General features: G+C 39.8%; 1 protein-coding gene across 1 annotated transcript; it reads right to left on the bottom strand.

Moving 5' to 3' along the window:
- Positions 1-847: 847 nt before the first annotated feature.
- On the bottom strand, positions 848-35,539 carry LOC130031497 (guanylate-binding protein 7-like). The gene is made up of 10 exons (XM_056122845.1): positions 35,350-35,539; positions 32,463-32,590; positions 27,801-27,910; positions 21,776-21,972; positions 20,148-20,393; positions 15,686-15,966; positions 13,209-13,421; positions 4,470-4,572; positions 3,719-3,912; positions 848-1,117 (listed from the first exon to the last, which is right to left on the bottom strand). Exons 1-10 carry the CDS (start codon positions 35,537-35,539, stop codon positions 848-850), a joined length of 1,932 nt encoding a protein of 643 aa, XP_055978820.1.
- Positions 35,540-58,611: the final 23,072 nt, after the last annotated feature.

The raw sequence follows: 58,611 nt of genomic DNA, 5'->3' as shown, positions 1-58,611 counted from the left end.
GTGTACAGCTGTACCTCATGGTGTTTCACTAATAAAAAAATAAATAAAAAAATAAAGTTTGGCCTACAGGAGGACTGGCTCATGGTAGGAAGCTTGCCACAAGTGAGGGGAGAATGCAGTTAGGACAGAGAAGTTACCCCTATGATAATGATAATTGGAAGTAATCATTCTGGATAAGAACTGAGTGTTATCCCCAAGGAAACTGGAGACATTTGTAGCAAAAAATGTACACTAGTGAAGGGATAGTTGTTAGAATATTTTATGACTGAAACCAATCATGAACAACTTTGTACGTGTGTATCTCGTGGTGATTCAATTGAAAGTAACTTAAAAAAAATAAAAACAAATTTTAAAAATTTTTAAAAAATTAAAAGAACTGGAGATTATAGTTACATATATCTAGTAACAGTTGTTCAGCAAGCTGATCTTCATAGCTACTGGAGAATATTTGCATTTAATAGTCCATGTTCAGGAATAGCTGCTCTCAGCCATGGTCTTATGGACAAGGTTTACTTCTGGAGTGTCTTCCTCTGTGGCCTGGGGCAACAGCACATGTTTTGTGTTGACTTCTTTCAGCTCTCCCCATAAACTATCTGCATGACTGTGCAGAACAGATGGTTCAATGCTTGGGTCTAGTCGTGCAGCCCAGGGTCTGGTCTCGCCCAGTGCTGGGGCCATCAGGCTGTGGTACCAGAGATAACTATGGGCCTCACACTTGCCAGTCATGGACTTCAATTATTTAAGCAATTATTATAAATAATTTTATAGTTTATTTTTTATTCCTTTATTTTAACTAATTTAATCATTGGTACATTTTTTTTTTGATAACAGGACCTTATATTCCTTGCTAGTCACTTTTCTTCCCCCCACTCTTTGCTTTAGTTAAAGCACATATATCAGTAACTATTGAGCCTATTAATAATGTTCCTACACCAATTAACTTATAATACCCAGGTAGTTTTTTCATTAACATAGAACCAAACAGAATAAGTATCCCTGAAATTTTTTCAACCCAATTATCTTCAATGATTGTAATATTTCGTTTTACTTGATTTATAGTTCTATTCATTTCTTCAGACTTCTTTGTTAATCCTTCAGTACGTAGTTTTTCTTGATTCTGTAAAGAGAGAATTTTTCTTTTAAATACTTCAATTAGCATTTAACAATGTAATAAAATTGTGTCTTTTATTATTATTGCTTTAGGTATTCTCTGATGAGTTTCTATAATTTTTTCATGTTTGTACCTAAGTAATAGAAAAATCCAAACTTCATTGCATCTATGATCCCTTAGTACCATCACACTGGGGGTGGGAAACAGTTGTGGGTATATCAGACCTGACACTATCCATCCCAGTATATGTTTCATCTTTGAGGATACATGTGGAAAGACAGAGGCTCAATTCTAATTATTTCTGCATTTAACTCAGGAAACATGGCCATACATAAAACAAATAATGGAAAGTGAACTCTTTATAGAGCACTGGTTATCAAGTATCAGGTTGGAACAAAGGATGCATTTTATTCTAGGAGTATGAATAAATCAAGAATACCTGGAAACAAGCAAATTTGATAGTTTTGGCATCCCATATTTTATTCCATGTACAATGTGATAATTTCAAGACCAGGCCTTGTTGGAATTCTCACTGGTGCAGCTCCTGAGCTGCCTGAACTGTGTGTGATATCATTCCAGGCTTCCTAGAGACAACAGCTTCAGATATTATGTCCAGACAGTGGCAACAGTCTGAAGCAGGGGCCTAACACTCCCCACTATATAATATAGGTTGATAATTAACCTTTGGCTGGGCTTGATTACACTATTACCTTTGAAGACTCAAAGGTTGCCTTTGGAAACCTTTAAGGAGAATAAGCTTTGTTTCCGTTTAGAGAACTCGGAGACTTTGAGTTTGTGTTCCTTGAAATTATATGTTGCCATGCAACCACTGATCTTCCCTTTTGCCTTCCCTTACTTTTTCCCTCTATATAATCATTGCTTGGCCTGACTAAACTTGTCAGTTGGTCACCAATCAATTACCTGCTCTACTGTCTCCCAGTCAGTAGCTTGCATTTGTGTCTATGAAAGATCAATCTTAGACTGGGTTGGAATCAGCCTGTAGCTCAAAGGTACTTGGCACCATGGTACAGTGACAAGTGATATCATTTTTCAAAAAATGTTTATACCCTGTATCCTAAGGATTCAAAGACCCAGACCCTTTTCTCTTGGGACCACAATGAAACCCTTTTAATAAACACAGTCATCTAGGAACTTTGGTGATGGTTATAATGACCAAAGTGAAATGTTACAGAAAATGTGGTTCATTATGATTTAGTGTTTTAGTACAATCCAGATTTATTCTGTTTCAACAAATCATGTGCCCTTGGACTTCCCAATACTGTTTTATAGCTTTCTTCTTTTCCTTCCCTCCCTCCCTCCTTTCCTCCCTCCCTCCTTCCTTCTCTCCTTCACTCTTCCTTCCTTCTCTCCTTCACTCTTCCTTCCTTCCCTCCTTCTCTCCCTCCCTCCCTCCCTCCCTCCCTCCCTCCCTCCTTCCTTCCTTCCTTCCTTCCTTCCTTCCTTCCTTCCTTCCTTCCTTCCTTCCTTCTTTCCTGTTTTCTTTCTGTCTTCCTTTCTTCCTCCCTTCCTTTTTCATTCATTTCTCCCTCCTTCCCTCACTCACTCTTTCTCTCCCTTCCTTCCTTCCTTCCTTCCTTCCACCCTCCCTCCCTACCCCTCCCTCCCTCCCTTCCTTCCTTCCTTCCTTCCTTCCTTCCTTCCTTCCTTCCTGTTTTCTTTCTGTCTTCCTTTCTTCCTCCCTTCCTTTTTCATTCATTTCTCCCTCCTTCCCTCACTCTCTCTTTCTCTCCCTTCCTTCCTTCCTTCCTTCCTTCCTTCCACCCTCCCTCCCTACCCCTCCCTCCCTCCCTCCCTCCCTCCCTTCCTTCCTTCCTTCCTTCCTTCCTTCCTTCCTTCCTTCCTTCCTTCCTTCCTTCCTTCCTTCCTTCTTTTCTCTCTCTCTCTTTCTTTCTTTCTTTCTTTCTTTCTTTCTTTCTTTCTTTCTTTCTTTCTTTCTTTCTTTCTTTCTCTCCTTCCTTCCTTCCTTCCTTCCTTCCTTCCTTCCTTCCTTCCTTCCTTCCTTCTTTTCTTCCTTTTTTCCCTTTCTTTCTTTATTTCGTTCTTTCCCACACCTGCAATGCTCAGGGGCTACTCCTGTCTAGGAACTCAGGAGTCACTCTTTTTTTAAAAATTTTTATTAGTGAAACACCATGAGGTACAGTTGTAGACTTACAAATTTTTGTGCTTGGGTTTTAATTATACAATGATCAAGTACCCATCCCTCCACCAGTGCCCATTTTCTACCACCACAGATCCCGGTATCCCTCCCTCCCCCATAACCCCCCCCCTCCCCGCCTCTGTGGCAGAGCATTTCCTTTTGTTCTCTCTCTCCTTTTGGGTGCTGTGGTTTGCAAAAGAGGCATTGAGTGACAATCATGTTCGGTCTAGAGTCTACTTTCAGCATGCATCTCCCATCCTGAGAGGATCCTCAGGAGTCATTCTTAGCAATACTTGGGGGACTCTATGGGATGCCAGGGTTTAAACCCAGGTTTGCTACATACAAGGCATGCACTCTACCTGCTGCACTATTGCTCCAACTCCTCTTCTCTCTTTTTGAGGAACTAGAGTATATCCATCAGCTACTACCCACGGCCAATCAAAGGTTACCTTCAGCAAGTGTTCCAGAATTGTGTTCGACTCTCGCAATTTGATTTTCCCTTCTTCCTCTATTTTTTTCTTCAGTTGGATTAGGTTTTCTTTCACAGTTTTCTTTTGAGCCTCTGTTTTTTGCTCCTCCATTTTATTTCTCTTTCTCACCAGCTTCATTTTCTTCTCATAAGCTTGTTTTTGGGCTTGTTCAGCTGTTTAGCAGTCATTTTACAGAAGGGAAAAAAACCCAAAAAGCAGTTATGTAAGCAGAACTCATCTGATCTCAAAGATTTAAACATGACTAAAAAGATTTTACAGATGATTTATTTATTTATTTTTGCTTTTTTTTCGGGGGGGTCACACCCAGCTACGCTCAGGGGTTACTCCTGGCTCTGCACTCAGGATTTACTTCTACCAGTGCTCAGGGTACCATATGGGATGCTGGGAATCAAACCTGGGTTGGCTGCAGACAAGGCAAATGCCTTATCCGCTGTGCTATCGCTCCAACTCCTTTACAGATGTTTTAATATTGGCAAAATGGACCCCTGAATTCTTAATTTACCCAGATCAGCAAACGTGAATTAATATATGAATGAAATGCACTTTTTTTGCTGTATTAATTGCTTAATCTTCTATACCTTTTCAGATATATAATAGTGTTGTACAGAAAGTGGAAACTTCTTGTTTAAGGAAGGTTTCTCTCTCACACTTGTCAAAGAGCTCTTCAGTGACTCACCCTCCCATTTGTGAATACAACTCTCCCTTGTACCTGCTATATGTTTCTCTGCATTGGTGAGGGATTTGTCTGCGTGAAGAATGGCTTGCTCTGTTGATTCTTGAGATTGCAAGAAGCCCTGGAGGACCTCCATTGACTTTATAAAGAAAACACAAGAAGCAAAGACTAGTCAAACAGCAAGTCTCTTGATGGGAGATATTACTGTTTAGTTAAACCAGAAAATTCTTCATTCTTATGATTTCCCACAGTGGTTACTTTTCTTCAGTTGCCACAATATAAAAACCTCTCTAAGGACTCACAAATTTTTTTTTAAAGCATTATCCTTCTTGGTATACCAGTGGCTTCTCCTAAGATTGTTGCGAACTACCTACTTTGTTTATAGACGTCCTATTTATGTGTTTATAAAAATCTTCCCTCTTATAAACATAACTCCATCATTGTTTGCCCTATTTTTGTACTCTTTTTCTTTATCAATCCTTGATTTTGGAGGGTATCATTAATTGATACTTCAATTTGTAGGTCTTTTAGAAAAATTTCTTAAACTCAGCAGAAAGCTGAGTTTTAAATGACTTTCAGGTATTAAGAGTATCCTTATCATTTTTTCTACTTGATGGGTCTGTGATCTTGGAAACATTAACTTTTTTTGTACATTACACTTTTTAGTTGTGAAGGAATAAAATAAATAATATTATTTTGAAAAATATATGATTACCAATACACAACACCTAATACTACAGTTAGGAAAAGAGTTCTATATAAATGTCGGGTATCGGCGGTGCCGCCTCCTCTGCAGGTTTGTTGGAAAGCCAGGGAGCGTGTCCCTGTCCAGTGCCCCAAGTGCATGCCCCTTCCCCCGCGCCATGCACCCAACGCCAGGCAGCCAGAGGAGACTTTGGGGGAACACCTGCCCGAGATCTTCCAGACCAACTGCCCGCCTACCTCATAGCAGTGCTTCCCTCCTCTGCAGGTTCCTAGGTGAGCACGTCCCTGGGACTGCTTGGGAGTATGGGAACGTGGCATCCTCAAAAATGGGCGTGGCATTTTGTGTGGCGGCTGCAGTTCTATTTCCCATACCTGGCCTCCTCAACCACAATACAACAATAATCCACTGGCCTACTCCAATTACAACAAAAGACCATCACTCAAAGAAGCTGTACAAACCCAATATAAAAGAGCTTGTCCAACGCTTCATGGGATACCTATCATAAACCACAGAATAAGGCCTGAGAGGCAGTACATATTCTAGAAAGGGAAAAGGGTGACTATCATTGACAGACCTTATTCAGAATCCTTTCCCACAATAAGAGGGAACAGTGCTAGTGAATTCTAAGGTTTTACCTCTGGACAACCACAACATCATGGGGTAACAGTGCAAATCTCCACTATGAGGAGAAGATGAAGAAAAGAGTCCTGAATACTCAATAGGGGCTACCCACAAATATATTCTCTCTGATAATAAATTCCAAGATGAAATGCTGAGCATGTTCAAAGAACTACTCAAAGAACTACTACTCGAGCAGACATCCAGAAAATTAAGGGAAGAAATGAAAGAAACAGTGGAACTGATAGTCGAGAAAATACAGGAGGAAATGAAAGCAGAAATAAAAATGCTACAAAAAGAAGTGTCAAAAATAAAGGTTTTGGTAGATGAAATTTAAAACTCAGTGGGTGCCCTCAGCACTGGAATGAATAAAGCCGAAGACAGGATCAGTGACCTTGATGATGAGCAACAGAAATCGTATAGGAAACAACAAACAATGGGAAAAGACTTCAAAATAGCTCTAAGGCGAATCAGAGACCTATGGGATGATGCCAAGAGGAACAATATTAGAATCATCGGAGTACCAGAAGGACAGGGAGGCAACTCCACTGAAAAAGTTCCCAGAGTTAAAGAATGCAGACATCCAGATCCAAGGAGCTGGAAGGGTGTCAGCTACAAGAGACCCTAATAAAAGCACTCCAAGGCATATCATAGTCAAAATGATGGATGTCATGGATAGAGACACAATACTATAAGCAGAAATGTCAAAGAAGGAAATCACATAGAAACTAGCACCCCTTAGACTTACAGCAGACCTATCAGAGGAAACCCTCCAAGCCCGAAGACAATGGTGGCATATAGTGAAAAACTCAATGAGATAGAATGCTTCACCAAGAATACTTTATCCAGTTAAACTGTCACTCAAACTCGATGGAATGATACACCATTTTATAGATAAACAAAAACTCAGAAACTTCATACACTCAAAACAAAACCTAAAAGACGGATTAAAGGGGCTCCTGTAATATAAGAAGGAAAACACTTATAAGCACAACCAACCCCTACAGAACGATGGCACAAAACCCCATGACAATGATCTCTCTCAATGTCAATGGTCTAAATGCACCAATCAAGAGACACAGAGTGGCAAAATGGATGCAGAAACTGAAACCAACATTCTGCTGTCTACAAGAAACTCATCTGAACAGTCAGAGCAAACACAGACTCAAAGTTAAAGGATGGAAAACAATCCTGTAAGCAAACAGCTCTCTCAAAAAAGCTGGGGTGGCCATACTAGTGTCCGATAACATAGATTTTAGGTTGAAAAAGATTAGAAAAGGCAGCGAAATCCATTTTCTATTTATCAAGGGATACATACAACAGGAAGAAATCACACTCTTAAATGTATATGCAGCTAATGAGGGACCAGCTAAATACTTAAAACAACTGCTAACAGATTTTAATGAGGACACTGCTAGCAACACAATAGTAGTTGGAGACGTCAACATTGCCTTATCACTTTTGGATAGATAAACAAGAACAAAACTCAACAAGGAAACACTGGCTTTGAAGGAAAAAATAGAATAGAGAGGGCTAATAAACCTATACAGGGATTTACACCCCAAAAAGAAAGAATACACATTCTTTTCCATTGCACATGGAACATTTTTTAAAATAGACCACGTGCTAGGCCACAAAACACACCTTAATAGGAAAAAGACGATAGAAGTAGTGTCAACAATTGTTTCAGATCACTATGTGCTGAAGATAGAAGCAAATCATACAAAGACACCGAGAAACAAATCAAATACCTGGAAATTAAACAACCCAATGTTGTACAATGAGTGGGTCAGGAAGGAAGTTAAGGATGAAATCAAAAGATACCTGGAAACAAATGAGAATGAAGACATGAGCTACCAGAACCTATGGGACGCAGCTAAAGCCATGTTTAGAGGAAAATTTATAGCATTGCAAGCATTCCTAAGGAAGGAAGAAAGGGCCTACATAGACAACTTGATCTCACAGCTAAAGATCTTAGAAAATGCCCAACAAAAGGAGTCAAAACCAGGAAGAAAGAAAGAAATAATAAAACTTAGAGCAGAAATTAACGACATGAAAACACAAAAAACAATCCGAAAGGTCAATGGAACCAAGAGCTTATTCTTTGAGAAAATAAACAAGAAAATAAACCACTAGCAAGACTCAAAAAGAGAGAGAGAGAACCCTAATAAACCGAATCAGAAATGAAAAAGGGGACATCACAACAGAAACCAATAAAATTCAAAAGATCATCAGAGACTACTTTGAAAGTCTGTATGCCATGAAACAAGAGAATCTAGAAGAAATGGATAAATTCCTGGATTCATATAATCTCCCAAGGCTGAATCAAGAAGATCTAGAGAACCGGAATAGACCTATTAACATCAAGGAAATTGAAACTGTAATCAAAAGTCTTCCCAAAAACAAAAGTTCAGGTCCAGATGGATTCACTAGCGAATTTTTCCAAACATTTAAAGAGGACCTATTTCCACTTCTTCTCAAGCTTTTCCAGGAAATTGAAGAAACAGAAACTCTCCCAAACAGTTTATATGAAGCTCATATCTCCCTAATATCAAAAGGAAACAAAGATACCACAAGAAAAGAAAACTAAGGCCAATATCCCTGATGAACACGGATGCAAAGATTCTCAACTAAATACTAGCAAATAGAATTCAACTACTCATCAAAAAGATCATACACCACGACTAAGTGGGATTCATCCCGGGGATGCAAGGAAGGTTTAACATTCGGAAATCAATCAACATAATCCATCATATCAGCAAAAGAAAAGATAAAAGCTATATGATTATATCAATAGATGTGGAGAAAGCATTTGACAAGATCCAGCACCTGTTTATGATGAAAAACCTCGCCACAATGGGTATAGAAGCAACTTTCCTCAATATAGTTAAAGCTATCTACCACAAGCCTATGGCAAGCATCATACTCAATATGGAAATTCTAAGATCCTTCCCTCTAAGATCAGAGACGAGGCAAGAATGCCCACTCTCTCCACTGCTGTTCAATATAGTACCAGAAGCACTTGCAATAGCAGTTAGGCAAGATAAAGACATTAAGGGCATTTAGGTAGGAAAGGAAGAAATCAAACTCTCACTATTCGAGGATGACAACATACTATACTTAGAGAACCCTAAAACCTTCACCAAGAAACTCCTAGAAACAATAGACTTGTATAGTAAAGTTTCAGACTATAAAATCAATACCTAAAAGTACATGACTTTCCTATATGCAAAAATGAGAGAGAAGATGCAAACTAGTCAAGTCCTTTTCATACCGTGAATTTTTCTTGATTTTTCCTAGGGCTCTACTCTCATCTTTTTTTTTTAGGGCTCCTAACTATATTGGATTTACTCAGATAATCAAGAATAATTTCTCTGTTTTAAGTATATCTGCTTAATAACCTTAAGTACATCTGCAGAATTCCTTTTGTTGTGTATTAGAACATATTTACAGGTGTTATATTTCCTATGTCAAGGGTCATTAGGGGAGAGTATCTTTGCATTGATAATTTAGAAATTCTTCCTACTGATGTGATTGGGGTAAGAAAGTCATAGTAGAAGGGTATAGCTAGTTGGAGAAGGTGGTACTACTGCAGTTTCTTTACCATGACATTGCCAATGAAGTGTCTGGGAAGATCAGGTCTCATGAAAGTCTGTGTGAACTCCCAGATGGTGTGGACATTGGGCTTATCAGCACTAAGAAGGCAGCACATCAAGCTTTCCCTGAAACCCACTTGATCTACGAAGCATGGGACCTGGACCCCACCATCTGAGTTTTCAAGTAGCCATGGTTCTTTGGCTAAGGTGAGGTTATGCTCTTTGAAGGAAATTGAAGTTGGTATTGACCTCTACCTAGATTTCCCAGATTCATTACCTACTCTTGTAGAAAGGACTTTCTGGAGACCACAGTGAAGCAAAGGCATTTTATTAACAAGGACTGAGGGAAAAGAAACATGTTCAAGGGAGAATATCCAGAGAGATGAAAGAACTCCCTACAGTAAAGGAAGAAAAATACATAGAAGAATGGGGGTAGGAAACTCCTCAATGAGTGCTCAGCATTAAAAAGAGAAGAAAGTATGAACCCCAGCTGGCATTCAGGTAACCTCTGAATAGAGTACACCATAAAGTAAAGGAAAAAAGTAAAGTTACACACCCAGAGCAGAGGGGTGTTGGCCATTCCAGTATGCAGTGGTCCCTCTTTCATTTGCAAGGATTTTTCTATAGTCCTTTTCTTAAGATGCTCTGCCTTGTCCATTCTGTGTGTGGGGTATGTGCTCCACAATAAAGTGCATACCTTGCATAAGAGAGAGAGAGAAAGAGACAGACAGAGAGATAGACAGAGACAGAGAGACAGAGGCAGAGACAGAGACAGAGAGAAGGGGTAGAGGAACTGAATAACCAATCTAGGCCCAGGTCTAGACATTCCTACTTAGGAATGGGGAGAAGATAGTGTGTCTACATTTCTGCTACTGAAAATATTAAATTAAAAAAGATCCCATTGATAGAATATTATTACAGGAAAAAAATCTTTGAATTCATGTGGACAGATTCAGGTTTCTTTCTGTTTGTTTGGTATGCACAACACATGAAGTGCTTAGGGGTTGCTTCTGAGAGTGCTCAAGCAATCATATGGGGCAAAGGCTTGATTACAGCGTTTTTGCATAAAAATAAGAACTGTGCATATAAATCATTACCCGAGTTTATTGAGTTCTCTTTCCTGTCCCATATCTTGGTTTTTATGACTTCCCCAAATTCATAGCCAAAGCTCCCCATTTCCCACCAAATGACATAATTCATTACCATATTTTTATGTTAAATAGATAAAACAAAATTATAAAGAGCAATTTCAGTAATTTATATCAATAACTTGTTTTTGTCACAATATTTTTTCATTTATTTAAAAAATAAATAAATGTCAGGTATCATTATCAACATTGTTACTGGCACCACCAAATTATCATGATTACCACGATAATGTATGCTTTAATATTAAACATTATCCTATTGCACCTAATTGAATACTTTTGGTCCACTTCAGGGACAAATCTTATTTATTTATTTATTTATTAATAATTTTTATTAGTGAAACACCATGAGGTACAGTTGTAGACTTACAAATTTTTGTGCTTGTGTTTTGATTATACAATGATCAAATACCCATCCCTCCACCACTGCCCATTTTCCACCACCATGGATCCCCGTATCCCTCCCCCCCCATCAGGGACAAATCTTAAACTTTAATTTCTTTTTTTTGCTTTTTAGGTTACACCCGACGATGCACAGGGGTTACTCCTGGTTTTGCACTTAAGAATTACTCCTGGCGGTGCCAGGGGACCATATGGGATGCTTGGAATCAAACCCAGACTGCCGCATGCAAGGTAAATGCCCTACATGCTGTACTATCACTCCAGCCCCTAATTTCTTTAATTTTTAAACAATCCTATGCACTGTGACTACAATGAAGTTAATGATAAGATTTCATAAATACTATGTAAATAACAATCCAGCTTTATTGCTTCATATCTAATCTTGGAAGAGATGCAAATCAAGCCACTAAAATTCATGGGTTCGTTGATCTTTGAACAGAAATATCAGGTTCCCTCAGGAGGGAGTTGGGGTGACTCCCTGTCCTAAAAAAGCCCAGTACTTGCATCCATACCCCACAGCTGATGCCATGCAAACGGCCCAACTTCAATGCTTCACAACTAATTTCTACAGAGACGCCATGTCAATGAAACTCCCAGGTTCACCAGTTGTGGCTTAAAACTCTGGGATCTTCTTGGAATGAGCGTTGAGAGCCTCCCCAGCCTGTTGCTGGCAGTCCCAGCCGGGACCTACACAATTCACAGTCTCCACCATGTAAACAATGCCCAGCTTCACAGCTTTATTACTAATCTTGGAAGAGATTCTAAGCCAATGTAACTTACAGGTACCTTGGTCTTTGGCTTAAAGCTATGCCCTTCACCTGCCCCGAGGGGAGATACTTAGAAATACCCCAGTCCTATAGATTTTGGAGTTCATGGAGTGCATGGCTTTATATGCAGCTATGCAACACCTCCAAATTCCATAATACAGAGAGCCCAGTAGGAACACAGCAAATTAGACTTGAAAGTAGTGTACAAGTGAGCTAGGTGCAATAAACAAAAACAGTAACAGAAAGCTTAACTAGCAACAAAAAGCTCCGTAAACCCTCAGACAATGATTTTAATAACTCCACTGTTACAACAATTTTCACAAATTTTCTTCTACTGAAGCATTTTTAAAAAATTCCATATGACATTTTGTTGTAACAAGCAATATAAAATAATTTACTTTGTGCCTGTTAAAGGGGAAAGCTTAAGAATAGCCGAGATAAGTACCAGGAGGTTTACTCCATGGCTTGGAAGCAAGCCACATATGCTAGAGGAAAAGGCAGCTCAAATAGAGAAGGGAGCACCAAATAAAGGGTGTTGGGAGGATTCTCCCAGGATGGGAAAGTAGACGATAGACCGAACATGATTACCACTCAATGCCTCTTTTGCAAATCACAGCACCCAAAAGAGAGAGAGAGAACAAAAGGGAATGTCCTGCCACAAAGGTAGGGTGGAACAGGGGGGATGGGGGGTGGGAGGGATACTGGGATCCGTGGTGGTGAAAAATGGACACTGATGGAGGGATGGGTACTTGATCATTGTATAATTGATATCCAAGCACAGAAATTGGTAAGTCTACAACTGTACCTCATGGTGTTTCACTAATAAAAATTAAAAAAAATAAAGGGGAAGGCTTTGGGGGTGAGTGGGAAACTGATGACAATGGTGAAGGGAAGGTCACACTAGTGGTGGGATTGAGTTTGGAAGACTAAATGCCCAAAACAACGGTATCATAAACAACTTTGCAAATCACAGTGTTTAAATAATGTTTAAATAAATTTTAATAAAAAACTTTTTATAACAGTGTTTAAATAACATTTTAAACATTCAAATAATGTTTAAAAATAAATAAAATAATAAAAAATGCAGTGTTCTAACATCACACTCTCCACCAGAATGTTCCTCTGTCAATCAAATGTCCCCTGTAGTTCAGTTCTAAGGCTCTATTATCTTTGAACAACCATTTGTTATTTGCCTCCCTATTTTTTATATCCTAAATATGACGGGGTTGTTATGTATGATTATAAGTTCTTAATTGTAATTTTGTTTCTTAAATTATGTATCTTCAAACAAAAAACTATTGAACTATTTTCTCATTCAAAGTACTACTCTCATCTAGAGTCCTAATAATAGATCTTAGACTTGGAATAAAATTTCCAGTGTATTCAAGAGTAACTGACTTAAAAAATGTAAAACCACATAGATAAATTATGTTATTCTTTCTCTTTGTTATGAACTTATGTTCTTGATTACCAAAAGAAACAACAAAGACCTGCTGACTACTCTCTGCTCTTTTTCCCCACTTCCATTTTTTACATACCTTAACTCCTTTCTTGGGAACCAATGCATAATCCTGTTCAACTTTGTTCTTTGCTCCTAAGTAGAGATTGTGTCCTCCACGTACAAAGAAAATCCCTTTTGAAATACTTTCCACCAGAGTACTTGAAATCTTTCTAAGTTCATCCTGGCAGTATTTGAGAGATGCCTCCTCATTTTGCAACAAGAAGGCCTCTTTTTTTTCCTCTATAGCACTCTGCCAGGAAGATGTGGAGAAATAGAATGGAAATAATCTGTTAGTAGGGAATGTTGAACTCTAATTTTCTTGGAAAAAACAAACTAATTACCTAACAGAGAACTGTAATGGACCGTTAATAGAGTTCTTGCTTTCATCTCAGTTATGACAAAATTCTGCTGAAGTTTGAAAATTTCTTTATTGTTAATTTGTTGTTTTTATTACTATATTTTAATTACTATAATAAATTACTATTACTATAATTAAACTATAGTAGTTTTTATTACTATAAAACCCAGCTCCCGGAAGAGAACAGCGCAGAGTCTCCTGCCCCCGTGTCTGGCTGTCCTCACCGGGGCCCCTTGGAGGGAGCCGGTTGAGTTTCCCTCCCCGTCCCGACCAGGGCTCCGGCAGCCGAAGACCTCCAGAACCAGCCACCACCATGCTGAGACCACTCTCCACACGCATGAAGGTACTGGCAGAGGAACAAAGGCATGCGGGTCCCGGGGCTGAGATCTCCAAGCCTGCTCGGATCAGGGCTGAGCATCCTCCACCCAGATCCTCCAAATTCCAGTAGGCAGGGGTCACATCCACCAACTGGCCCCCTGGCACCATGTAATCCCATCAACGGCCAAGACTCAGAGACTATAAAACCCACCTCCCGGAAGTGCAAAGCCGCATTTGTGGCCGCACGACACCTTATTATCTCATTCCTACTTTGGACAAACTGGCAGGCTACCAAATGTAACCTGCCCACACGACAGAGTCTGGCAAACTCCCTGTGGCATACCCAATATGCCAAATACCAGTAACAATGATGGGTCTCATTCTTCTAACCCTGAAAGAGCCTTGAGTATGGCACTTTTTAAAAAATCTCAGGGCTAGGATGAAGGAGACGTTACTGGGGCCTGCTTGAGGCAATCGACGAACAACAGGATGGTCGTGATCGTGATCAATTAGTATAGTTTAGGTAACATGTTGGTAATAGTATTAGCATTTGTGATCTTGATGTACAGTTATCGCACCTCATCACCATCAAAATTATTCAAATCCTCCACCAATGATCTAATATCATTTCTGGTCCAGCTCATCATTTACCCACACCCTCAGTTTGATAATTTGTTTTTTGTAATTTAAGACTAAAAAATAATTCATTGAATATCTGTAAGTCATTACAATTCATTATATTACAAATTTATATAATAATTTGTGATTGAATTTCAGAGATACAATATTTGATCACCAGTCCTTTCACCGGTGCCCACTTCCCTCCACCAAATCCCACCAAATTTGCGGCTGCGCAATATCTTATTATCTTATTTTTCCTTTGGAGAACCCGGCAGGCTATTGAAATTATCCTGTCCGCCCGGCAGAGTCTGGCAAACTTTCCATGTCATACTCAATATGTCAAATACCAGTAACAATGATGGGTCTCATTCTCCTAACCCTGAAAGAGCATTGAATATGGCTCTTTTAAAATCTCAGGGCTGGGAAGAAGGAGATGTTACTGGTGCCTGCTCGAGGAAATTGATGAACAACAGGATGATTGTGATCGTGATCTATATATTGTGCTTTTATATTACAGCCTTTTTTGGGCTTTCTTCCATATGAACTAATAGGTTTACGTAACTTGATGAATGTTCAGAGGGAGACTTAAAGTTAAATATTCAGTGAAGATGGTTATGGTATGCAGAATTATAATATGCTTCAAAAGTTCTTTCCCCAGGTATGTACAATCTGAATAGTCACTGGTTTATAGATACTGTGAATATTAATTTTGTGCTTAGGTATATTATGGCAGATATGGATTTTAGAAAATGAGAAATATCCAGGTAGATACTACTTAATAATATGAGCCTTTTAAATATGTGTAATTTTCTCAAGTTGGTTATAGCAAATGTGTAAAAAAGGATTACAAAAAAGTAGAATTTTGTGTACTATTTTTGGCATGAGGAGAGAACCTGCATATGTATAAATAGGTTCATTGTTTTCAGCTCATGTAACACTGTACCAATACATATGGTACCTAATCTGATCAGAAGATCTGTAAGGCAATATATGTGTGTTGTTTTAAATTGCCACACAAGATAATTTGTTTTGATATAATAGAATTCAGTGACCCCACTCTTCAAAATAAGAAATGATTGTTGTTTATGGAATCCTATCAAAATAATTAAAACTCTTTCACAATTGAAAAAACAGTAACTATAGAACCATCATGGGGAAGTCTAGGCATCATTCTAGAAAGACAGAAATCAGGAAGGTAAAAGGCTAATATATATTACCAAAAGCTCTAACTGGAACTTTCCCCCATCATCTTTGAAGGAGTGCTCCATAAAAATTGCAAAGGCCTCTCTCTCACAGGCTGCATGCACATCTAGCAGGTCCTGAAGTGATTCTGTGGGGAACTGCACTTGCTGGGTCATCTGCTCGCTGTAGTGGTCAACTGCCTTCTGCACAGCTATTGCATTCTCCTGCTGGGCTAGGAGTGCCACTGCATTTTCCAAACAAGGAACTTTTCTACTATTGATAGCATTCACATAGGAATCAACCAGAACAGCCAGTCCTGAATGACATGAGAGCTCTGTTATTGGTTTAAAATCATTATATATCAGATTTTCAAAACCACAAAATATTTCTTGAAAAGAACTTAATTTTCCTCTTTCTTCTCAAATATTCACATCTTTGTTTTTTTCTTTCTCCTCCTCCTTATGCTTCTCTGAAACAGTTTTCTTATAATAACACTATATGGTCTACTTACTCTCTCTTTACTGGGTCTCAAATTTATCACATTAAAGTATTGTTATCCACCAACATATTCAAAGACTTATTGTAACACTTTTGCTATTGAAGTAAACGAAATAATTTTTTTCTACATTTAAGCAAATTACAACATTTGTTAATACTCATTCAATAGAAAAGACAAAATCTATTATAGCAAAATCACCCAAATTTCATGACAGTGATATAAACATATGAAGTCAAAATGAACCCATCTCAACATGGGATACTATGTCTGCTCAAGTTGTCTAACATTTTTTTCTCAAATTTTATGAAGTTTTCTATATTCAATATCATTATGATTATTTTCTCTTTTTTTTTGATTTTCTTTTTTTTAAATTTTTTTTTATTAGTGAAACACCATGAGGTACAGTTGTAGATTTACAATTTTTTGTGCTTGGGTTTGATTATACAATGATCAGATACCCATCCCTCCACCAGTGCCCATTTTCCACCACCATGGATAATATCCCCCCCCACCCCCATCCCCCCATCTCCCCCTGCCTCTGTGGCAGGGCAATCCCCTGTGTTCTCTCTCTCCTTTTGGGTGTTGTGGTCTGCAAAAGAGGCATTGAGTGGCAAACATGTTCAGTCCATAGTCCACTTTCGACATGCATCTCCCCTCCCTCCTGGGAGGGTCCTCCAAACACCCTTTATTTGGTGTTCCCTTCTCTATCTGAGCTGCCCTTTCCTCTAGAATGCCCAACTGGCCACTAAGCTATGGAGTAATCCTCCTGGTGCTGATCTCAGCTATTCTTGGGTATTAATCTCATATTTTGTTACTTTATATCCCCCAGATGAATGCAATCTTTCTATGTCTATCCCTCTCTTTCTGACTCATTTCGCTTAGCATGATACTTTCCATCTTGTACCACTTGTATGTAAATTTCATGACTTCATCTTTTCTAAGAGCTACATAGTACTCCATTGTGTAGATGTACCAAAGTTTCTTTAACCAGTCATCTGTTCTTGGGCATTCAGGTTTCTTCCAGTTTCTGGCTATTGTAAAGAGTGCTGTAATGAACAAACAAGTACAGATGTCACTTCGACTATACATTTTTGCCTCTCTGGGATATATTCCCAGGAGTGGTATTGCTGGGTCAAATGGGAGCTCAATTTCTAATTTTTTGAGAATTGTCCATACTGTTTTCCAGAAGGGCTGAACCAGTGGACATTCCCACCAACAGTGAAGGAGTGTCCCTTTCTCGCCACATCCACGCCAGCATCGGTTGCTTTTGTTCTTTTGAATGTGGGCCAGTCTCTGAGGTGTGAGATGGTATCTCATTGTGGTTTTGATCTGCATCTCCCTGATGATTAATGATGTAGAGCATTTTCTCATGTGCTTTTTTGCCATTCGGATTTCTTCTTTGAGAAAGTTTCTGTTCATTTCATTGCCCCATTTTTGGATGGGGTTGGATGTTTTCTTCTTGTGGAGTTTAACCAGTATTTTGTATATCCTGGATATCAACCCCTTGTCAGATGTGTTTTCCGCGAATACATTATGATTATTTTCTAACTGTACAAATTCACATAATATTAGATTATTCTCACTGAAAGAACTTATCTCATATGACACTTCACCACAAAGATTTCTATGCTTCACTGCAGTTTGTGCTTAGATCATTAGTGTATTAGTTTCACTTCATCACTTGATCACTTAACATCCAGTTACTCATCACGTTGCTTGAGCGGGTGCCAGTAATGTCTCCATTCATACCTGTCATGTGCTAGTGTAACCCAATGGCGTCTGCTTGCTACAGGAACACAAAGAGCCTAAAACCAATCGTTCAGGGTCTTGAAGAAGTATGACCATCTTGTAAGTGAGCGGCCACGTGATCTTTTGACGTCCCATGGAATCCAAACAGTAATGGCTCTAATTCAGCAGTCGTCTCCAAGTCGCATCCACTACCTCCACTACCCAGGTGCCACCACACTCCAGGCCACTTTCAGGATGCTCGGGCTGAGACTCATGGACGAATGAAGCCCCACAGAACCAGGTAAGTGGAATGTTGTGACCTTGGACTCCAGGCTAAATGGGACCTGGAAACAAAGATCCTCTGCCTTATCCCACCAACCTCCAGTGACTCAGGGATCAAACCCAGAAGCCTCACCCTGCTCTGCCCTGCCTGCTTCCACCAATCTCTGGTGACCCAGGGATTACACCCAGAAGCCCACCCTGCAGGTGCCAGATTAATACCTTATCGACCAACCTTTGTGATGAGGTAAATATTTTCGCAGCCACGCGACACAACATAAGACACTTATATCCATCTTTCAAGCTTACCGCACCATATTTGATGGGGTTCAAATATGGTTTGAACCATGGCAATACCTGCAAGGGCAATTAGAGGCTACCCTAAAAGCCTCTATCCCTCTTGGAGAGCCTGGCAAGCTACTGAGTATCCTTCCTGCACGGCAGAGCCTGGCAAGCTATCTGTGGTGTACTTGATTTGCCAAAAACAGTAACTACAATGGGTCTCATTCCCCTGACCCTGAAAGACCCACCATTATGGCATCATTAAGAAGGATAAGCAAGGAGAGGGTGATAAAATCTCAAGGTCCAAAGGCTGCCAAAATGAAGAAGGACTAAAATGACTGTCTGTACTTTCAATGCACATATGCTGGCATCGTATGCATCCATTGAGCAAAAGATCAAGTATGACATCATTGGTCTGACCGAGGCGAGAAGGCATCAACCATATCACTCCATTTTCGACACTGGAGAAGAACTGTTCCTCGGAACATGCGAAAAAAGAGTGTTCGGTGGTGTCGGTGTCCTTGTCAACAGAACTTGACCATGAGCATTAATTCATTGGAATGCCTAACAACCCGAATTGGATGATTAAACTCGAATAGATGTGGCATACTGCTGGCAGTTTCTATCTTCGTTGTCTACACACCAACATCCAATTATGACGACGAAATTGAGTGTGTTAGTTTAGGAAGTATAAACCATCCAGTAGAGAAAGTTTAATGAAGAAGTACATATAATTCTTGAAGAGACTTCAGGGCAGTGAGTTGTCCCAGGTAGACTCATCTCTGAGTTGTGAACTCTGGGGCCTTTTTCAAGTGGGGGCAGGCTGATTGCCCATTCTGCCAAAAGTCCCAGTAGCACATATCCACTCATCCATATGTGTGGCTATGTGACAACTCCAAATTTCACAATTGGGACAGCTATTAGAAGCACAGCAAATGTGATGGCAAAGTTGCATAGAAACCTACTAAGCTCAATGAGCCAAAAGAATAACACAGAAGACTCAACTTATTGTTGAGTAAATCCTCAGACAATAATTTTAATAACAGTTATCTTGAGATATAAAAATTTTCACAAATTTTCTTTTCTCTATTTTTTTGTAATTCCATTCGTAATTTTGTTGTAATAAACAATATAAAATCCATTATTTTGTGCCTGGGCTGGAGTGATAGCACAGCGGTAGGGTGTTTGCCTTGCATGCAGCCCGACAACCGAGCTGAGTTCAATTCCTTCGACCCTCTCAGAGAGCCCAGCAAGCTCCCAAGAGTATCTTGCCCACACAGCAAAGCCTGGCAAGCTACCTGTGATGTATTCAATATACCAAACACAGTAACAGCAGGTCTCAAAAATGGAGATGTTACTGGGCCCGCTCGAGCAAGTGAATCGATGAACAGCAGGAGGACCGTGACCATGATCATGATTTTGTGCCTGCCAAGGGGGCATGGTTGGGTGGCAGGTGGATAACTGAGAACATTGGTGCAGGGATTGGTGATTAAATGCCTGAAACAATTGTATTATGGACGACTTTGTAAATCACAGTGTTTAAATAAAGGTTCAAACATTTTAGAAAAAAACAAGCACATGTTTCTCTGCACGGTATTAACATCTATCTTTGCATATCAGAAAGCGAAGTAAAAATATTCAGAGAGCAATAAAAGTTTTACCATACACAGTAAACCACTGAGATATAGGCTATAATAAAATTGACTCACCACTGCCTTTGATAATGATTCCACCTTTTAGGGTCTTGGGTTTTGCATTTGTGAAGATATAAGAACAGAAATTTTGGCATTGTTCCTGGAAAATCAATTCCAATTGGTGTTCTGATGCTTCCTCAAGATTGAGCAATAGATCATCATCTTTTGTGGGTTGTTTAAAAACAAAGCATTTCCTTTCGGGAAAGAACATCCTGATACAATGTTTAGAATCATTGGAACGTTTAATTTTTGAATCCTCACCTATAGAAATGGGAGGGGAAAAGTAATCACTGAAAGAAACACTTTCTATTAAGGGACTAAAGATTTTATATCACTGTGGATCTGCTGCTTACATATATGCCATTATTTACTCATGTAACTGGGCTGGAGTGATAGCACAGTGGTAGGGCGTTTGCCTTGCACACGGCTAACTTGGCAGACCTGAGTTTGATCCCTCTACTCCTCTTGGAGAGCCTGGCAAGCTACCGAGAGTATTTCACTCATACAGCAAAGCTACTCGTGATATATTTGATATGCCAAACACAGTAACAACAAGTCTCACAACAGAGACGTTACTGGGCCCACTTGAGGAAATTGATAAACAACGGGAGGACAGTGCTACTATGCTACAGTACTGCAATCTTATGCTAACCTAAAATTTACATCACCCAGAATATGCCCTAATACCTTGATTTGGAACTTCATCAACCTTTTGTACAGAACTAGCAGTGAAGAAAATACTATTTTGGTTATGAAACAGAAATATTTATCAAAATTAATGATCCTTAAGATCATTTTGTTAGCCCTAGTATGATGTGTACCTTACTAGATGCTTGTTGAATGATAGGTTCAAAATTATAAAAAATATTCTCCTGTGGGGACTGAAGTGATAGTATAATGAGCAGAGTGCTTGCCTTGTATTTTCTTTACTTTATGTCTTTCTTCTATCTCTCCACAAAGAATCACATTCTTGGAATTAGTATCCTCCTTAGAACAGGACCAGTAGTGCAGTGAGTACATTGCATAGAGCTGACCTGGGTTTGATTCTCTGTACCACATAAGTCCCTCAGAAGTCTGACAGGAGTGATCCCTGAGCACAGAGTCAGGAGTATGCCCTGAGCACTACTAGTAAGGCCCCCACCCCAAACCTTCAAAATAAAAAAAATCTTTGACCATTTATTGATATATGTACGTATCATTATATGAAGGATGTAATCAAATCAAGCCAGTAAATTGCATAAAATGATTTCAAAATGTAGATGATTTGGAAATATTTTGATTTGTATTGAATTTATCCAAGTTGATGAACATTTTTCTCTCAAGTGGAAGAATATTTACATTTAATAAGTAACACAAATGTATAAGTGTTAGGAAATTTTTGCTTTGATTTTATTCCTCATTTTTAATGCCATGAAGTTTGCATTAACACTTGGTTCAGTATTAGATTCTAAATTTCTTCAGTGAACTTAAACTCTGGCTTAATAATGATACCTGAGAGAATACCCACTTGTCATGCATCAATTACCATTACATCAGCCTCACTCTGATCCCAAATAAAGTGTGTATCAATTGCTGAATGACAGGCTCAGTTGATGTCACCTTCTTCTACTGAAATTTACATCACCCAGAATATGCCCTAATACCTTGAACCAATTTCAAAGATTTCTCCAGGTACTCATCTTCAGTGATACTCTGTCCATCTAACTCCAACTTCAACTTGAAATCCCGTAAAGTCCAAATAAAGTCTGGAAAGAAAGTCGCAAACTCCACTGAATCATTTAATTCTTCAGTACTTGGACAAGACTTTGTTCTGATTAGTTCTGCTAATTCAACTACGTAGCTGGAATGTTAGTTAAGGAATGAGAAATACCCTACAACGATTTCGAAATCTCATCCCAAAACCAGGCTTAAAAATACTCCGTTGCTCCTTTGCGTTGCCCAAGCTGATCTGGTCTCTTTACCCCACCCAGGTCAGTTTATCCGCTGCTTCTCGAACTTGGGACTTGGATTTCACCTGGCAAGCCCCACAGGCATCCTCTAGACGCTGGGAGACAAAGCAGCTCTGAGCCTCGCTCCCTCTTCCTTTGAGTTGCCACAGCTGAGCTGGTCTCTTCTCCCCACCCAGTCTTTACTACCCTGACACACACCAGGTACCCTGGGGGTGTGGCCACTTTAGAAGCGGGCGTGGCTTTAAAGAAGCGGGCGTGGCTTTTTTTAAGTGGGCGTGGCCTAATTTCAGAGGCCCAAGGCTACACGGCAAGTAACTTACTGAAGAAATCTACTTCCTATACTTACACACCAACATGAAGAAACAACGAAATCCCTGCTATAGGGAGAGGACCATGAAACAAGTCCAGAAGCCTCAGTAAGTGCTAGCCACCTAAGGGACCTGTCTGACAAAGAATTCAGATTTGAAGTCATTAAGATGTTCAATCAACTCAGTGAAACAGTCAGGCAGATATCCAGTAAATTGAAAGAGGACATGGAAGAAACAATTGATTGCACAATCGAGGAAGAATACAGGAAGAAATGAGAGCAGAAATTGGAAAGCTACACACAGAAATGGCACAAATCAAAGAGTCCATAGATGAAATAAAAAAGTCAGTCTGTGCCCTCAAAAATAGAATGACCACAGCTGAGGAAAGAATCAGTGAGCTGGAAGATCAGCTGCACCAAGCCAACATGCAACAACAAACAATGGCAAAGGACCTCAAAATAGCTCTACAGAGAATCAGAGTCCTAGGAGACGATTCCAAAAGAAACAACATTAGAATCATTGGACTACCAGAAGTTCAGAGAAACAATCCCAGTGAAAAAGCATGGTTAAAAAAATCATCGCCAAAAAATTCCCAGAGCTCCACAATGCGGCCATTCAGATTCAAGAAGCCCAAAGGGTGCCAGCTAAAAGAGACTCTAACAAAAACACTCCAAGACATATCATAGTTAGAATGATCGATGCTGCCGATAGAGACACAATACTGCAAGCAGCAAGATCGAAGAAGAAAATCATATACAAAATCACATACAAAGGAGCACCCCATTCGATTCACAACACATCTATCAGAGGAAACCCTCCAAGCTTGAAGGCAGCGGTGAGATATAGTGAAAAATTCACTGAAATGAATGCTTCACCAAGAATACTCTATCCGGCTAAACTCTCATTCAAAATTGAAGGAACGTTACACTATTTTCTTGATAAACAGCAGCTCAGGAACTTTATAGATTCAAAACGAAACCTAAAACAAGGGCTAAAGGGGCTACTATAAGACAAGACAAACCCTACAACCACAACACACCCTTACAGAAAGATGACACAAAACCCCATAACAATAATCTCTCTCAATGTCGGTCTAAATTCACCATTTAAGAGACACAGAGTGGTAAAATGGACACAGAGACAGAACCCAACATTTTGCTGCCTACAAGAAACTCATCTCAACAGTCAGAGCAAACACAGACTCAAAGTGAAAGGATGGAAAACAATCCTGCAAGCAAACAGCTCGTTCATAAAAGCTGGGGTGGCCATACTAGTATCTGACAACATTAATTTCACGTTGAAAAAGATTAGAAGGGACAGTGAAGGCTATTTTCTCTTCATCAAGGGATACGTACAATAGGAAGAAATCACACTCTTAAATGTATACGCACCTAATGAGGGAACAGCTAAATACTTAAAACAACTGCTAACATATTTTAAGGAGGACATTGCTAGCAATACAATAGTACTTGGAGACTTCAACATCACCTTATCACCTCTGGACAGATGAACAAGAACAAAACTCAGCAAGGAATCATTGGCTTTGAAAGAAGACATAGAAGAGAAAGGGCTTATAGACCTATACAGGGTTTTACACCCCCAAAAGAAAGAATACACATTCTTCTCCAGTGCACATGGAACATTTTCCAAAATAGAACATGTGCTAGACTACAAAACATACCTCAACAGAATCAGGAAGATAGATATAGTATCAACCATCTTTTCAGACCATGATGCACTGAGGATAGAAGTGAATCACACACAGACATGTAAAACCTGGCAATTAAACAACTCAATGCTGAACAACGAGTGAGTCAGGAGTGAAGTCAAAGACGAAATCAAAAGATACCTGGAAACAAATGAGAATGAAGACACGAACTACCAGAACCTATGGGATGCAGCGAAAACCATCTTAAGGGGAAAATTTATAGCTCTGCAAGCATATCTTAGGTCTGTAGAAAGGATGCACATAAACAACTTGACCTCACAGCTCAAGACCTTAGAAAAGGATCACAGAAAGAGCCTAAATCACGCAGAAGAGAGGAGATCATAAAACTTAGAGCAGAAATCAATGACATGGAAACCAAAGAAAGAATCCGAAAGATCAATGAAACCAAGAGCTGGTTCTTCGAGAAAATAAACAAGATAGATAAGCCACTAGCAACATTCACAAAGAAACAAAGAGAGAGAGAACCCTAATAAACCGAATCAGAAATGAGAAGGGGGATATCACAACAGAAACTGAAGAAATCCAAAAGATCATCAGAGACTACTTTGAAAGTCTGTATGCCAAAAACAAGAGAACCTAGAAGAAATGGATAAATTCCTGGAATCCAATAATCTCCCAAAGCTGAATCAAGAAGATCTAGAGTATTTGAATAGATCGATTAACATCACCAGATTGAAATTGTAATCAAAAGTCTTTCCAAAAACAAAAGCCCAGGTCCAGATGGATTCACTAGCGAATTTTTCCAAACATTTAAAAAGGACATGCTGCCAGTCGTTCTCAAGCTTTACCAGGAAATTGAAAAAACGGAAACTCTCCCAAACAGTTTCTATAAAGCCCATATCTCTCTAACACCAAAAGGAAACAAAGACACAATGAGAAAAGAAAACTACAGGCTGATATCCCCGATGAACACTGATGCGAAGATTCTCAACAAAATACTAGCAAATAGAATTCAACTACTCATCAAAAAGATCATACACCATGACCAAGTAGGATTCATCCCTTGGATGCAAGGCTGGTTTAACACTCGGAAATCAATCAACATAATCCAACATATCAACAAAAGAAAAGATAAAAATCATATGATCATATCAATAGATGCAGAGAAAGCATTTGACAAGATCCAGCACCCGTTTAAGGTGAAAACATTAGCCAAAATGGGGATAGAGAGACTTTCCTCAATATAGTTAAAGCCATCTACCACAAGCCTACAGCAAGCATCATCGTCAATGGGGAAAAATTGAGAGCCTTCCCTCTAAGATCAGAGACGAGACAAGGATGTCCACTCTCTCCACTGCTGTTCAATATAGTACTGGAAGTACTTGTAATAGCAGTTAGGCAAGATAAAGATATGAAGGACATTTAGGTAGGAAAGGAAGAAATCAAGCTCTCACTATTCCCAGATGATATGATATTATACATAGAAAACCCTAAAACCTCTACCAAGAAACTCCTAGAAACAATAGGCTTGTATAGTAAAGTTGCAGGCTATAAAATCAATACCCAAAAGTCCATGGCTTTTCTATATGCAAATAGTGAAAGAGAAGAAAGTGACATGAAGAAAACAATCCAATTTACAATTGTGCCCCAGAAAATCAAGTACCTAGGAATCAGCTTAACTAAGGAAGTAAAGAACCTGTACAAAGAAAACTACAAAACGCTACTTCAGGAAATAAAAGAGGATATGAGGAAATGGAAAAATATCCCCTGCTCATGCATCGGGAGAATTAACATTGTCAAAATGGCAATACTTCCCAAAGCACTGTATAAATTCAATGAGATCCCTATTAGGATACCCATGACATTCTTCAGAGAAATGGAGCAAACACTCCTGAAATTTATATGGAACAATAAGCCCCCAAGAATAGCTAAAGCAATTCTTGGGAAAAAGAAAATGGGAGGAATCAACCTCCCTAACTTCAAACTCTACTACAAGGCAGTAATAATTAAAACAGCATGGTACTGGAACAAAGGCAGAACTGTAGACCAATGGAACAGTGTTGAATATACTGACATCTCCCCCCAAGCATAAGAGCATCTAATCTTCAATAAGGGGGCAAGAAAAGTGAAGTGGAGCAGGGAAAGCCTCTGTAACAAATTGTGCTGGCAAAACTGGACGGCTACATGCAAAAAAGTGGGCTCAGATCTCTGCCTAACATCATGTACAAAAGTAAGATCAAAGTGGATTAAAGACTTCAACATCAGACCGGAATCCATAAGGTGCATTGAGGAAAAAGTTGGCAAAACTCTCCATGACATAGAAGCTAATGATGTCTTCAAAGATGTCACACCACTGGCTATGCAAGTGAAAACAGAGATAGACAAATGGGACTATCTTAAACTAAGAAGCTTCTGCACCTCAAAAGAAACAGTGACCAAAATACAAAGACAGTCTACAGAATTGAAAAGGATATTCACCAAATACACATCCGACAAAAGGTTGATATCAAGGATATACAAAGTACTGGTTGAACTCCACAAAAAGAAAACATCCAACCCCATCAAAAAATGGGGAGATGAAATGAATAGAAACTTTCATAGAGAAGAAATCAAAATGGCTAAAAGGCACACGAGAAAATGCTCTATATCATTAATCATCAGGGAGATGCAGATCAAAACCACAATGAGATACCATTTCACACCACAGAGACTGGCCCACATCCAAAAGAACAAAAGAAACTGGTGCTGGTGCGGATATGGCGAGAAAGGGACCCTCCTTCACTGTTTATGGGAATGCCGACTGGTTCAGCCTTTTTGGAAGACAGTTTGGACGATTCTCAAATAATTAGAAATTGAGCTCCCATTTGACCCAGCAATACCACTCCTGGGAATATATCCCAGAGAGGAAAAAAGCATAGTCGAAGTGACATCTGCAATTGTTTGTTCATTGCAGCACTCTTTACAATAGCCGAAATCTGGAAAAAACTGAGTGCCCGAGAACAGATGACTGGTTAAAGAAACTTTGGTACATTACCCAATGGAGTACTCTGTAGCTGTTAGAAAACACGAAATCATGAAATTTACATACAAGTGTTACTACATGGATAGTATCATGTTAAGCAAAATGACTCAGAAAGAAAGGGATAGACATAGAAAGATTGCATTCATCTGGGGAACATAAAGTAACAAAATAGGAGACTAACACCCAAGAATGGCTGAGATTAGTACCAGGAATTTTACTCCATGGCTTGGAGGCCAACCACACATGCTAGAGGAAAAGGGAGCTCAGATAGAAAGGTGAACACCAAATAAAGGTGTTGGAATGATCCTCTCAGGATGGGAGAAGCATGCTGAAAGTAGACTATAGACCAAACATGATTGTCACCCATTGCCTCTTTTGCAAACCACAACACCCAACAAGAGATAGAGAACAAAAGGGAATGCTCTGCCACAGAAGCAGGGTGGGATGGGGAAATAGGGGGTGGGAGGGATACTGGGATCCGTGGTGGTGGGAATGGGCACTGTTGGAAGGATGGGTATTTGATCATTGTATAATTGAAACGCAAGCACAAAAATGTGTAAGTCTACAACTGTACCTCACTAATAAAAATTAAAAATAAATACTCCATTGCTCTGCTTTTCCTTCTTCTTAGTATTGGTGGGTTGTGGAAAAGAAGAAATATTTAAGTTACCATTCCCATTGATTCCGTTAAATATGGTGATTTAATTTTTGAAAGGATACTGTAGCTGTTCCAAGACTTGGTAGTTGATGGTCCCTATGCTGTTGTAGACTAATACACTGCTCAGAAGCACGGCTAGTGCAAAGATCCAAGAGTCATTTCTGGAGTCACCCTAGAAAATGCATTAGAGAAAAGCACATTGGAACCTATTCTTTTTTGAATCAGTAATTGCCCATTTACTGTGTTATTCATTTTATAGTTGAAAAGCTAACATAAAATTTGAAAATTATTCCAAACTCAAACTTAAAATTTTGGTGTGTGCATTGATTCACTCAGGACTTTAGTTTCTTAAGTTATTAAACTAAGTGTAGGGAGTACAAATACATGTCAATTTCTGTTTAATACTTGAGGTAAAATAGAATATAATGTAACATGTGAGATAAAAGTACTATGTAAATTTTTCTGAATTCTGAGCTATGTGGGGATTACAAATGTCATTCAATTTAATTCATTTTACATCTATAAAATACCAGATGTCATAGTGTTCAGTTCAAGCCTTTTAGAAGATTTTTATGCAAAGGCTGATATAAATGTCCACAATAATAAAATGATAAACACTGCTAGGAGTGGAAGTATATATTTATTGTGAAATACAAAGAAGGAATGTTAAAATTCCAATAAATAATCGGGTAATTTTGACAAAAATCAACCATATCTGTGTAAGATATGAATGGATTACACAGAAAATAGCTGGGAATTGAATATCTGATAGAAAGTGCAATTGTAGTGATCAAGAGATCAGTGCATGTGAAAAACCCAACACAATAGCAAGAATTGTCAGAAACTTGAACATGAACATGAACTTGAAAATTGTCACATGAAGACAATAGAGGCAATTTCCTTTATGAAAGTAGATAATTGTGGCTATGTTTGTGATAATAGGTGATAAGGCTAAGAACAAGTCTGGGGGAAACTTCTGGGTGACTCTGCAATGATATGTTACTTAACACTCTACAAGTTGTGAGGACAGCAAGTGATTTTGTTGCTATTAAAGTTTTCAACTTGGCAGTTTTTGGTTCCTTGACAGATGCAATTAGATTAAAAAAAGAAGAGGATGATGAAAACTACTATTAGGAATCAGCAGTGCTTTCTTTGTATTAAGATTGAACATTGCATATTATAAGCCTGAAGTTAAAATTCCAGAATTTATAAACTTTTTACTGAAACAATAAACAGAGGCCTACTCTTGTTATTTTCTATTTGCTCATTAACACAGATAAGAGAAAATATTGTTTGGAACTAATACTAAAATAAAATAATTAAATGATAACATTCATATTGCTTTGGTCAATCTAGCTCTTGCTTTTATAGAAATCGGTAAAAATAAAAAACCTAGAAACATAGATTTCAAATCTCAGTGAATGTTCCTGGTGCAAGTGAATAATTTCTTAAGACTATTTAAATAAATCTCATTATGTGACCAGCCCATCTGATTTTCGACACCTTGGCAAATGAGACAACGTCCCTGATTCTTGATCGTCGACGGATGTCAGAACTCCGGATTCTTTCTCTCATTTGAGTGAAACGTGATATTCCAAGCATAGCTCTTTCAATTCCTCTTTGGGAGACACGAATAGCATTCTCATCCTGTTTAAGTAGGACCCAGGTCTCTGAGGCATATGTTAATGCAGGAAGAACAGTGGAATCAAAGAGATGTGCCTGGAGCCGGAGGTTCTTCGTCCTCTTAGCTATTTCTTCGACGTTCTTGAAAGTGTTCCAAGCCGCTCTCTTCCTCCTGCGCAGCTCGGGTGCCAGGTCATTTGTCATATTGACTTCTCGACCTAGGTACACATAGCTGTTGCATTCGGAGATGGTCGTTCCGTTGAGAGCGAATGGGGCATCAGGAACGAGGCTGTTTCTCATAAACATTGTCTTCGTAAGATTCAGCTGTAGTCCTACCTTTCCACACTCATGGTCAAAGTCGGCCAGCATTTGTGCCGCTTGGCTGATGTTTGGTGTTATTAAAACAATGTCATCAGCAAAGCGGAGGTGGTGTAGTTGCCGACCATCTATCTTCACTCCCATTCCTTCCCATCCCAGTCGTCGCATGATGTTCTTGAGGGTGGCACTGAAGAGTTTCGGTGAAATGGTATCACCCTGCCGAACCCCTCTCTTGACATCAATGATTACTTCTTTGTAGAATGGTGAGATCCTGGTAGTGAATCTGCAATACAGCTCACGGAGGATCTTGATGTATTGGGCTTGAATGCCCTGATTGGCTAGAGCTTCAATGACTGTCTCCGTCTCAACAGAATCAAATGCCTTCTTTAAATCAATGAACGTTAAACAGAGTGGCATCTTGAACTCCTGAGAAACCTCAGTGAGCTTGGTTTGGGCTGGAGCGATAGCACAGCGGTAGGGTGTTTGCCTTACACGCAGCCAACATGGCCGACCCGAGTTCGATTCCTCCGCCCCTCTCGGAGAGCCCGGCAAGCTACCGAGAGTATCTCCCCTGCACAGCAGAGCCTGGCAAACTACCCGTGACGTATTCGATATGCCAGACACAGTAACAACAAAATCTCCAATGGAGACGATACTGGGCCTGCTCGAGCAAATCGATGAACAACAGGAGGGCCTTTACCTTTACCTTTTTATTGTGTGGATATGTTCGATGGTGCTGAATCCTTTGCAGAACCCGGCTTGCTCGCATGGTTGTCCTTCATCTAGTGTTCTGCCAATCCTATTTAGGATGACTCGTGTGAACAACTTGTAGATGACAGACAATAGGCAGATCAGGCGATAGTTGCCAATGTCATGGATGTCTCCCTTCTTGAACAGTAGTACGGTCCTGCTGGTTTTCCATTGGGACGTAACCTTGCATTCAGATAGGTAGCGTGTGAAGAGCCGAGCCAGTGTATTGATGAGTACTGACGGCAGGTTCTTCAGGTGTTCAGGTGTGACCTTGTCTGGGCCGGGTGCTGTTCATTTCTTTACTGACGAAATGGCATTTCAAATTTTGGAAGGGAGAATGTTGGGAACGACATATCCGTCCTGTGGAATTTGGTATGTCGGCAAGTGGACATGGCTATCGAAGAGATTTGAGTAGAAGTCATGGATAATCTTCTCCATTGCCGTTCTGGAGGATGTGATGGATCCATCAGGACGTCAGAGGGCAGTCATCTTGGTCTTGTAGTTGGCGAAGGACAGGCGGGCGTTATGAATACTTTTCCCGGCTTCTGCCACATCTACCAGCACCTCTGCTCTTCTCTCTTTGAGGTCTTCCTTGATCGCATCTCTGCACTGCTTTGCGAGCTCAGAAGTTAGCTTGCAGTTGCCTGAGGCATGTGCCAAACCACGTTGGCAAATAAGCTCAAGAGTTTTCCAAGACAGGCTTTTTTTGTGGCTATTTCTCTCTTGGTGTTTCTCGCACAATCATGGAGGTGCTGAACCAGTCGATGGTATTCCTCGTCAATGTTGTCAACAATGGCATCTTCCCATGTTGCCGCAATAGTGCCAAAGAGTTCCCAGTTGGTGGTCGTTCTGGGAGTTCTCTTTTTAAACTTTGCAGCCCTTTTTCCCCGCTCTGTGAAGTAGAATTTTGCACGAAGGAGACGGCGGTCCGATCCCTTTTGGAATTTTGGGACAACAGTGACATCGGTCAGACAAAACCATCCATTGAATATGATGTGGTTTATTTTGTTGTGGAATTGTCCACCGGGAGACTCCCATGTCCAATGTTTAGATTCTGCCTTCTGGAACTGTGAGTTACCATGAATGGTCTTGGTCGACATGATGAACTCAGACAGTCTCTCACCCTGTTCGTTCCATTCTAGGCCATGGGTTCCGATGTGAAGTTCTTCAGCTGATCTTCTCGGTCCTATCTTGGCATCAAAATCACCCACAATGATCTTGTAGAAGGTGTGGTCTTCTTTATAGAACTTCTCCAGCTCCATGTAGAACTTCTAACTAGAAAAGTTTGGACTAGAGCTGTTACCGACTGGATCCCACGGGATGTCAAAAGACCGCTTGGCCTCCCACCTACCAAATGGTCAGACTTCTTCATCAAGATCATGAATGATCGGTTTGAGGCTCTTCATGTTCCCAGAGCGAACAGATGCCATTGGGCTACACTAGCATGTGACAGGGGCAAATGAAGACGTTACTGGCGCCCGCTCGAGCAAATCGACGACTAACGGGAAGTTAAGTGACTTAAGTGATTTAAATAAATTACTTCACTGAAGTCAATTTTCATCTTTCTCATCTCCAGTCCCATATAATTCATTTACTTTAAACTCCTATGGCTCATATATTCCATATATTACACTTTCCTATTATTTTTCTCCCGAATTTGAATGACAGGGTAAGGCTCCCAGTTTATATTCATGATATTGTGAATCATTACATTGCATATTTGTTGTTTCTCCAGTTTGTCTCTGAGTCCTCATCTTCATCATTGTATACCTAAAATAACTAACACAAAACCAAGTACTTCCATACTCATTGTTGATTTGTTATCTTGAATCATCCACCATAGTGTTAAAAGTAAGAACTATCCTTAGTAACCAAAATACTTATTGAAAGTTCCAGTAAAATTTCAGAATCAATTTAGTCTTATTATTTATAACTGTTTTTGCAATTTATGGGAATAAGTCATAAAAGTTGAATTGAGGGGCCAGTTATGATGTAAGTAGAATATCAAGAGAAAAGATCACTCTTTGCCTTGCCTTTTCCACATCGCCCAGGCCCTCAGTGTCCAGAAGTATCAGGGTGTGATCTATCTTGGAGGGATGGGGTACACACCACATCCAGATGCCCTTAGTTTCAGCCTTCACTGTGCAACCCAGCTGGAAACCTACAAAAAAGAAGAGGAAGCAGATATTCCAAAAATATAAATTTCTGACTGAATTTATTTGCTAATTTGAGAGCTTATCTGGGACCAAGGTGGCTTCCTTTTCAGCAAAGACGGTAGTCCAAGGCTGGAGAGATAATATACCAGGTTTGGATCTGCCATTTTACTGGCTGAAAAACAGCCCTGGATCACATTTCCCAAAGAATGTGATACTGCTAAATCTTCCCAGGTAGACTGGTCTGGGCTGAGAAATCTGGGGTCTTCTTGAGATGGGAGAGGGCAGACTCCCCTTTCTGCCTGAAGGCACAGCAGGCTATAGCCATATCTGACACCCTCTGACACAGAAATGGCCCAGCTTCACCACTGAACTTCATCAAACTGCCAAGTCACTGAATTGTTCCAGAACGGTAGTTTCTAGACTATGTTTTGTACTTGCAAACCTGGGTTTGATTCCTGGAACCCTTATGTGATTCCCTGAGTAAACCCTGGGTACCACCAGGTCTGGCCCCCTATCTGAAGGAAAATAAATAGAAATAAAAACTATAGTACACTTTTACACAGAATAAGCACTTGTTCAAGAAAAAATTTTAATTTTTCTTTATTTTATGTAGAAATGTTTTAAATTTTGACCCTAAAATGATAATTTAATTAAAATAACAGGCCTTGTAAATTAAGATTTAGCATCAGATATATCAGTCAGACAAAAAGCATGCAAAGAAGCTGTGGAACATATACTTCTATGCAGAATATCTATTATATTTATAATATCTATTTATAGCTATTTATCTATTTATAGCTGAAGAAGATAAATTTGTCAGTTTAAAATTTATTTTTCCTTTACTGCTTTCCTTTTCTATTTATGTTTTCTAACTTGTAAAGTTAGTGCTCTTTAACCCTCTTACTGTCAGTTGGTTCATCTCATGCTCTGTTTATGGAGGACTGGATTTTGTAGCGATGGAGTGAATTCTGGTAAATAAGACAGGTCCCACCTTCTAGGTGCTTGCACTAGAACTTCTGTCTTGTGTTGAGCTCCTTGAAAACTTGTTTGAAACAGAAGTAATAGTTATAGTGCAAATATTTTCCATGAATTTGAAAGCTACAAATTAATTTTAAAATAAAAAACATTTTATTTAAAAAAACATGCAAAGAGAGGAAAACATAACTATTCTGGAATGTTCCTAAAAAGGCACTGGGATTGTAATTTATGAGCAATTGGTAAAATTTAAATGTGATATGGTGTCATAAAGGAATCAAATTCTGATCATCCACATACAGTATTAAAGGGATTTTTATCTTAATGGACCTGTCATTCTTGGGGTGATATTAGTTCTACTGCTTAGCACTACTGAAGAACAGCTATAAACTGTACATTTGTACCAGGATGTAAGAACAATGTTCATGACAAAATAATTTATTCAATATAAAAGATAGAATTTATACAATATAAAAATAGAAATACAACCAATATTAATCAATGTCAAGTGAGTAAGTAGTGTTATCTTTTGACAATTCACACTTAGAAACAGTGAAAATAAATTACAGGGACATATGACAACTAGATGGATTTTATAAAATGCTTTTTGAAAATAAGGGTAGTAAGCTCCAAAGAACATCAGGGTCTAAGTCCCTTCTTATGAAATTTAAGCAAATTTTTTAGAAATATGTACAGATGATAAAATTTCTTCTTAGAGAGGAAATATGAAAGATATACCACCATGGTGAAAATTTGGTAAACTCAGGGACACTCTCTGAGGGTGTGGTTTGGACTTTTGTGTTTATCTTCATTTCCTGGAGACTTTCATTTATGCCTCTCAGAGAACCCATCAAGCTATGGAGAGTGTCCTGCCCACATGGGCAGAGTCCAGGTAGCCCCCCCGGGGTTTATTTGATATGCCAAATACAGTAACAACAATAAGTCTCATTACCCTGACCCTGAGAGAGGCTCCAATTGATGGGAAAAGACTAGTAAGAAGAGGCTGCTAAAATCTCTGGGCTGGGAGGAATAGAGACATTACTGGCGCCTGCTAGAGTAATTGAACGACCAATGGGTTGACAGTGATACAGTGACACAGTGATACATTGGAGATATGAGAAATTGATAAGGGTATATAGTTTAACAAAGTTTTAAGAACTAAAGCAAGGAGAACTACATCGTAATCTCCTAGAGATATGAAACATTCTGCTGTCTGTCCCTTTTAAAGCAGGATATGTTGAAAACTATTTACATGTTATTTGAAAACAGCCTATTATTTTTGGAGAAAAAGTCATCTAAAAGAGGAACTGGAGAGATAGTACAGTCAGTAGGAGTGTTTGCCTTGCATGCAGCCAACTCAGGTTTTATTCCAGTATTCCATATAGTCTCCAAAGTATCACTAGGAATGGTTCCTGAGCACAGAGCCAAGAGTAAAACTTGAGCATAGTTGTATGTGGTCCAAAAATAAAACAGAAACCGAAACCAACAAAAAATTCATGTAGAAGAAAGGAAGCGATTATTTGCTGTCACTGAGCTCCTGGAAGCTGAGTGGATGGGATCAAGTCAAAGGGATGGATAATTTAATTGGGCCTGGAAATCTTTATTGCTCAGACAGATGATTTAGAATTTGTGGGCATCTGGGTCTGAAGTTATAAATGTTACTTGAGAATTAGAATTTTAATCAGAGTGCTTAGATTCTTTCTCAACATGATGTGAAAGGAAAAGGCATGCTCAACCTTTGTTATTAGTGTTTTCATGAAAATGGCTCCCATCACAGAATATCACTCACCACGGTTATGTCCAGCCAGGCGGTTCATTAGGTAGGATTTACCTGTCCTACATAGCCCTGTAATGGCCACCACCACCACTGGCTGAGATATAGTCTCAAGAATATTCAGTGCTTTGCGATTTACTCTCAGATCATTTTTGTAGTTTTCCACCAGACAGATGGGGTCCTTCATGATAGATCCAACTGACATGGTAAGCTGTGAAACAGAGAAAGAATTGAACAAGATCTCAATTTAACAACATGTCTTAGTGGACACACAAATCATGCTTTTCTGTTTTCTCTTCTGCACATTTCTAGATTTATATGTTTCTAAATGTTATTTAGTCTAATGTATCAGACAGGATACACATTTTTTTACCTTAAATATCCCATAAAACAGACTTGCTCTTGTGATAGAGTGAAAACAAAAATATAAACCAATCAATGTTGATGATGAGAGCAGGATGTATGCTTCTATATCCAAAACAGGGCACTTGACTGAAGGTCTAGGTGGATATTGGAGAAGCAGATAGTCCCAGGCAGGAGCTGTCTCAGGTAGTGGTCTCTGGGTCAGAGGAGAGTGTGTGACTAAAGCAAACTGTCTTACAGGCCCCATGTTACTGGGTTCGGTGTTGACTGAGCTGTCTTACAATTTTCTAGAGGAGGTTTGCACTTGTGTTATTTGAAATAAATCATCTCTGCATCTGTTTAAACTGGAACTGTAATTTTTCCTATACTTTCAGAGGTGTAATTTGAGTAAATTGTGAGCTTTCATCACAGACCTCAATTATTCTATTCTTTTTATAATTTTGGCATTCATACAATATAAATTTAGCAAATTTATATAAATATGGTAAAAATTTTATAACAATGATCATTTCTTAAGCCATTTTTACTGAGTTACCAGGATTTAAAATACTGCTAGTTTATGCATACAGTGCTCCTATACTACCCCCCTCACCAGAATCGGATTCCTACCTCTGCCCCAATTTTTGTTTGAGTCAACTGAAATGTGCAAATAAGCTGGTAGTTAGGGAGGATTATGGTGGGCTGGTACACAGAGATGGGTGGGGGAGCTATCAACCAATTTTAAGAAGTTGTAAAAGTAAGGTATGATGTGAAAAAAAATTTCTCTTGTCAGTTCCCAGCTCCAGACTGATGCCAACCCACGCTCCAGAGCTGGAATCACCAGGAGACTGTTAAACCGGGTTTGGGATAGAAGTGAGAGATCACTCTGTGGTGCAAAAGCAAGGAATTTTATTTCTAGCTCAAGCTAGGGTCTGAGTCTCATCAATGCAGTGGAGTCTTGACAAAGATCCTGACTAATTTTTTCAGCATTTTATACCACAGGGTTACATTAGCTTCCCATTCTTTTTGGTTAACAATGAATTATATAATGGTTTATTTTTGGTGTTGGCCCTACTGGTTCAGCGATCATTGATTGGATGAGCTCTCCTGCTGGGCCCTGGAACTTTCCAAGGGGGATCTGGTTGGCTAGTTTCATATTGTTCTAATTTGGGGTAAATGGAAACTTAACTCAGGTTCAGGAACCTAACTCAGTTTCAGGAACTGAGCCTACGGCCAGCTGGATTCTTTTTACTTTTGCTGCCTATCTGGGCATTGCCACTGCTTATGGTGTCGCTCATTTCTTCACTCCCCGCTTTTTTTGTGGCTTCAATAGTAATCATACTCTTGTATGCTTAACTGTTCTCTGACTGTGGATTCCTGGCCAATCCAGTGTATTGCTGTCTTAAGACCATAAGCTGTACTGTATTTATTTTGCCCTTAAGAAAAACCATGAGCTTGTTCAGGATAACAGTATGCCTGTAGCACAATCTTTACCATAAACACAATTCAGGAGGACTGGAATTGGCAAAGTTGGAAGGGGACAAGCAAGAGGTTACGTGCAAGCAAGCCAAGTATTGTTGGGTTCCTGGTATAGGGGCTCTTCTAGATAACCTGTGGTATAATCACTGGGAGGACACTCTATACTTTTGGTTACAATAGGTTCTGTAGGTCCCTGAACAAACACATGTCCCAGCATGGGCCATAATTGGCATAGATCAAGGTTAATTCTACTTGTCTCAGTATCAGAAAGTACCCAGTGCCCAAACTGGGGCAAGTAAGGAGCTTACTCCACAGCTGTGACTAAGAGCGAGCAGAAACAGAGAAAAACCCATGCCCCATCCCATGTTTCCTTTAAGTCACTTTCTTCAATCTTATTCTGAGGGGGTTCTGTCATTGCCCCAACTCGCCTCTGGTCAGTGTCGTTCTCTCTCCAAGTGGGGAGGAAGCTTTTACATGTGAAACATGGTAATATTCTCTAAATGAGGAATTATATCACATGATGGAACAAGAATTAAGAGCCATTCTCTCCAAATGATTACATGTATTCATCACTGGTCAATGGTCACTGTTCTCCCGTTGTTCATCGATTTTCTCGAGCAGGCCCAGTAACGTCTCCATCATGAGACTTTGTTGTTACTGTGGTTGGCATATCAAATATGTCACGGGGAGATTGCCAGGCTTTGCCTTGCGGGTGAGATATTCTCGAGAGTTTGCTGGGCTCTCCGAGAGAGACGGAGAAATCGAACTTGGGTCGGCCATGTTGGCTGCTTGCAAGGCAGACGCCCTACCCGCTGTGCTATCGCTCCAGCTCATGTATTCATAGAACTAAGAATGAATAGTTAGATCTAGTTTAGCCTGCCCACTCTCCGTGAGCAATTTCATTTGACAAGACAGAGAGAGCAATTGATCCTGCTCTTTGAGCTGAGATTCCCCCTGGTAAAGCTCTGGCTTCCACGATCCTTGCCAGGCTAGTGACAGTATGTTTTGGATTACCTAAGGAGGTTACCTTTTAAATCAAAATGAAAATACACTTATTCAATCACCTTTGTAAAATTAGAATCTGATTCTTATAAAAAGCAAATTACAGAAACATGATTTTCTCTCTTCCTTCAATTTAAATTTGCCAGATGGCTTAACAAACCTGACTCGTTTTTTTGCATAAACACAGCAAGATTAGAACCTTTCTATTTGGGGTGCCCTGTTACTGAAAAGTCCTGAGGGTTGGTCAAAGACAGAGCAGGAGATACACCAATAAGGGTATTGAATGATTTACTTCACATCAGGGCTACCCCAGGCTCAGTCAGAAGATCAGGTCCCACAATGAACTAGAGGTAGAGCCTTCAGGTTGAACTGGATGTGGCCTCAGGTCTCTTACCCTCCACAGGAGTGTCCTGAAAGTCTGTAGTCCTTCCCATCCCTTCTTCAGGGCTGGGAGAGATCCCAGCCTCCTGTTTTGGGACACTGAGGCCAGGGCTGAGGCTGAGTCAGTCATTGTTGATTTCCAGCTTTCTCATTTTCCCTGTCACAGTCCTTCCTTGAGCCAGCCTGCTTCTAGGATCTCCCTGAGGTTTGTAGGGTACTTGAAACAGTAACTGTTTAATATCTCCTCCTGTCATTTAGACTAATCTCCTGAGTCTTTCCCTGGAAGAGAGCTTTTAGGGTCCCATAGCTGGTTTTCCTGCCTGCACTAGGAATAGACCCCATTGCAGAAAGAAAAGGCTTTTATCTGGGTTTATGCAAACAAACATAGTGCTACGAAACATTAACAAATCTGCTGAAGATACATAGGAGAGAAAATCATCTATTTCATCCTACTGAAAATGAGACGTACCCATAAATATTTGCTATGGATCCTAGTCAAAATAAGCACTAAATTCTGTAGAAATAGAATATATAGTTTAACAACGTCATGTCTAACTCATAGTTTCATCTTGAAAACCTTAATTTTCAATTGTGTAAGAGCTATGTAACAGGAGCCTAGATACTAGAACAATTCTGTAGATAATTTAGAGTTTCTTATAACAATATAGTTTGATCATATTCTATTTCTACAGAACTTAATGCTTCTTTTGACTAGGATTCGTAGCAAATGGTTATCCGTCTCAGAAACCCATAATCCTGGGTTTAGGATTTGGGGGCTTATTCCCTAGGATTCCTGAGTGCAAAACTGAACAGACCGTGTCTCAGTATAGTCTCGTTGAGACCTAGAGGGCTGAGTAATAGAACTCAGAATTGTGCCTTGACAAAAGTTAAAGACATCAGGCTTTCCTGCTAGAGTTCAGACCAGCTTTCTTTTTACTGAATTAGAAAAAAAATCATTTTAAAAATTCAAGTGGCTAAGAATAGCCCATTTGGCTTTAGTGGTTTCTGAGAATGGAGAATTTTGTGGGTGAGGAGCAAGTTCATGAGCTGCCCCAATACCTACGGTGATGTGAGTCAAGTGGAAAACAACTAGTCTGTTCTCTTTTACAAATTATTTTTAATTAGTCTACACAGTAACTTTATTTCATCTAAGCTTTGTTACCAGGTATCAAACTAGTCTTGACCTTAAGAGTAATGGTTTATCTACAAGTAATGGAATCCTTACTGTTTCATGATGACCTGTGAGTGTATTAACTCTTCTTTATCTGTTTCCTTAGAAATTGGAACTCTAAAGATAAAGTTTCTAATGTCAAGTGAATTTTTGCCAAGTAGATATATGTTATAAAGATCTTTTATTGTGAGCATTGTAAGCCTTCTGAATATCTATACGACTGATGTAATGCTTTTGAAAGAGTACTGCAGAGTACGTTTTAGTCATGGTAAATGAGATAATGATTAGCAACTTCTTTCCAAATTTTTTGATACATCAAGCTATATTGTCCTCCTGTTGTTCATCAGTTTGCTTGAGTGGGCACCAGTAACATCTTCATCGTGAGACTTATTACTGTTTTTGGCATATCAAATACATCACGGGTATTTGCCAGGCTTTGCCGTACGAGTGCGATACTCTCGGTAGTTTGCTGGGCTCTCCGAGAGGGATGGAGGTATCAATCCTGGGTGGGCCCTGGTCGACTGCGTGTAAGGCAAATGCCGTACCTGCTGTGCTGTCACTACATCCCCAAGCTATATTAAGTTCAGTAAAATAAGGAGGTTAAAACCTGTGAGATATGGCTAGAAGTAAGGAATATAAGTGTGTACATAATTAAAAAAGGATGATGGATTAAGATATTACTAGTGTTAAAAGGGAAAGAAATCCTGTTAAAGCGAAGAAACAGGACAGAATAAATATAAATAAACATATAGAAGGCTTGAATATCAAACTATATTGTTATAAGGTTGTTCTTACTTTGGTACCTGGAAGGCTACGGAATGTAACCTGCCCACACAGCAAAGTCTGGCCAACTCCCCATGGCGTACCCAATATGCCAAATAACAATGATGGGTCTCATTCTCCTAACCCTGAAAGAGCCTTGAATATGGCACTTTTTAAAAACTCAGGGCTGGGACGAAGGAGACATTACTGGTGCCTGCTTGAGGCAATGGACGAACAACAGGATGATCGTGTTTGTGATCGTGATTGTTATAAGAAACTATTTAAATTATAACGGATATAGAAGGGAGTGCCAAATAAAGGGTGCTGGGAAGATCTGCCCAGGACAGGAGATGCATGCTGAAAGGAGACTCTAGACCGAACATAACTGCCACCCAATGCCTCTTCTGCAAACCACAGCACCCAAAAGGGAAGAACAAAAGAGAGTGCCCTGCCACAGAGGCAGGGTGGGATGGGGAATGGGGGAGTGGGAGGGATACTGGGATTGGTAGGGGTGGAGAATGGGCACTGGTGGTGGGATGGGTACTTGATCATTGTATAACTGAAACCCAAGCACAAAAACTTGTAAGTCTACAACTGTATCTCATGGTGTTTCACTAATTAAAAAAAAAGATGGTAAAAAAAGGAAACACTTTAAATTATATTTGTAGAATTGTTCTAGTATCCAAACTCCTGTTACAGTGCTCTTGGACAATTGATGAAGTACATAGTGTTAAAATCTCATAATTTGAGATAATTAAGAACTTTTAATATTAAACTAAAGAAGAATTTCTCATGTTTCATAAAAATTGATGGTTTAAGGGTTTTATTAAGCTGGTATGTTAATGTATGAATTTCTTTTTATTTGCCTAGATAGTGTGAATGTGAGTTAAAATTTTTATTTATTTATAAATAAAGACAAGGGGATTAAGAAAATCTCCCCCCTCTTCTCCCCTCCCCCCTGAAAATACTTTGAAAATCCCAATTGTCCACTTGTGAGTGTGAACCTCATTTATGGGGGAATTCTGCTCCCTTTGAAAGTCTTTTGGGTCGACTGCCACTACTCCAACCTAGCCTTGACAAAGGGATTGTAGAACACAAGGTATAATCTCTCTTCCTCTGTAATTACTGGTCCTACAGGTGTCAAGGACCAGCTCTATGCGGGGCTTGGAGCACACCGCTAGAGTGAAGGGGAACTAGTAACTCCTCATCCATATCTGGTCTGCATCAAGTGACATAAGAGAGCCACCCACCAACCTTGGTGGAAAGATTATTACACCATGAACCTGACCACAACAACTGCTTTGGTGGTGGATGGAATCAAAACCTTGGTCCACAATTCACACATAAATGCTGACTCCTCCCTTGGGGACAGAATAACACCTTCTGGTGACATGTCCAGACAACTTAAAGAAACCATGGAAGGGGCATGGGTTATTCTCTGCTTCTGCATGCTCCTAGTAACAGCTGCAGCTCTTTACATGCCCCAGTTTTGGCACCGGGTACTTTCTGATACTGAAAGAGGTAGAATTAACTTTGATCTGTGGCAGTTATGCCCCACACTGGGAAGAGAATTTGTTCAGGGACCTACCAAGCCTATTGTAACCAAAAGTATAGAGTGACCTCCCAGCGATAATACCACAGGTCAGCTAGAAGAACCCCTATACTGGGGACCCAACAATACTTGGATTTCTTGCATGTAACCCCTTGCTTCTTCCTTCCTACTTTGCCAATTCCAGTCCTCCTGCATACTGGTAAAGATTGTGCTAAAGGCATATTGTCATGGAGGGGAGCTGGGAAAGTCAACTTGTCATCCTGATCCCCTTCTATAAAGGACCCCTAGCGTCCCTGCTTTTGCTCCTGACCACGGGCCCCTGCATTCTGAATGAGTTAGTGATTCTTGTTATAAATACAGTACAGCTTATGGTCCTAAGGCAGCAATACGTTGGATTGGCAAGGAATCCAAAATCCATAGAACAGTTAAGCATGCAAGAGTATGATTACTCTTGAAGGCGAAAGATAAAGGGGTTATGTAAGGACAAAACTGATGCCATGACAGGTGACAAAAACGAGAATGAGAAAACTCAGGTAGCCTTAGGTTCAGTTTCTGGAATTGAAACAGTTTCAGTTTCCCAGAAATCAAACAAGGTGTAACTAGACAACATGAACCAACCTGGGAAGATCATGGGCCCAGGAAGTAGACTCAATCAGTCACAATGTGCCAGAAATCACAGAGAATGTGCCCAGAAACCACAAGCTTATCAAAGCCCAATACATACCCTACATGCTTGCCAAACACCCTTATTTGGTAATTAAGTAAGACTTTCTTGAAACAATAATCAAACACTATATAAACTGCTTGCACTTGAAGGTCAGGGTCGCTATCAAGAGACCATTCTGTAGTTGAGATTGTTGACCCCAGTATACTGGAATAAAACTCCTAGCGGGCAGGGCATTTGCCTTGCACGTGGCCAACCCGGCTTTGATTCCTCCATCCCTCTCGGAGAGCCCAGCAATCTACTGAGAGTATCACACCCACATGTCAGATCCTGACAAGCTCCCCATGGCGTATTCGACATGCCAACAACAGTAACAAGTCTCACAATAGAGACATTACTGGTGTCCTGCTCGAGCATTTGGATGAACAGCAGGAGGACAGTGCTACAGTGCCACAATTCCTTTCAAAAGTCCTTTGACACTTTCTTTTCCAGAAATTCTTTCTTGTGGCATAAAGACAATAGTCTGAACCTGGGTAAATAATGGGACTGCCTTTAAGAGAAAAAAATAAAAGCTTTATTTTGGGGGAGTTGGGGAGCGAGTGGGGTTTGGGTCACACCCAGCAGTACTACTGGCTTACTCCTAGTTCTGTGTTCAGGGATTACACTTCTGACAGATGTAGGGGACCCTGTGAGGTTCTGGGGATTAAGGCAAACACCCTACCAACTGTACTATCATTCTGCCTCACCCACTTTGTTACAGTCCTTCAGCCACATGAACCTCAACCTCAACACAAGGAAGTGAAACAGGCAGGCCAGTAGATAGGGAAGGGCTCCCTAGGGAGCCCTTCAATCAGTTTATTAACTTATGGGGAGATAATAAAACTGCTATCAGCACCACCTTTGAACACGGGTACTAAGGCCTAGTAAGACCTTTACGGGGTGCCAACACAGACTCAGAGACAGCTGGACTCCCTCCTAGAGAAGTTCCAGCAGGAACATAGGGCAGGAAAGGAATATCTATGAAGACCATAAATTAAAACCAACTGTACCCTTTTGGCACCCCCATAGTAAGGGTCTCTTATCTAGATAGAAAGCCCTATGGGCTGAAACAATAGCACAGCAGGTAGAGTATTTGCCTTGCATGTGGCAAACTGAGTTCTATCTCCAGTATCTCATATGGTCCCCTGAGCACTGCCAGGAGTAATTCCTGAGTGCAGAGCCAGGAATAATCCCTGCCTGTGCATGGCCGGGTGTGACCGAAAAGCCAAATAATAAATATAATAAATAAATAAATAAATGAAATTAAAAGAAAAGAGAAAACCCCAAAGTGGCCAACTTGGGAGAAACTCTATAAAATCCATTTTGAACAAAGGAAGGGCGTGAATGTGCTGCTTCGGCCCATGTGTGGCTCTGATATCCCTTTCCTTGAGATGTATCCTTCATACTTTCTTATCTAGTGCTGGATGTGTGCTGGGGCTCCCTCTTCAATCTGGAGAAGTCAGCACTCCTCTCTTGAGCACATTGTCTCTTTCTGTTTCTGTCCTTCTCCCCTTTTCTCAAAACTTTCAAATAAGATCTGCTACTCTTCACTGCTTGTCCCTCCTGAATTTCTTTGCTCCAAGGGAAAGGCAGGGAACTGAAGGGTGTGAGCAACGTCTAGAACTGTCTTTCCTTTCTTGCAAGGAGCCTGACTCACAGCAGGCTCATAGTCCTGGCCAGATTTCCCAGCTGTTTCCTGGGTAGCAGAGGTGGATTGAGAAAAAATTGGCAGATTTCTTTCTCAAGGTGGCCACCTCTATCCTCCCCACTTCACATAAATCACTCGGTGACCCAACCAGCATCAGAAGGAAACTTACATATAGCAGACACCAGTCAGGGTCGGATGGGGAAGGTGAATCCCCAGCTGCTGTCTCTGCTGCGGCTTCTGTGTCTGTGTCTGTCTTGTCTGGATCAAATTGTTCAGAAGCTGGAAATCTAGCAGTTTTATTACACCCATCCACAATGAGTCATGTGGAGGTTAAACATTAAAGGATACACCCTTCCTCCCAGGAGGGGAGATGCATGTCGAAAGTAGACTATGGACTGAACATGTTTGCCACTCAATGCCTCTTTTGCAGACTACAACACCCAAAAGGAGAGAGAGAACACAGGGGATTGCCCTGCCACAGAGGCAAGGGGGGATGGGGGGATGGGAGTGGGGAGGGTACTATCCATGGTGGTGGAAAATGGGCACTGGTGGAGGGATGGGTATCTGATCATTGTATAATCAAACCCAAGCACAAAAAATTGTAAATCTACAACTGTACCTCATGGTGTTTCACTAACAAAAAAAAATTTAAAAAAAAATAAACAGAGAAATGAAAAAAAAAAGGATACACCGTTTTAGTCTGGAGCGATAGCACAGAGGGTAGGGCGTTTGCCTTGAACATGGCCAACCTAGGTTTGATTCCTCCATCCCTCTCAGAGAGCCCGACAAGCTACCGAGAGCATCATGCCCTCATGGCAGAGCCTGGCAAGCTTCCCGTGGTGTATTCGATATGCCAAAAACAGTAAGAACAAGTCTCACAATGGAGATGTTACTGGTCTCGAGCAAATCGATGAACAATGGGATGACAGGCAAATTCATCTCAGGATTTTCACACTGTTTTAACCCAACCTTGAAGCCTGATAAGGCAGGAGGAAAATTTCATGCTTCTAAGGCCCCAGCACACTTGGATTGGAAATTCCATCCCTTTCTCCTTCCTCCTTCACAGGTGGTTTAGGTTTCCTTGACTCAACTCTGTAAGTACAGAGGCCCCACTCTGAATGTTGACAAGTCATAGTAGAATGAGTGAGTTCACCAGGCAAAGTACTTGTTTAAAGAAAATAATTTGTTTATTATTGAAAAAAGTAACCATTTGATAATCTCTTCTTTTTAGAATTTAATATTTGCTTTCACCACTGATATTTTATTAGCTTTAAAAGCATCAGTTAGGCTTTGGAGCTTTATGGGAAGCCAGGTATGAGCCGGTCATGATGGGGTGACTGAAACCTCATGGGAAGAGGGGCATTCCCAGCTCGTCCTTCACACCCTACCGAAGTCAGGAGTTGCCCCCCACGAGTGGCTCTCCAGCACAGCCATGGCCCAAGAGCACAGAAACCAATCTCATAATTATCTGACTCTCAGCAGAAATACTTCCAGGCTTCACTTAATCACTTAATCACTTAACTTCCCATTAGTCGTCGATTTGCTGGAGCGGGCGCCAATTTTCTGTGTCGCGTGCTAGTGTAGCCCAATGGCATCTGTTCGCTCTGGGAACATGAAGAGCCTCAAACTGATTGCTCATGATCTTGATGAAGAAGTCTGACCATCTGGTAGGTGGGTGGCCACGTGGTCTTTTGACATCCTGTGGTATCCAGTCGGTAACAGTTCTAGTCCAGCGGTCGTCTTTAAATCTCATTACGTGACCAGCCCATCTGATTTTTGACACCTTGGCAAGTGAGACAGTGTCCCTGATTCTTGATCGTCGACTGATGTCTGAACTCCGGATTCTTTCTCTCATTTGAGTGAAATGTGATATTCCAAGCATAGCTCTTTCTATTCTTCTTTGGGAGACCTGAATAGTGTTCTCATCTTGTTTGCGTAGGGCCCAGGTCTCTGAGGCATATGTTAATGCAGGAAGAACAGTGGAATCAAAGAGATGTGCCCGGAGCCGGAGGTTCTTCGTCCTCTTAGCTATTTCTTGGATGTTCTTGAAGGCGTTCCAAACTGCCCTCTTCCTCCTGCGCAGCTCGGGTGCCAGGTCATTTGTCATGTTGACTTCTCGGCCTAGGTACAATAAGTAAAATACCAGAAATCCAAATTTCTGCGATTGCGGCCGTGGAATATCATTTGATTCTTGTGACCAGCTGTAGAAAACAAATTATTTCACAATGCCTTTTCAGCATGTCTGATTTGGGGGTGTAAACTCTAAATAATAGTGATGCATCTTTTGTCGAAACAATGAATCTAATCAAAGTAGATAGAGTGTTAACCAGAACTCATCTGCCTCACAGGCATTGGGAGGGATGGGAGGGGGAGGTTTTTTGGGGTTCTTTGTTAAAAAATAAGTATTGATAAAGGGAAATATGTTTGATATTTGCACGATTGAGACTTAAATCTGAAATCTTTGTAACTTTTCCCACAGTGATTCAATAAATGAATTAATTAATTAAAAAAATAAAAATGCATCAGTTAGTATATAAAACTAGTATGTATGATTTTTAGTATATATGATTTTAGAGTTCAGTTCTATTTTCTATTATTTTGTCACTATCTTTTACCTAGATTCACTCATTGGCAACATTTTTCTAGTTTTACCTTATCCTTCCAAATATATCTACTTATATGATGCATAATTGGTGTTTCTACTTTTATTCGATTCATGGATATAAGTTATAAAATACCTGACACTTCCCAACTAAATCCCTCAGTCCATGTCTCTTAAGATTAAAAACATTCATTTGTGAAGGAATAGAATCATTCATTACACATGCACACAGAGTTTACAGTGGTAATAATACTGATGAGCTATTTTCTGTTAGAAATTATGATGTTTTAGTGATACAGGGGTATAGACATATTCAGCCAGTGAACTGTGTGAGCCTGGTAATTCCTATGGTCTGGCTGAGGTATATAATGGGGCAGACACACATGCTTTCCCTCAGCTGCCAGCAGCCCATCATCCTGTGTGGTGTGCACCATGAATGATGTTATAGATATCCAAATGAATGTTGGTAGAGAAAAGGTTTCTCACTTCTGATACAGGATATTCCTAAGAAGTATTTGGAACTATCTACTTTAGTGTAATTCAGATACGTATGATCTTGTCATTTTACTAAGTATGAATTCAACAGGAAAGTAGATATATGACATTAAAATCATACAGAGGAATGATTGTAATGGCAGTATGCATAACAGCTCTCTGCTTAACAGAACAGCAATGTCAGACAGCTAGGTCAGTTGTGGTATAATTGCATTGTAGAATTCTTCTGGTAAAGAAATGATCAATAAACCATAGTTTAACCCAACAATGTATTGCAGTCATAAGTTGAATATAATAAGTGTAGCACAGTAGACTATTGACTGATTTCGCTGAAATAAATTCAATAATTTATGAGAAAAAACAGAGAAAGTGAAGTGAAGTTGCTATGAGTCTAAGGGACACAATACTGTTTCTTTGATATAGGAATTTTCTCTCTTCAATGTAGATACATGATGTTTTAAATATGGATTGCTTGACCACAACACCCAAAAGGAAAGAGAGAACAAAAGGGAATGCCCTGCCACAGAGCAGGGTGGGATGGGGGGGATGGGGGTGAGAGGGATATTATCCATGGTGGTGGAAAATGGGCACTGGTGGAGGGATGGTTATTTGATCATTGTATAACCGAAACCCAAGCACAAAAATTTGTAAATCTACAACTGTACCTCATGGTGTTTCACTAATAAAAATTAAAAAAATATGGATTGCTCATATATAGTAGTTCACTAGTGTAAACTTTTGTTGTATACTGCTGTTTCTGTAATATTACTTCATTAGAATTTGAAAAACTAGTGCCAAACTTTGGATACAAACAGGACAATTATGATAAATGACACTAATTAGGACACTCAGTGATAAATCTTCACCTCAAAATCAAAGCGGAAAAGTATTTCCCTTGTCACAGCAGTTAGCAAATAGAATTTGGTGAATACATAGAAAATCTGCGCAAGTTAAAGGTTATTTTAAACTTCATATTCTTACCCACATCATCATACACATAAGCTCAGATGCAAAGATGCCTGTTTTTCAACCATGTTTGGGAAATACCTGTGTCTGCTCTGGCCCACCGTAACTTCATCTGTGTGATTAACATCTTGCAAATGAGAAGGTCTGAAATTTATTCTTACTATCCATGAATAAAAAACCTGAGTTTATTCTCACTATCTATGAACATAGAATCCTGTTGTCAATTAAATTGATACTTTCTTTCTGCTTTTCCAATATATGAGGTTGAAAGTTAAAGCAAGCATAGACAACTTTGAAATGGGAAGAACACAGGTTAATTATTTACTCACTCTGACTGATAAGAATTTGTGTATTTCTTGGAATGTCGTGTTGCCAGCAGGTCAACCTGTACCCAGGGGGTGAGTGTATCAGCCTGATGGTGCGTTCAGGCTTTCTGATTCCTCCAAATTTCTGCTGTGCCTCTGACTGGACCCCAAAACTTGGGACCAACTTTCCTGAAAAATTAAATGGCCAAAAGTTATGTATGTGGGAACCACGTGCACAAATTCCCTCTGACTCAACTACACAAGCTCATTTATTGGCCTTTCTTTAGAGACCCATAACTAAATCTAGAAAGAGATCAAAAACCACAGTTAAGCTCCTACCAGTATCAGGCTGAACAGGCCAGGGTATATTGGAGGGAGCAGGTCAGCAGATCCCCCAGCAGCCGCTTTCTTCCATAATCGAAAATTGCCACCATGCCCCTGGCTGGACTTGAGCATCCCAGGATGGACCTAACCAAGGTATAATGTGCTGAAAATTTAAGTATGTGGCTTATGTGACTGAAATCTCCAGGCCTTCTCAGGGTCAGGATGGACTGCCTTTCCACCCCGCCCCTCTCCCCCACCTCCCTGTACTTCAGGAAGCCTTGGCAGTCATGTCCAAATCCCAAAGCTGCCACCAGTTAAAAACATTACCTGACTCTTACCTTCCAGATCAAAATACTGAACGCCCTGAACAAACATCATGACCTCTTAGCACCTTTATTGCAAACCATAACGCATAAAAGAAAGAGACAAGGGGTTGTTGGTAGCCTGCCATTGACAGAGGGGGGGTTTAGGGATGGTGGGAGGAAGATAGGGGATATTGGTGGTGGAAGGTGTACACTGGTTGGAGGGATGAGTGTTGGATCATTGTATAACTGAAACTAATCATGAACAACTTTATAATGGATTATCTCACAGATAGTCAATAAAAAAAATTTGTGTATGTCAGCACTCCAGCATATTCAAGAACAACTGATATGTTTGTGAACTTTCCACTTAATTTCTTATCTATCCTCTAATTTTCTCAGATAATAAACTAATAATTTGTTATTATGTTGTCTATTATATTTTTATTTCATTTTATACCAGCAGATATATTCAGAAATTTGTTTATGCCAGGGTACAGTGCATTCTAGAACAAATGAGACTTTTGTTTTTTTTTTTAAATTTTATTGAATCATCGTGTGATAGTTACAAGCTTTCATGTTTGGGTTACAGTCACTCAATGATCAAACACCCATCCCTCCATCTGTGCACATTCCCCACCACCAATATCCCCGGTATACCCCCCCCATTTTCTACCCTCCCCCTGTCTCCATGGCAGACATTATTCCCCACACTCTCTCTCTACTTTTGGGCATTATCGTTTGCAATACAGACATTGAGAGGTTATAATGTTTGGTCCTTTATCAACTTTCAGCACATACCTCCCATTCCTACCAGTTTCTCAAGCCATCATTTTCTTAGTGATCCCTTCTCTATTCCAGCTGTCTTCTCCCCTTTGCTCGTGAGGCAGGCTTCCAGCTATGGAGCAATCTTCCTGTTCCATGTAGAACAACTGAGCTTTTGTGAATTTTGGAACTGTATTTCTTACTTATCCTCCTTATATGTTATGATATAAATTATAGATATTTCTTATTATATATTATCTTATTATATATTATTAGAAATTTCTTACCTATCTGTTTGCCCTGTTTATACATATCCACCTTATATGTACTTTGCCTCCTTAGATATATATATATATATGAATTTTTTCTGATTTTTTGTTTTGTAATCCCTCCCTTAAATTTGAATAACAGCCTTAGTATGGTAAGGATTCTAGGATTAAGATTTTCTTCATTCCTTACTTTTTCATTTCATTCTCTTCTTGCCTATAGGGTTTGATATGATTTTTGTGAGTTTTAAGTTGTAGTCCTTGTATTTGAGGTTTTGCAGCTCTTTTGCCACTTTAAGTAAATAGTCTCTCTGGTTCTTGCCATTTTGACTACTTTGTATCTTGGTGTTGTTCTGTCTGACTGTATTTTCTTCGCTTGGACATCCTGGATCTGTGTACGTGCCTCCCTCCACTGACTGGAAAAGTTCATAGCTATTGTTTTCCTACCAGCAGTTATTCCCGTATCTCTTTTCCCTCTTCTCCAGGTGTCTCAATTATGAGATTATTTCTCTTGCTATAGTCTGCTACTCTGATCCACTTCTAAAATTCTTCTTTCTAAAGCTTATTTTTTGTTGTTGTTGATGAACTCTATATTGCTCCCAAACACAGTTGTTCAGTTTTTAGCTTCTTCAAATCTCCTATTGTGACTAGGTATTGTATTTTTAACTCTTTCAATTCTAATTGAATGACTTTTTAAATGCTTCATATAATTTTTTGAAGAGATCAAGCATATCTCAGATATAGTAAACGTTTCTGTTTTTTTTTTTAAAATAAACTTGGGCTGGAGCAAAAGCACAGCGGGTAGGGCATTTGCTTTGCACAAGGCCGACTTGACTTTGACTCCTCTGACCCTCTCGGAGAGCCCAGAAAGCTACTGAGAGTATCCCTCCCGCACGGCAAAGCCTGGCAAGCTACCCGTGACGTATTCAATATGCTAAACACAGTAATAACAAGTCTCACAATAGAGACATTACTGGTGCCCGCTTGAGCAAATCGATGAACAACAGGAGGACAGTGCTAGGTGCTAATAAACTTGAGTTAGCCAGCTCCTGTCCTAATCTGCTAAAGTTACTTAATTCCTTTGTTTTCTTAATCTTCATAATTCTTCATGGATTTTAGCAGAGGTACTTCAGATCCCAGATTATTTGAGCAGTGATCCAGAGAGCTGTCACTCACAAAACTGTGCTACTATTTATGCCTCTATTGATTTCTTGCCACTACCTCTGCCTTGTGCGGAATTTCTGGCAGAGGAGGCAAGGGTGGAGATAAATTGCACAATCTCTTCATGGGGTTTTCTTGGCAAAGGGCATTGTGTTAAGAGTAAGACTCTGGGGACCTGGGGCATCTACTCTGTAGGTTCAGAGCAGGAAGCTCAACTGTGTGGAGTATGTGGAGAAGAATGGATATGCAGTCAGGGACGTGAATATGGACCTGCAGAAACTGTAAAGGCTGGGAGTGGAGGCTTCTGGGACTCATGTAGAAGGGAAGCAAATTACTTCTATTTCCTACCTAAAACATGATACATATGCTGTGAATCAAGCGTGTTCTGGTTAATTGGTGGGCATTTTCATGGAAAATGATTGAGGGACCCAGAGCTTGAGGCATGTCCTGTTCTCTAGACAGAATAGGGCAGCAGGTTCAGATGTTCCAATGAGTGCAGGTTTTTTTTCTGCTTCTGAGTCCCTTCTGGGGAAGTCCTGAAAATGCACTGTTAATTTTGACAACAAACAAAGCAGTTGATATAATACGGATATGTTAATTTGGCGACCTACTGGATGGAGGCTCGTGTGTTTATTTACCTGTATATTTGGAGTACCTGATGTTTGCGTATCATCTACATTTGCCTGAGGGGGGACAATAATAAATATGGCACTTGAAATTATATTACATTTGAAAAATCTGTTTCCATTGCATTTATTTAAAAATGCTATGGTGAAGATAACAACAGAGCACAGACACCTTATCCAGTCCCAGAAAGTCAGAAAAAAGAGACTATGGAGGAAAAGAGAGTAGCAACTACAGAGCACAGAATGAAGAAGAGGGGTTTTCTGATTAAGTCTGTGTCCTAGGAAATGTTCCAGCGGGTTAGAGTATCTACCTTTTTTTTAAAAAAATTTTTATTAGTGAAACACCATGAGGTACAGTTGTAGATTTACAATTTTTTTGTGCTTGGGTTTGATTATACAATGATCAGATACCCATCCCTCCACCAGTGCCCATTTTCCACCACCATGGATAGTATACCCCCCACCCCCATTCCCCCATCCCCCCCTGCCTCTGTGGCAGGGCAATCCCCTGTGTTCTCTCTCTCCTTTTGGGTGTTGTGGTCTGCAAAAGAGGCATTGAGTGGCAAACATGTTCAGTCCATAGTCCACTTTCGACATGCATCTCCTCTCCTGGGAGGATCCTCCAAACATCCTTTATTTGGTGTTCCCTTCTCTATCTGAGCTGCCCTTTCCTCTAGAATGCCCGACTGGCCACTAAGCTATGGAGTAATCCTCCTGGTGCTGATCTCAGCTATTCTTGGGTATTAATCTCATATTTTGTTACTTTATGTCCCCCAGATGAATGCAATCTTTCTATGTCTATCCCTCTCTTTCTGACTCATTTCGCTTAGCATGATACTTTCCATGTTGTACCACTTATATGTAAATTTCATGACTTCATCTTTTCTAACAGCTACATAGTACTCCATTGTGTAGATGTACCAAAGTTTCTTTAACCAGTCATCTGTTCTTAGGCTTTCAGGTTTCTTCCAGTTTCTGGCTATTGTAAAGAGTGCTGCAATGAACAAACAAGTGCAGATGTCACTTCGACTATACATTTTTGCCTCTCTGGGATATATTCCCAGGAGTGGTATTGCTGGGTCAAATGGGAGCTCAATTTCTAATTTTTTGAGAATCGTCCATACTGTTTTCCAGAAGGGCTGAACCAGTCGACATTCCCACCAACAGTGAAGGAGAGTCCTTTTCTCACCACATCCGCGCCAGCATCGGTTGCTTTTGTTCTTTTGAATGTGGGCCAGTCTCTGAGGTGTGAGATGGTATCTCATTGTGGTTTTGATCTGCATCTCCCTGATGATTAATGATGTAGAGCATTTTCTCATGTGCTTTTTTGCCATTCGGATTTCTTCTTTGAGAAAGTTTCTGTTCATTTCATTGCCCCATTTTTGTATGGGGTTGGATGTTTTCTTCTTGTGGAGTTTAACCAGTATTTTGTATATTCTGGATATCAACCCCTTGTCAGATGTGTATTCGGCGAATATCCTTTCCCATTCTGTAGGGTGTCTTTGTATTTTGGTCACTGTTTCTTTGCAGGTGCAGAAGCTTCTTAGTTTAAGATAGTCCCATTTATCTATCTCTGTTTTCACTTGCTCAGACAGTGGCGTGGCATCTTTGAAGATACCATTAGCTTCAATGTCATGGAGGGTTTTGCCAACTTTGTCTTCAATATACCTTATGGTTTCTGGTCTGATGTTGAGGTCTTTAATCCATTTTGATCTTACTTTTGTACACGGTGTTAGGCAGAGTTCTGAGCCCATTTTTTTGCATGTAGCCGTCCAGTGATGCCAGCACAATTTGTTAAAGAGGCTTTCCTTACTCCACTTCACATTACTTGCACCTTTATCAAAGATTAGATGATCATATGATTGAGGGGAGATGTCAGTGTATTCAACCCTGTTCCATTGGTCTGCAGTTCTGCCTTTGTTCCAGTACCATGCTGTTTTAATTATTACTGCTTTGTAGTACAGTTTGAAGTTCGGGAGGTTGATTCCTCCCATTTTCTTTTTCCCAAGAATTGCTTTAGCTATTCGTGGGGGCTTATTGTTCCATATAAATTTCAGGAGTGTTTGCTCCATTTCTTTGAAGAATGTCGTGGGTATCCTTATAGGGATTGCATTGAATTTATACAATGCTTTCGGTAGTATTGCCATTTTGACAATGTTAAGTCTCCCGACCCATGAGCAGGGGATATCTTTCCATTTCCTCATGTCCTCTTTTATTTCCTGAAGTAGCGTTTTGTAGTTTTCTTTGTACAGGTCCTTTACTTCCTTAGTTGAGCTGATTCCTAAGTACTTGATTTTCTGGGGCACAATTGTGAACGGGATTGTTTTTTTCATGTTGCTTTCTTTCTCTCACTGTTTGCATATAGGAAAGCCATGGACTTTTGGGTATTGATTTTATAGCCTGCAACTTTACTATACGAGTCTATTGTTTCTAGGAGTTTTTTGGTGGAGGTTATTGGGTTCTCTAAGTATAGTATCATATCATCTGCGAATAGTGAGGGCTTGATTTCTTCCTTTCCTACCTGAATGCCTTAATATCTTTTTCTTGCCTAATCTCTATTGCAGGTACTTCCAGTACTATATTGAACAGCAGTGGAGAGAGTGGGCATCCTTGTCTCATCCCTGATCTTAGAGGGAAGGCTCTCAGTTTTTCCCCATTGAGGATGATGCTTGCTGTAGGCTTGTGGTAGATGGCTTTAATTATGTTGAGGACGGTCCCCTCTATACCCATTTTGGCTAGGGTTTTCATCATAAAGGGGTGCTGGATCTTGTCAAATGCTTTCTCTGCATCTATTGATATAATCATATGCTTTTTATCTTTTCTTTTGTTGATATGATGGATTATGTTGATTGATTTCCGAATGTTGAACCATCCTTGCATCCCTGGGATGAATCCTACTTGGTCATGGTGTATGATCTTTTTGATGAGTAGTTGGATTCTATTTGCTGGTAGTTTGTTGAGGATCTTTGCATCTGTGTTCATCAGGGATATTGGTCTGTAATTCTCTTTCTTTGTGGTATCTCTGTCTGCTTTTGGTATCAGTGTGTTATTTGCTTCGTAGAAACTGTTTGGAAGTGTTTTTGATATTTCAATTTCGTGGAAAAGCTTAAAGAGGATTGGGAGTAAGTCCTCTTTAAAGATTTGGAAGAATTCACTAGTGAATCCATCCGGGCCAGGACTTTTGTGCTTGGGGAGACTTTTTATTACCATTTCAATTTCCTTGATGGTGATAGGTCTGTTCAGGTATTCCAGGTCTGTAGGATAACACTGTTCTGTCCTTCCTGCATAACCTCAGAAATAGTTGATAGTTTATCGGACTGAGGAAAAGAGAAAAACACCTTAAGAAGTATCTTGCCCTTGAGCAGTCAGGAAGGGCTTTCTTATGTTGATTTGGCTACCTGACTGGGTGGAGTGTTAGCCCGGACTAGAAGGGAGCTGGAGGAGAGAGAGGGCTGAAAGATGGACTACCGAGAGACTAGCAAGGGGAACATGTGCTTGAGAGAACCTAGGCCCTCCACAACATAAGTTCTTCTATGGGATAAACTTCCTTGTAATAAACTGTCACTAAGATCAACCGGCTTGGCCCTCGTCTCTTCCTTCATCTGCACTTGGCCAACAGCCGTCCCGATGCAGGCCACACACAGCGGCTCTAGGGCACCGAACGCGGGCGGTGAGATAGAGCCGTCCAGAGAGCCCGCGAACACACAACCTTCTGCGTGCATAGTTTTTTACACAGGTCTTCTTGGTTCAGCCTTGGGAGTCTGTAGGAGTCTAGGAATTTATCCATTTCCTCGAGGTTTTGATGTTCCGTGGCATACAGTTTCTCAAAGTACTCCCTGAGGATTCTTTGAATTTCTGTAGTTTCTGTTGTAATGACCCCCTTTTCATTTCTGATTCGGTTTATTAGGGTTTTCTCTCTCCCTTTCTTTGTGAGTTTTGCTAGAGGCTTATCAATCTTGTTAATTTTCTCGAAGAACCAGCTCTTGGTTTCATTGATCTTTCGGATTGTTTTTTGGGTTTCCATCTCGTTAATCTCTGCTCTGAGTTTTATTATTTCCTTTCTCCTGTTCGGGTTGTGCTCCTTTTTTTGGTCCTTCTCCAAGAGAGCATCTACCTTTAAGACTTAAAGTTATGATTCAGTACTTGGTACCTCTGAGTGTCATCATGATGCTCCAGTGGTGTATGTGACAGCTCCGTAGTGTGTATGGGCTGTGCCATGGCAACTTCTGGACACAGTAGCCAGTGTGTAACACAACTAAAGAGCTGTGTGTTAGAATTGAGGCTTACTGAATAAGCAGCAACTCGGTGTGATCTCCTACAGAGTACAACAGACAGCTGAAATGTGTGAGCATCACAGCCAGTACGAGTTTCACTCCCAGTATGAAACAACAATCATGAAGAGAAGAAAAGGAGAGGATAATAAAAAGTAAAAAGAAAAAAAGAAAAAGGGGAACTAAAAGTGAAAGGATTGGCTTTGTTTTTTGTGAGGAGGGGAGTGTTTTATATATATATACATATACAAATATATATATATATATATAGTGTGTGTGTGTATGTGTGAATAAGAGTGATATGGTGGAGAAATATCTGAAGTTAAACTACAGTTGTTTTAAAATTTCAGTCTTTTTTCCTCCTACAGTTGATTTGTTTACTTGATCTCTCAATAAACACAGTGAACCAGGCATGACTATGAGTCAATCCCGATCATCTGAGAGCTTCATAGTTTGTCTCTCAGTGATCATTTTAGGAAGTGGGTTGTTTTAAATGGGTAAATTTTATCTATTAAATTTTCTTGTCCACTTATTTTTAGAAACATTTTGCTTTTGATATGGGGAGAGAGTTCAAAGTGTTGAAGCACATGCCTTGCATGATTAGTCCCTGAATTTAAATCCTGGATTTTCATGCTGCTCTGAGCACTTTCAGGAGTAGTGCTGGAGTGGTGGCCGCCAAGTACCTCTGGGTGTGACACAGAAACATTAGGCCCTTTCACAAATTAGTGCCAGGAGTGACCCTAGGGCTTTCTGTGCACATAGAATTCATATATATATGTATATATATATATATATATATTGCTTTTAGCTATGACATTTTTAGTACAATAAAATATCATTTTAGTATATCATTTAGTATATACTAAAATATCATTTAATATCATTTGTGTGGATATATATGTATAAATGTAAATTTACATATATATCAAGAATTGCTTTAATAATAGAGTAACAATAAATATTTGTTCCATATTTCCTCCACCCTACTTGGAGAGCCCAGCAAGCTATAGAGAGTATCCCACCCACAAAGCAGAGTCTGGCAAGCTCCCATGGCGTATTCAATATGCCAAAAACAGTAACAAGTCTCACAATGGAGACATACCTGGTGCCCACTCGAGAAAATCAATGAACAACAGGAGGACAGTGCTGTTATTTTCTTTTTAAAAAATTTTCTTTTACTTATTGTGACTCAGTTTTGCTAGAGTATGAGAGAAAGACAATGTAATTTGTCCACCCCTTTAGATAAAAATAATAGAAAAATGCAAACTAAAAATGATTATTCAACAAAAAGGAAAACAAATAACTGATATTTTTGAGGACTGGAGCAATAGCACAGCAGGTAGGGCGTTTGCCTTGAATATAGCCGACAGGGCCAACTCGAGTTTGATTCCTCTGCCTCTCTTGGAGAGTCTGGCAAGCTACCAAGAGTATCTTGCCCACACGATAAAGCCTGGCAAGCTACCCATGACATATTCGATATGCCAAACACAGTAATAAGTCTCATAATGTTATTGGGCCTGCACGAGCAAATAGATGAACAACGAGAGGACAGTGACAGTGACAGTGATATCTTTGAAAATGGAAAAATTCTGTAAATAGTCTCAGCATTTTTCCTACTGATTAGATATTTCCATCATATTTAAATTCAGCACGAATAACAAATTTTAATATATATTTGAGTTATATAGGAAATTTATTCAAAAATTTTTGTTTTCATATATCATAGTGTGTCCTCACATTAAAAATTTTTTTATAAAGTTGTTGATGGTGATTAGTTGCATTCAATATTCCCAAACCAATTCCACCACCATTGTACCTTGTCAACACCATTATTTCAAATTTTTCTAACCACCACTCAAGCTTGCCCCAAAGCAGGCTCTAAATAATTTTTTTTGTATTTCTTTTTATGAACAATTTGCTAAAATGATAAAAAAATTTCTTAGAAAATTATGTGAAGATTGTTGTATCTCACCCTGGAGCCTTTGAGCCATTATGTAAGAAATTACTGACATGTTGTTACAGATTAAGCCCGTGTGTTTATATTTTCTTAATTGAGATTGCTTCCTTCTACTTTATATCCCATGCAATATAGTTTGCTCCTTCTGATGCTACAGTGGTGCAGAACATGAGATGTCATGGCTACGTGCTCCAGAA

The sequence above is a fragment of the Sorex fumeus genome, unplaced genomic scaffold, assembly GCF_029834395.1.
Source record: "Sorex fumeus unplaced genomic scaffold, SorFum_2.1 ptg000047l, whole genome shotgun sequence".
NCBI lineage: Eukaryota > Metazoa > Chordata > Mammalia > Eulipotyphla > Soricidae > Sorex > Sorex fumeus.
This window is presented reverse-complemented; position numbering and strand designations above follow the sequence as displayed.

Excerpts from the sequence above, each read along its gene's own strand:
- LOC130031497 (XM_056122845.1), bottom strand. The coding sequence starts at position 35,539 with ATGTCAGTTGGATCTATCATGAAGGACCCCATCTGTCTGGTGGAAAAC. Across the intron at positions 21,973-27,800 it reads CAAGTCTTGGAACAGCTACA|CTACGTAGTTGAATTAGCAG; the intron begins GTATCCTTTCAA and ends CTAACATTCCAG. Across the intron at positions 15,967-20,147 it reads AATCATTATCAAAGGCAGTG|GACTGGCTGTTCTGGTTGAT; the intron begins GTGAGTCAATTT and ends CATGTCATTCAG.